Here is a 72,089-nt window from a genome sequence, read left to right on the forward strand (position 1 = left end):
GTCACAGTGCTATGACGACGCAATACATGTGGTGGTCAATAGATACAGATGACATGGCTAATAGAATACATGTTATTATGAATATATAAGATGTCATTTACTGCAAAATTAATGGATCAATTTAGAACTGTGCAGATACTTATACAAAATTGTTGATTGAATTAGAAATGTACAGAGACGTATTTATAAATGTATAGAATGTAAAGTAATAGCAGTGTATACATAGAAATTATGCTTTATACATGGGAACAGTGACGAGGGTAGGGTATTGTCTTATTGTTTTATGTACCATGCATTTGGGAGGTAGACACCCTGGTCCCTGTTTATTGCTGGTTTTGTGCGTTTTATGAAGATAGCTTCAATCAACTTGCGTTTACGCCAGTCACTGATGTTTTTTGAGAGGACTTCAGTTTCCCAGTCAATTTCATGATCGGGATTATTCATGATGTGTTCAGAAACTGCAGATTTCAGATCTGATTTGTCCACTGAAGTTTTGTGTTCTTTCACACGTGTAGCTACTGGTCTGCCTGTCTCACCAATGTTGATGTCACCACAGTCACATTTCAATTTAAATACACAGCCTTTAGGTTGGATATAGCGTGTTTATAAGAAAATATCTCTATGTTCATCAAATATCATCTTCTAAAATGCCAATCAAGCATCTATTAAAGGTGGTGTTGGTGGAATTGGGATTAACGTCGTGCTTGAGAATATTCGCTCATATGACGACGTGCATGCGTGTGTGTGTGTATGTGCGGCTGCTTGTACTAGCCAAGACTTAAGCTGGTTTTATAGTGCTAGCCCACTGTGATATTTTGCCGCAGTGAAGCATGAATACCCCACTCAGACACATTATACTGACTCCGAGCCGACCAGTCCTTGATGTACCCATTAATGCCGAGCGCCAGACAGGGACCAACAAGTACCATATTTTAACGTCTTTTGGTATGACGCAGTCTGTGATGGAACCCGCGACCTTCCGCACTGGAAGTGACCATTTCCCCACAATACTTTCAGCTATAAAACCTAATGATGATCCTCCTGCAACAAGACTGAATTTTAGTAAGTCCAACTGGCCTTTATTTCAGACATTGCGTACTGGTGAATTGAAATCTGACTATTTTGTTAATGCTGTGGATTCTTTTCAGTTATTCTCGGACATACTGAATAAAATAGCTGATGAGACTATTTCTACGTCCTCTGGGACACCAAATATTCAAAACCGTGGTTTACCAACGGCTGCAAACAGGCCAGTAAGTGCAGAAAAATACTTTCGCGGGTATCATCAGTTCAAAATTTAAATAACGTCAAAATAGATAGTGCCAAAGCTCGACGTGCATTTAAACAGAATAAGCGTCAGTCTTGGCAAAAATATGTTTCCAAAATAAATTCGCGCACAACTATTCTAAAGGCGTGGAACATGGCCCAAAGTATAAAGGACAAAGGTTCAAAATATACCCTTCACCAGCTGACATTGCCAACAAACTTGGTGAGGCTCTCGCCTGTTCAGCTCTTGAAGCATTTTCCTGAATCAAGTTTGGAAACACTTCTAAATACTTTTGATACAATATGGACTTCAGGGAATTTCACAACTTCGTGGCATTAATGCTATTGTAGTCCCTATGCCAAAACCTGACCGGGCTCTAATTACAGACCGATCTTTTTAATGAGTTGTGTCTGTAAAACCATGAAACGAATGGTATATAATAGATGAACTTGGTATCTTGAAACCAATAACCTTATAACCAATATTCAATATTCAATGTGGTTTCAGGAAAAACCATAGTGCCATCGATCATTTGGTACGACTCGAATCCTTTGTCAAAAATGTTAAAGTAAATAAACAACATGCGGTATCGATATTCTTTGATATCGAGAGGCACCCGTGAAGAGCCACCTTCTCGTGGTGTGTGCTGGGTAACACTTAGCGCTCTTCCGCCAACCCGTTTGCCGTGGGTTGTACCCCTGTGTCGGTGGAGGACGGGAGTCTGGTGGTTGAGGGCACTAGTTCAAGGAACAGTGTTCCTTTGCCCAACACACCACTTCGCCACTTACTTCACCTAGATGGGTGGTTGAATAGGCCCGATTCAATCAATCAGCTGCTCACGCCAAGCCATGTGCATGGACTACATATGTATATGTGGCACCCATGAAGGGCCACCTCCTCCTCGTAGTGGGTGCTGGGTAACGCTAAGCGCCCTTCGACCCCCTGTTGTGGACCCGGGGGGATATTTGGTCCACCAACCCGTTTGCCATGGGTTGCGCCCCTGTGTCGGTGGAGGCCGGGAGGCTGGTGGTTGAGGGCACTGGGAGCCTGGAACCGTGTTCCTTTTGCCCAACACACCACTTCGCCCCTTACTTCACCTAGACGGGTGGTTGAATGGGCCCGGTTCAACCAATCGGCTGGTCACGCCAGCCCCTGTGCATTCTATTTCATGTTGCACAAATCGTATTTCTCTAAATAATCTTGTTTCGGGTACTGGTGAAATTAATTCACTGAATTTGTATTGATTAAAAATTCAAAATTTTCAATTTGCCTCCAGTCATATGCCCAGAAGGACCTCAGAATTCTGAATTTCTCAAGACATTTCTAGGTCGAACCAGCCTAGCATTTCGTCTTTCAGATTTCTTAGCTATTCACGTCTGTATTTCTGGAGTATATCACCCTTGTAGCCCTGGTGTTGCAGGATGGTTTCCACTGCAATATCGTCCATGTTGACACTCGATGGCGGGTGGGGATCAGGGTTGATGAAACACATCACTATACCATGGCTTACAACTCCCTCTCTGGTTCAGTTAAAGGAAATAAAAGAAGACATCTTTCTTCTTCTGAGGATGAAGAAGTATCTCAGTCTGGTGATTTCTAGCCAAAATACTTGGTTATTGCAAACTTAACCCTTTTGCCATCTCCAAAGGCATTCAAGGTGTCTGCGGAAAGGTTAAAAATGTCACTCGCCTCAGATGTGGTTCACTTTTAGTGGAATGTGTTCGGAGGCAACAATCTGTAAATCTGCTGGGTCTACGGCAGTTTGTTAACACACAGGTTGTTGTTTCAGCACACAGGACATTGAACTCCTGTAGAGGCATCGTCAGAGATTGGTCACGCTCTTTGTCTGATATGTCAGAAAAAAGAGATTGCAGATGAATTAAAAGATCAAGGGGTCACTGCTGTCAAACGCTTTACAAGGAAACAAGATTCAGGCACTGTGAACACAAATACGTATCTGTTTACTTTTGGAATGACGACTCTTCCAAAATCAATTAAAGCTGGCTACTGCAACATCGGAGTGGAGGTATATGTACCAAATCCACTCCGTTGTTTTCAGTGTCAAAAATTTGGACATGGTGCTAAGTCCTGTCATGGCAAAACAAAATGTTCCCATTGCAGTGGGTCTCATGCGAGCACTGACTGCACAAATGACATGAAGTGTGCCAACTGCCATGGTGACCATATGGCATCATCAAAATCTTGCCCATCTGTCGAAACTGAGTCCAAAATAATGAAACTCAAGTGCACAAAACACCTGTCGTATTTTGATGCAAAGAAATTAGTTCAATCAAACCTGAATACCTCTCCTTCCTATTCAGTTGCAGTTTCTTCTCCGGCTCAAGTATTGGTTCCCAAACCTGTAACAGTTTCCACATCCTGGCAAACGGATATCTCTTGGGTAAATGACAAGCAGCAAATACTTGAGGAACTTAGAAAACAATCGTTACCAGGTAACATCTCTTCAGCTTCTCAAACTGAAGAACCCAGTATAGAGCCAAGAACACAGAATGACGTTAACCTTACTGCTAAAGAAAAGAAAAACATGAGACGAAAAACGAAGGCTCTTCAACATTTGGAAGAATCTTCCCCTTCAGCAACACCTGTGGTGGTTCACAATTTGTTTGAATCACTTGACATGGAGATCACTCCTTCACAAACAGCTTGTAGGAGTGGCACTTCTCCGCGCTCTCGATCTCCAATCGAACCCCCATGAGCAGATCTATTAATTTAATACAATGGAATTGTAGAGGACTTAGGAACAATTTTTCTGATCTGCAATTGTTATCAAAAGATTTCAAACCATCGGCTTTTAGTTTACAGGAAACATATCTAAAAGATGAAGATAAACTTGACATTCGCCAGTACCATTCCTATCATTCGTTTTCACCTCCAGGAAATAAAGCTACAGGTGGCGCTTCTATTTTGGTGAGGCAGGGTGTCATCCATAGCCCTGTCCCTCTCAAATGCAAACTTCAAGCTGTGGCAGTTCGTTTGTCTTTACACATAACTTTTACTCTTTGCTCCTTGTATATTTCTCCATCTTCTCCCCTTCAGCAGCCCGATCTTCAGAATCTTTTGGACCAGCTCCCTAGACCCTGTATCATTATGGGTGATCTAAATGGGCATAACCCTCTATGGGGAAGTATTAATGCCAATACTAGGGGAAATATCCTTGAAGACTTCATTGGAGATAATAATTTATGCATATTTAATAATGGATCAGCCACATATTTACATCCCGGTACGGGAACATATTCTGAACTTGATTTATCGCTCTCAGATCCAAATATTTATGATGAGTTTGCATGGTCGGTCCATGATGATCTTTGTGGAAGCGACCATTTCCCCACAATTCTCTCTGCAATAACTCCGTCTGATGAGCCACCTGCAACGAGGTGGAATTTTAATAAGGCTAACTGGCCTTTATTTAAGACACTCTGTACTGACGAATTAAAATCTGTCTATTTTGTCAATGATATGGATCCTATTCAGTTATTCTCGGATAAACTGAATCAAATAGCTGATGAAACTATTCCTAAGTCCTCTGCGACGCCACACATTTGGAAACCATGGTTACTGATGATTGCAAAAAGGCCAGGAAGTGTAGGAAGAAGGCAGAGAAATATTTTCGCCGTCATCCTACAGTTCACAATTTAAATGATGTTAAAATAAATAGTGCCAAGGCTCGGCGTACTTTTAAGCAACATAGGCGACAGTCTTGGAAGAACTTTGTGTCAAAGATAAATTCCCGTACACCTATGACGAAGGTGTGGAACATGATGCAGAGAATCAAGGGTAAAGGTACCAAATCTAGTGTAGTAGTATATACAATGGGGAGAAAAACCGGTACAGGTACACCTTGCTCAAAGGCTTCCATCTGGGCTAATTCTGCTACCAGCCTAGTAAAAAAATGAGTATTTGCCCAAACCCTTCAACAAGACCACTTTTCGGCTGCTCCCAATGCAGTGCACTCCCGATTAGAGCTATGTAGGTGCATGGATATAGAAAAATGCCAGGAACCAAGCTCTCGCACGAAGCCTATACCGAGATCCGATCAGGTTGTTTGTCCCTTCGGGAAGCGAAGAGGAAGTACCACATATCGCAAGCTCGATACACGCGAATCCGAGGTGGTATAGACCCCGAGCCCCAGACGACGACAACTCCCGACATGGCCCGAAGACTTCAAGGCCCTGCTGCAGAAGTGTCGCCCCATGCTGCTTTCCGACCGAGAGAAACAAATCCTGGAGCAATCGGGACACACCTTCTACGAACGCTACCAGATCCCACGCCAGTTTCTTGAACTCTATTTGCTGTGCTTTCGCCCACTAGTGGAAGCCGGCAAAATAGTCGATTTCGTCTACATCTACCCACCCCACCAATTTCGACCCTCGGCGGGCAAACTCCGAATCATTCTCGCCGATGACTGCTATCCGGGCCCCAAGGACAGACACAACCGATGCACCGACTGTCTCGCCACTCTATCGGAACTGCCTGCTCTCTTCGGACCCGACAACTCTACGTGCAAGTGTGGCGCCACCGACCACTGCGTCGACAGCAAGAAATGTGTCCTCTGGGAAAAGAAAGCGATAGACTACACACCCCAGGAGCGACTCCCACTCGAGGTTCCAGAAGAGATCGTGGTCGACAGCTGTTTCGTGAATATAGAGAACCTGTACGACAATGCCTGCGCTTTCTGGAGCATACGGTACGCACTCCTCGCCAGCAAATTGGTGGACCATTGTCCGTGCAAGGAGAAAGAGTCTTGCATCTTCCGGTTGCTATCGGGGGGAAGTAGAGGTACCACAGGGACGGGGCAATATTTGGCATACCCCTTTGCCCAACTATGGAGGGCCCAAGGATATGGAAGTAGCACCCGCTCCGTGCTGCGAACACCGAAAAGCCGCGAACGTCCCAGAAGGAGTCTACTTGTGCAAAAAGTTTGCTGTAGCGAGATACGAAGGGAAGAACCGGCTGTTGTTGCTGCTCGATCCCCCGACTGGGGAAACGATTCCAGTCTACGGCTACAAGATACGAGAAACGATTCGGGCCGCCGGTGGAATAGAACGCCTAGGGTTGGTGAGGGAACCGTTTCTGTGCATGCTCGGCAAAATCTGCTACTCACCTATATTGGAAAAGAAAGACAATAGAGAAGTAGAATTGCTGCTTCCAGACCTTGAGCGAGAATAGGTTCTATTGGTCCTTCCAGACACCGCAGGGCTAGGAGAGTAGACCCTCCGACAGCTCGCCCAGTATTTTTGCAGATGCAGTCGCGGGCTGGGGGTTGCAAAGGACGAATGGAGTTGTACACTTGTCTAAGCCTGTTTTGGTATTCCAACTGCTTTTCGTGGAATTCGTGGTACGGAAAGTATACCCTACTACAATACTTCCCCCCCCCCCCCCAACGCTGCATTCCACACTCTACTCCATATGGAAGGGATCCCCACATTTGGTCTTGGGTGTTTCTACCTTCTCTGTCGGTGTGTGGAGGGGGTGCACGAAGGGGGAAACTGGTTTGCTGTGCTTCCAGGTCTTGTAGACAACCTTCCAGAGAAAAACAGCGGCTAGCGAAAGGTAGGTCCACCTTTGGGCGGTTTCTAGCATCTGCCACACCTTCTGGATATCCAGACGGGTCTCTTCGTGTTCCTCGACGTTTTCTGTTTCCTCTTCCTCGTCGTCCTTGTCCAGCATCGACAAGATGTCGACCAACAAATTCGTGGTTTGCTCTACACGAGCCGGCAACGTATTCGTGGTTTGCTCCACACGAGCCGACATTGCCGCAGTTTGCTCCACACGAGCCTCTAGCCTCCCCAAGCGATCGTAGAAGTCCTGAATGGTGGGAACAGTCGGCAGTTCTGCAGCAGGCAATACGCTCTCGCTGGGGGGGCAAGATGGCCGCAGGCAATACACAGCTGGTAGACGTTGCGCTAGCGGGCGAGATAGCTGCAGGCAATACGTCTGTGCTGGGGGCCAACGCTTCCTCTCCAGTGCTGTCGCTAGATGGTTCCGTGGCCGTATTCCATATTTTGCGTAGTCGATTGGAACCGATGCCGAATCGTTGTCTAGTTTCTTGTGCTGGGACTTTTCCACGCATCTTGCGAATTTCCTCCACCTGGTCTTGCGATAGTTGTCTTTTGGTAGGCATTTGGTTGTGCTATATATCTACATTCGCAAAAAAATTGTCTATATGGGAAACTAGGGCACATTAGGTGCAGACTAGGCAAACTAGGGCACACTAGGTGCAGACTAGACAAACTGGGGCACACTAGACAGAACCTAGAAGTTTGCTTATTTTGCCAAGCATTTGCTAAGCATTGCTAAGCATTTGCTAAGAAATGTGTGCCCCAGTCCACCAATTTGCTGGCGAGGAGTGCGTACCGTATGCTCCAGAAAGTGCAGGCATTGTCGTACAGGTTCTCTATATTCACGAAACAGCTGTCGACCACGATCTCTTCTGGAACCTCGAGTGGGAGTCGCTCCTGGGGTGTGTAGTCTATCGCTTTCTTTTCCCAGAGGACACATTTCTTGCTGTCGACGCAGTGGTCGGTGGCGCCACACTTGCACGTAGAGTTGTCGGGTCCGAAGAGAGCAGGCAGTTCCGATAGAGTGGCGAGACAGTCGGTGCATCGGTTGTGTCTGTCCTTGGGGACCTGATAGCAGTCGTCGGCGAGAATGATTCGGAGTTTGCCCGCCGAGGGTCGAAATTGGTGGGGTGGGTAGATGTAGACGAAATCGACTATTTTGCCGGCTTCTACTAGTGGGCGAAAGCACAGCAAATAGAGTTCGAGAAACTGGCGTGGGATCTGGTAGCGTTCGTAGAAGGTGTGTCCCGATTGCTCCAGGATTTGTTTCTCTCGGTCGGAAAGCAGCATGGGGCGACACTTCTGCAGCAGGGCCTTGAAGTCTTCGGCCATGTCGGGAGTTGTCGTCGTCTGGGGCTCGGGGTCTATACTACCTCGGATTCGCGTGTATCGAGCTTGCGATATGTGGTACTTCCTCTTCGCTTCCCGAAGGGACAAACGACCCGATCGGATCTCGGTATAGGCTTCGCGCGAGAGCTTGGTTCCTGGCATTTTTCTATATCCATGCACCTACATAGCTCTAATCGGGAGTGCACTGCATTGGGAGCAGCCGAAAAGTGGTCTTGTTGAAGGGTTTGGGCAAACACTCATTTTTTACTAGGCTGGTAGCAGAATTAGCCCAGATGGAAGCCTCTGAGCAAGGTGTACCTGTACCGGTTTTTCTCCCCATTGTATATACTACTAGTGTTCATCACCTGAAGGATGGACCCAATATAATAACTAATAAATCTGACATTGCCAATAGGTTGGGTGAAACTTTAGCTGCACATTCTTCATCATCAAATTATAATCCTCAATTTCAGAAATATAAAAATCAACAAGAAAAAATGAAAATAAATTTTAATTCTGACAATGGTGAAGACTACAATGAAGTGTTTTCACTACATGAGCTTAATACTGCCTTAGTACAAGCGCATGATACAGCAACAGGAGCTGATAATATCCACTATCAGCTTTTAAAACATTTACCCACCTCATGTCTTGAAACATGTCTTTTTGATACTATTTGGACAACTGGACATTTTCCTCCTTCATGGCGTAATGCCATTGTTGTCCCTATACCTAAGCCTGGCCGGGATCATACTGATCCATCTAACTATAGACCAATTTCATTGACAAGCTGCGTTTGTAAAACCATGGAACGCATGGTCAATAATCGACTGGTTTGGTTTTTAGAAACTTATAATCTTATCTCGAACATTCAGTGTGGTTTTCGAAAGAATAGGAGTACTATTGACCATTTGGTTCGCTTGGAATCATTTGTTAAAAGTACCATTGTAAATAACCAACATGCTGTATCAATCTTTTTCGACCTGGAAAAAGCTTACGATACAACATCGAAACATGGCATTTTATACGATTTACATGACTTTGGTTTGAGAGGTCGTTTACCTCATTTTATATCACAGTTTTTAACTGACAGGCAATTTCAAGTCCGAGTTGGCTCAACCCTGTCTGATCATTATAATCAGGATCAGGGTGTCCCACAAGGCAGTATTTTGTCTGTCACTTTATTTAGCATTGAGATCAACAGCTTATCCAAGGTTTTAAACGATTCAATTGATGGATCACTTTTTGTGGATGATTTTAATATTTCTTGTCGCGGTAAGAATATGCATACTATAGAACCGCAACTACAGTTGTGTTTAAATAAAATACAGAAATGGTGTCTGGAAAACGGCTTTAAATTTTCTAAATCAAAAAGTAATTGCATACATTTCTGACGTAAATATAAACCACATACAGACCCGGAACTGTTTTTAAATGGCACTCCTATCAAGTTTGTAGAAGAGGCCAAGTTCTTAGGTCTTATTTTCGACTCCCATTTAACCTTTCTTCCGCATATCAAATCTCTAAAAACTAAATGCCTGAAGGCACTCGATTTATTGAAAGTCGTGTCTAATTCAAGGTGGGAAGGGGATCAAGCTACGCTCCTACACCTTTACAGATCACTTGTCCGCTCGAAGGTTGATTATAGCTCCATCGTTTATGGTGGAGCCTGCAAAAGCAACCTAAAACTACTTAATTCTGTTCACAACCAAGGCCTAAGACTTTGTCTTGGGTGTTTTAGAACCTCTCCCATTGATAGTCTCTATGTTGAGGCTGATGAGCCACCCCTTACCCAACGTCGTATCAAACTATCTTTACTGTATGTAACAAAACTCTATTCTAACGAGTCTAATCCTGCATTTAACTGTGTTTTCAATCCTTCTTATGAGGAGTTGTACAACAAAAAGCCTTCTCTTGTTCCGCTTCTTGGTTTAAGAATTAAACCATTTCTTTCTGCTGCTGGCATTGAGTTGGAGAATATATCTCCTTCTCGTCTTCTTTCTTCTCCTCCTTGGCAACTGGTGAGGCCTGAAGTTGACCTAACTCTGACACAGTTTAAAAAATCTGCAACTAATGAATTACAGTATAAACAAGAATATAATCAATTAAAAATCAAATATAAGACATACAAATCCTTATTTACAGATGGGTCCAAGGGAGGTGGCGCAGTGGCATGTGCCACTGTCATTGGATCCAGAACAATATCTTCTAGAATACCTGATAACAGCTCAATATTTACAGCAGAAGCAAACGCCATCCTAACAGCTCTTAAATATATTCAAAGACATCCCAAACATAAACAATATATAATATTTTCTGACTCACTTTCTTGCCTTCAGGCTATTAAAAATCTCTCTTCCAAACATCCACTTTTAATTGAAATAATCAAATTATATAATGATCTTGCTACTGGCCAATGCGACATCGTCTTCTGTTGGTTACCCAGCCACGTTGGCATTTCTGGGAATACAATGGCCGATCTTGCTGCCAAGGCAGCACTCAACAAATCTGTGACACCACTTCTTATTCCTTACTCTGATTACAAAGCAAGCATTAGAACCTACATCCGTGATCTGATGCAGAAGAAGTGGGACACCCAAGTAGGTATAAATAAATTACATGAAATAAAATCCTATATTGGTTAGACCTACTTGGGTTGTCAGTCCAGATTTGAAGAGGTCATCATGCGACGATGTCGTATTGGCCACACTAGATATACTCATGAGTACCTATTAAAAGGTGAGGATCCTCCGTTTTGTATCCCTTGTGATGAAAGAATCACGGTCAAGCATGTCCTGCTTGACTGTGTTGAATATTCCATCACAAGGGATATTTATTTCAAAGTAAAAACTATGAAGGATCTTTTTAGTCATATAAGTTATCATTTAATTATTGCCTTTTTAAAAAAATTAGACTTGCTAACTGATTTGTAAATAGATATATATTTTATCATTGGTAGTTTAAATTAGTAACTGAGATTGTTAGTGGCTGTACTCTCAAAGGGGGTTGAAGTAGCGTAAAATTATTGTCCTCCTGAGAGGGTACGTAAGTCCCAAAACATTTAGTCAATTTAAGTGTACCAGGTTTTTAATCGTAGAATATGTGTACTTTTAATTTATGGCTAGGTTTCTCTTCTGTTGCCAATGGCTGAAGGGATGGTGTAAATCCAGCTAGGGTCAATGCAGGAAGCAAATGTACAGTAAGTCCCCATGGTCCCTAGTATGGTGATCTACCTTCAGTTGTTGTTTATCAATAGCCTGTTTTTTATATTGTATCGTCTTGTATAGTTCAAATGTTTTGATTTAGTTACTAGTTTTATATCTATATCTGTGATAATCTAGTTATTTTACTGTCCTTCGTCGGCAGAATTTTATAATTTCACTTACATTGTTGATATATTTATAACTTGCTTTAGTCACGATATGGCTGAAATATTGCCGATGTGACTTAAAATCTTAACTCACTCACTCATATGTATATGTACTTGCACAACTCTGATTTCGAATTGTTTCAATTTTGGTCTTGGTTCTCTCTATTCATTTGACACGTTTAAATTTTGAAATTTGATGTTATGAACTTTGCCTAGAGTTCATGGGCCAATCTGGTGGAATAAGTATTTTGTTTAGCTTTTAGTTTTTAGAATGTATCATCCGGGTATCCTTGGTGCCCACTTGTTTTCAGTCCTTGTGATACTCCGTGGTGGGTGGGGAGCTCGGATGATGAAATCTAAGAAATAACCATGGCTTATGAAACCCCCATAAAAACAAAACGTCCGCTTGAAGCACATCCTACTGATACTGGGTATCCAAGGCATTGCTGGTGATGTGAAGAATATTAAAAGATAACGTTCTGGTGCACTGTTGATCGAGTGTGCCAAAAAGCAACAATCCTCCAACCTCTTGAACTCTAAAACGTTTGTCGGCATTCCGGTCACCATCACGGCCCAAAAAACACTCAACACGGTAAGGGAATCGTAAGGGACCGTGATGGATTACTCGCTGACATGTACGAATTAGATCTTGTCTCTGAGATGAGAGATCAGGGTGTTCTCTATGTGAAACGTTTTTCAACTCTTAAGAATAATGGAACCTTTAAAACCAACACTTACCTGTTTTCCTTTTCTTTACCTTCTGCTCCAAGATAAGGCAGGTTATTGTAATCTAAATGTTGACGCATACATTCCGAATCCTCCCAGGTGCTTCAAATGCCAACAGTTCGGGCATGGTGTAAATTCTTGCACATTGTCTGTTGTGTGTGCTCACCGTGGTAAAAATACACACGCAACAGAAGATTGTGCCAGTACTGTCAAAAAATGCACCAACCGTTCAGGGAATCACCAATCTTATTCTAAGGAATGTCCTGTTTGGAAACAGCAAATGGCAATTAATAGAATAAAGTTCACACAAATCATCAGCTTTGCAGATGTAAAGAGACAAGTCCTAAGCTCAGACAAAACTAAGTGATAGCGCCCCAAAAGGTCCAGAAAATAACATTCAAGTATACAACAAATATGGATCTCTTGAGGATATGGACGTTGTAGTAGGGTACACAGCTTGTCGCCCACCAACAAAGTGCGGGGTAGATCCCCAATAAATCCCCCCAAAAGATAGGTTATCAGAATAAAATTATACAGTGGAATTACATAGGGTTGAAGACTAATTTCAATGAATTGCAGCTTTTAGTCCAGGATTTAACACCATCAGCGTTCTGTCTGCAGGAGACCTATTTAAAACAGACAGATGCTTTTGTTCTGCGTTCTTTCAATGCATATCATTGTTTTTCACCTCCGGGTGGCAGAGGCACGTGAGGAACTTCCATCCTAGTCAAACAGAACGTTACCCATAGCCCTGTTTCACTAACTACTAATCTGCAGGCTGTTGCAGTGCGAATTACTTTACATGCTGCGTTTACATTATGTTCTGTATATATATCGCAGTCTTCAACGTTTCACAAAAACGATCTTCAAGCTCTATTTGACCAGCTGCCGAAACCATGTATTATCATGGGAGATTTCAATGGCCACAATCCACTCTGGGGTGGTGCAACTACATACGCTAAAGGTAAAGTGCTGGAGGAGTTTTGTTCAGATAATGATGTATGTATTCGTAATGACGGTTCCAACACATATTTGCACCATGGCTTAGGAACATATTCTGCTCTCGACTTGTCAGTCACAAATTCAGAACTACTAAATGAATTTGAATGGTCAGTCCATGATGACCTCTGTGGAAGTGACCATTTTCCAACTATACTAAAACCTGTAACTCCCTCTGATGTTTCTCCCTCGTCACGGCGGAAGTTTAAAAAGGCTTACTGGGCTCTATATGAAACACTGCGTGCTGCAAAGTTAAACCTGAATTTTTGCTTGACGTTCCTGATGCCATCAAATGTTTTTTTCCTCTGCAATTGCACATATTCGGAAACCTTGGTTCAACGATTAGTGCAAACAAGCTAGGAAAGCATGGAAAGAAGCAGATGCATAATTTAAATGCCTAAGTGCGAACGCCCATGTCCAAAGTATGGAACGTGGTACAGAACATTAAAGTAAAGGTACTAAATCTAGCGTCCATCATCTTAAACATGGAGATCAATTACTTACTGATAAATCAGATATTGCGAATAAACTGGGTGAAACTCTTGCTAAACACTCTTCCTCTTCTAATTATGTGCTTAAATTCCAACAATATCAAAAACAACAAGAAAAGGCACCTATTAACTTCAATTCAGATAGTGGGAAGACTATAATGAACTATTTTCTATTCATTAGCTCCATACTGCTCTTGAACAAGTTCACGATACTGCTACAGGGGCTGATAACATACATTATCAACTCCTGAAACACATACCAGAATCCTGTCTAGAAACTCTTTTAAATATTTTTGATGATATGGGGCCATCTAGTAACTCTCCTCCCTCATGGCGTGACGCTAAAGTAGTACCAATACCTAAACCTGGACGTGATCATACAGATCCGTCAAATTATAGACCTATTTCACTAACTAACTGTGTTTGCAAAACCATGGAACGCATGATAAATAATCGACTTGTTTGGTCCTTGGAAACAAATAACCTTACAACAGATATACAGTGTGGTTTCCATAAAAACAGAAGTACTGTCGATCACTTAGTTCATTTGGAATCATTTGTTTAAAACGCTCTAATTACTAAACAACACCCTGTGTCTATCATTTTTGATATTGAAAAGGCATCTGACACTATGTGGAAATATGGCATTTTAAGAGATTTACATGGCTTCGGATTGAGAGGCCATTTGCCTCAATTCATAGCCAACTTTTTAAATGACAGACAATTTCAATTCCGCGTGGGTTCTAGCCTGTCTGATCATTACAATCAGGATCAACGTGTCCCACAAGGCAGTATTTTGTCTGTGACTTTACTTAGTATCAAGATTAACAGTTTATCAAATCGATTTAATTGATGGATCATTATTTGTGGATGATTTTAATATTTCTTGTCGTGGGAAAAATATGCATCCTATTGAACGGCAACTGCAGTTGTGTTTCAACGGCTTTAAATTATCTAAATTAAAACTAATTGTATACATTTCTGCCGTAAAGACCAGAAGTAACTTTGAATGGCACTCCCATCAAAGTTGTCAAAGGAAGGCCAAGTTATCGGGTCTTAATTTTGACTACCATCTAACGTTTCTGCCGCATTTTAAATCCCTTAAAACTAAATGCCCGAAGGCACTTTATTTGTTTAAAGTCGATTCCAAGTCTAAGTTTGGAGGGGATCAAGCTACCCTCCTACACATGTATCGATCATTGGTCCGTTCCAAACTTGATTATGGCTCCATCATGGTGGAGCCTGCAAAAGCAACTTAAAGCTATTAGATTCTGTCCACCATCAAGGTCTCAGACGTTGTCTTGGTTCCTTTAGAACCTCTCCTGTTGACAGTCTAAACGCAGAGGAAGATGAACAATCTCTTACCCAACGCCGTATCAAATTACCATTACAAGATACAGTGTACTCTGTCAATACCGGCATCAGTTGGGACCGAATAAAAATGCCGGTTTTGACAGAGTGCCGGTTTAGCTAGGTTCGCTTAAGACGCCTGCGCACACGGAAATTCGCTGTCGTACTGTCACTTTAGCATTAACAAGATGTTTGAATAAGAAACAAGGCAGTGTCTGAATGCACATTCATGTTGATTCATTCAAATAAAAATGTCTGAAAACACTTATTAAATTTCAACTGATCATATATTATCGGCAGAATTATTAAACTATTTTTCGCAATGTTATTGAAAACAACGATTCTTGGACATATGCTTCGGCAGCGGGTCTACAATAACATTGTCAAAGAGCAAAGTAACGATGTTTCAAACATCGCGGAAATCATTATGGAACAAGTTTTTATGGATAACAACTTCTTTATTTCGTGAGTGCGACGTTTCGATACAGATTCTTGTACCGTTGTCAAGCAAGGGTGATACATGAAGTGAAGGAGCTGCATATTTATGCTGTGTATAACAATGAAACTACATACATTGTAATTGACAAAGGAAACAACATAATTGCCATAATTGGTTAAGCAGTAAGCTGATGAAGCCAGTGAGTACACAAAGGATAATGAATGGAAGCCACAGATGTATAAATACAGGAGTGGTACAATGAAGGAGATGTTTATACAATAGATTGGGCGGTGTAGAGGAGTTGATCATAAGCTGATGGAATGAAGTATCCTTGGTCACGGTTGATGGTGGGCTTATGGCGTTTAATGTGAATGGCTTCGGTGAGCTTGCGTTTAGTGAAGTCCGTTTGGTTGTTGGCGAGAATGGTGAAGTCGGACCACTCTCTTTGGTGATTGGGGTTTGCTTTGATGTGGTCAGAGATAGCTGATTTGGTGTCGGAATTAGCAACACAGGTGCGATGTTCTTTGACTCGGGTGTTGATGGGTCGGGATGTTTCACCTATGTCGCTGTGTCCACAATCACAGTTTATTTTATAAAGAACACATTTAGCAAACCCCAATCATCAAATCTCAAACTTCGTTCACAATTTGGAACAGCTGAATTTTTAACTCAACTGCATTTTTTAAATATAAAGCCCAAACAACTAAAGTAATCTATCCACCAAACTCAAATTATTTTCTATAGTTTGAGCTTAATACCGATTTCAGTTCATTCTGTGAAATGACTGTTCCTGCGTTTTCTCAAATTTGAGTAAAAACTTGAACTTAAGTCAAAACTCAGATTTAAGTTTGTTTCGAGAAATCGGGGCCAGATCTAATATCCGTAATGTGATGCAGAAGAAGTGGGAGGTATAAATACATTACAAGAAACAAAACCCCATATTGGTTACACCTACTTGGGTTCTCAGTACAGATTTGAAGAGGTTCTCATGAGACGATCTCGTATTGGCCACACAAGATATACTCATACAAGGTGATGATCCTCCGTTTTGCATCGCTTGTGATGAGACAATCACGGAGAGCAGATGTTGAATAAATGTTTCGTAGGAATGTCATTAGGTTGGACTGGAAGATTGTTAGAGATTCTGCTTCTTTCAGATGAATGGAACTCATCCCATAGAACTGCAGTATCTTAGGCAATATCCTTAGCGCATACCGTTTGAGTTTTGTCTTTCGTATAGCAAGGGGGTAGGTTTCGACATAACAGAGGATCTAGGTGTGTGTTATACCTTAATAAAGTAAGATAATGTATGTGCTGGCAGAGGCAGGTTGAGTTCCATTTTCAACACGCCGGGACTCTGGATATCTGCTCTTTAGAGATATTAAACATTAATAAAGTAATCGTGTCTCTTGACCACAAGCATAGAATCAGAAGAGGGTGTTTGGTCCGATATTTCTAAGGTGGAAAAGCTTCACGACGACCATTAAATAATCGATTCCGTCCCAATCAGCCTGCCTTGGTTCAGTCTAATTACAAGACTGCCTGACCCATACTCGACAATCTTCAAACCGTTAAAAAATATTGTAATAGTGCTGAGAACGACGTTTCGCAAGAAACATTCAAACAAATTCAATTCAAGTTTGACAGTTCAACTGAGTTGGAAGACGGAGTGAAGTATCTCGTGAGTATTCCTGCAGCCAAACTGTCATTGTAGATATTCACCATTGTCACCATGCGCATCCTACGGAAATAGAAAATATATATATATGATATGATATATGGTTTAAATATGTTACACATCATACTTTAAAGGTAACCATTGTCATACTCACATGAACCAATCCACAGCCAGTACGATATAAGCATCTTCGACCGGCAAACCCACGGCAGCAACCACAACCAACATGGTAATGAAACCTGTCCCAGGGACTCCTGCAGCACCGATACTTGACAGAGTTGCAGACAGGCTGGGAAGATATGGTCGAGAGAAATATAAGGTTTAGGTTTTGAAGAAATACATCACATCGTGAATGGCCACAATGGATGATGTGCCATCACTAAACCCGATCCGATCAATATGCCAAAGTGATTCGTAGATTATGAAACAGGAACAGCGAACCAAAATTGTTGATGATTGAACCCACTCATGACCTCCCAGATCACCGACGAGAGCATAAAATCATGATAGGATTTACGGGTCATCGCCTGCAAGCATATCCTGACCATGCATGCTTGTTGCCGTCCCTTCGAGATCGTTACATTAGCAGCAAATCAAATAGTTTACACAATGTCAAATCATGGCCAATGCTGGTGTGGGGGACGTTATTTTGGAGCATGTTACATGAAAGCTCGTCTCATGGAACAATGAGCCCCGACGTTTTATTCTGTGAACATGTCTGGAGAATAATAGAGGAGAACATGCATTAACGTTAAACGTTGTTTGCTGAAATTGGCCAGGCGCCGCAAGAAAATTGAGACAAAATCCCTACAATCGCCATGCTGACTGGACGAATGCTTCCCATTTTACCCCGCCACATATACAGATATTTGGTGGTTATACTGTCATACTTCCTTACAGGTTGTAACGTGTTCCGAATAGGGGAATTAATATCGTACAACCTATTTTACAATGTGGGACGTTTTCTGTATTTCCGTCAATCACCTCCTTTTAGAAGAGTACATGCTAATGGTAGAAATAAAGGTTGAACGCCAACTGCAGAACTGGACGATAATTATAAAGGGTAAATAGTTTTATTCCTGACCATTCCAATTGTAATCGCAACTGATAATTTATGTTAAACACTTTCATTATGACAAAGCTACTATACACATATAGTATCAAAACACTTTGATAGACATACTGCAGTTCCCTGTAGGTTAATATCAGTGTGATCCACGGGTATTAGGAAGAACCTCAGCTTGAAATCTCGTTAATGTTTCATATTATATAATATTGGATGTCGACCCTCAGGGATTGGTCTTACCTGATAGCGACTAAATCTGCAAATGTGAGTATCCTGTGGTTCATCTGGGCCAGGAAGATCGGTGTCAGAGCCTGAATTATGGCCAAACCATCCATATTGATTGTTGCGCCTATAGGTAACACAAAGCGACAGATGGTTTTGTTGAATTTCATCTTCTCTTCACAGAGGCGTAAGGTAACAGGAAGGGCTGCTGCGCTAAAACAGAAAATCATGGCACTGTGTCAGGAATGGCATGTCGCTGGACCGCATGTCTCCTATTCAATATCGCAGGACAGTTATGTCATCAGCACTTGCATGAAACAAACACATAACACCATTTCAAAGAAAAAAGGAAGGAACTCGGGGAGAAACTGCACATCAACCCAACAACAACTTTCGGCGTACAGTTTTCCCAAAAGTTATTTCGAAAATCTTTGTTTCCTAATACTGCTAATAGATTTTTAAATAGGTGGTACATTATGTAGTAAGGCACTCAATACGGGAGGTAACTCTTGCAGGCTTGAGAATGAACCTTACTACATCAGGAGTTATCTCCCCTGGTGTAGCAGACGGCTTCCTTTGTTGATTTGATAGCAGAAGAGAAAAGAAAGCTGATTCTAGATGATTTTGAAAGGGGTGTGAATAATTCAAAAGCGTTACATGACATGACATGCCTCTGTCTACAGTATACATTACTTTGAAGAATATTCAGTCAGGATTTGGGATTGATAACAAGAGGGAGGCCACGGAAGTTCAGTACTAAGGATCGCCGTGGGTACGGAAAATGAAAAGCGTTGAGAATATCAGAAATGACATGATTGACAGAGGAAGTCCTCAGGCATGTAATGAAACCATTAGACAAGAATTACAAAGACTTAAGTGGGTGAAAAAGCGCGGAATTCCCTCACCACTGATGAACGATGCACAAAAAGAAAGACGTTTAAACTGTGTAGGGCTCACGAAATCAAGACTGAGAAAATGTTTTCTTTTCTGATGAAAGCTTTGTCTGGCTTTTTCCCGAACTGTGTGGAAATTTGGACAAATGATACCGTGAAACCTATCTACCAACGCCGAAACCATAGACCGAATTTCATATGTCGGTTGGGATATCATCACGCCGTTTTGTATTTTCACTGGACATTTGATGAAGGAACGAGGTGCTGACATCTTAAATGGTCACCTACATCCAATGGCCCGAACACACTGTTTGAAGATATTTTCCACGACCCAAAGCACACTGCGGACTACACAAAACAGTGGTTGTCCCACAAAAATGTTTAACTTTTAGACTGGCCCACCTGCAACCCAGATCTTAACCCTTATGAAAATGTGTGGGGACTAATGGAGGACAGAATAAACCAAAAGGACTTAGAAATACTGAGGATATGAGGAATGAAGTTCTTGAATATTGGGATACGCTGTCGCACGATTTCCTACAAACTTGGATCGAGAGTGTACCTAGGCGCATTCAGTCGGGTATTGCTTGAGCAAGGTCCCACAAAGTACTGAAACGACACTTAGACTGTAAGAGCATCATATCTCAACATATTCATTTAACCAAACTTCTATGGTTTATATGCATCTATTATTTATTGGAGGAAACAACTTTCTCAATAATTTCTGAGAATACTATATCTGTGGGCTAGGCCATCAGACAATGATTACACATGTCTTGAGATATGTTTGCACTGAATAACCCACGAACGCTTTAAAACACTGTGTTAGATAGGCTGTGGAGAAGAATAGAATCATAGGCCGTCAACATCTTCCAATCCTATCCTCGGTGTGCATGCATTCCCTAAATAACTTTAAAAGCCACCGATGAAGGGATGGATATGCTGCCAATACACCTCCTTCTGAAACTCAGTCATAGCGTACTTCGTTTAATACAAATAGAAATATAATCAACGCTTGATCTGTCTGAGACCACACTGTTGACAAGAATTCGCCCAACAAACAACAATGTTTGCACCTGGAACTTGTACCCAGACCAGTCAGAAGAGACTCTATCAGACCAAGGGACACGCGGAAAGGATTTTGCCTGGTCAGTATGAAGTAGATCGCCGGCAGCACGACCAGAGCATGGATGGCCAAACCAATGAGACCGGTGACCATGTACATCGCTAGTTGTTGAGCTGCTGTTTCCAGGTCCCGTACTTCAAGAATCTTATTCATGATGATGAACAGTATACCTATAGGATTGTACCTGAAAGAATGACAAAGCAGAGCACATGTGATGTTTACACACGCATGGCAAGGAACAGCACAGGTAGTGTTTATACACACATGACAAGACAGAACACATATAGTGTTTACGCACGCATGACGAGACAGAGGGCATGTAGTGTTTACACACGCATGACAAGACAGAGCACATGTAGTGTTTACACACGCATGACAAGACAGAGCACATGTAGTGTTTACACACGCATGACAAGAGAGAGGGCATGTAGTGTTTACACACTCATGACAAGACAGAGCACATGTAGTGTTTACACACGCATGACAAGACAGAGGGCATGTAGTGTTTACACACGCATGACAAGACAGAGGGCATGTTGTGTTTACACACGCATGACAAGACAGAGGGCATGTAATGTTTACACACTCATAACAAAGCACAGCAAATTGCGTGTTTACACACGCATGCCAATGCAGAGCACATGTAGCATATTAAGGCAACAATTTCCTATATGGATGACTCAGCTATGTTTATATTGCTTTCATAAAAATGCTTCATTTACCTTCGATGGTCAGAGTTTTCTCTGGTCTGATGGTTTCACTTTGACCTTGCTCACAAGGTTCAGTGTGGGTTCCTTTTGTATTCCTTATCATATACGTAGATGCCCTATGATTTCATATTGCTTTAGGGCAATTTCATTGTAAATGCTAGTTTTAAAGGTAGATATGCGTTTATTAATGAAGACGGTTCGCCCACGGTCCATATATTCTATTAAAAACAATTATAGTTGTTTTTGAAATGTTGGCAAAGTGTCATAATCACCACATAACCAGTTTTGTCATGTTCATGGTTATTTGATTCAGAATGTTGAAGAGGTCCACCATCACACGGCCAGATTCGCCCATGTTGTTCAGCATCACACCAAACACCGCGAAGAACAGCAGGATTCCTACAGATACACATAATACACATCCTAGAATTCCCAGAGGAATGTCTTAGTGTTACAGAAGTATGCTTATGAAAAGAACCATGTTATGTGAAGTTATTATTTTAAGATAATGACGAGATTATTCATGTCTACGTGGAGTGATGTGTGAAGCCCATTTCTCGTGTCCCCTGCCGTGATGTATGCGGCGTAAAACTTAACTCACTCACACTCACGCATATGGCATTTTATTGACATTTTAGCCAATATTACCAAATAGTGAAGATACGGTGTATACATACACTACTTCAGTTAAACATGGTTCTTTCCATATTGTCAGAAAGTCAATATCTGAAGGAGTTCATATTGTTGACCTTCATTAGCAAGACATATGTCTTTCGTTTTGAGGATGTTAGATACGGTCTCTTGCTTACCTATGACATTCATTCCGTCCAGGTAGGTCACGGATCTCTGCCAAATGTGTCCACCATGCTCGAAGTAATTGGGACTGTGATTAGTAAGTGATGCCGATGTTTCTGTTGTGTTCAGAGGCTCAGCCATGTATTTGGTGAATGTTGTCTTCGAGTGCTGGAATGAGGCTTGCATGACGTTTTCGGGAATGATGTTTCTAATAAAAAACAAACCTATTTATTTGTGACATCATGCATATGCTTACACCTGGCAATCCTGCTGGGAACCAAGTAGGTAGCTATAGCAGATGTGCTGTGCCCCACAAAGGTCCCAAGTAGGATGGAGAATCTCTTGCAAATGGTAGGTGGATCACCATTGAAAAAGAAATATTTATATCTACGTTTTGGGATATATTTTACATTAAATCCTAGATGTGAATACAGCTCTGTAACAGGAAAACGTGTGATACGATGCATCAACACAGCAGTAATCAGTTTTTGGTCGTCAAACTCAATGTGCAATAGAAAAGAATCACCCAATGTAAACCAACGCGAGCCTCACTGGTGTCAGCTCTATTCCCGTGTGCAAATTGAACAACGTTCTGACTGCTAAACGATTACTTCCGAATCATGATGAATGTTATGAACTTTTTTCCTTGAAGTAGCGAAATAGATTAACCAATCTGTTTGATCTACGCAGCGGGGATACCCAGTGGGAAGTCTGACCACCATATACCGTTACTGTTGCGACAAGCATTGGTTGCTTGTTCAATTCAAACCAGAATGCACTGCCGATATCACGTTAAATATTAACTCACTCACTCACTCTAACCAGACTGAAACCAGGTGAAGCCGTATTCCGGTTGTGACAAACTTGCACCTGGGCACTGCTACCCTCTTTTTACCGTAACTTCACGCGTTACCTGGAGAGGTCGGTTTAAGAATTTAACTGTGTCGTCAACTTGTTTGAAAGAAAATATATTCATGCTCTTTCAGAGCAACCGCCCTTAAGGATATGTCCTTTTGAAAGAAATATACAAATAAAAACAAAACACTCACCAAGCTTGTTTTCAGAATGTTATATCAACCCAGATAAAAATTCAGAAAACAAAATGAATATTCATTCGTTTCCATTAGTCGATCAATATTTCCGCTCATATAAATTTCACCACGTTTCGCCTCATATATACTCTCGTATTTTGCGAACTCATTAAGGAACTTGGTGGACAAAGCACGGTACACCATTGTGGTGCCGGTTTTCCCTTCATAATTTTCACATTTCTTCCCCACTGTTTTAGTAATTATGGCTTACATTATACAATCACCAGACGAACAGACAACTAAACGGGTTAAGATAAAGAGGAATGGTTGTATTATAATGGTTGATCAGTTGTTTGTATAAAGTGAGGTGGCGGTGAGGTAGCCCAGAGGTCAAAGCGTTTGCTCGTCACGCCGAAGACGTTCGAGTCCCCACATGGGTTTACTGTGTGAAACGCATTTCTGGTGTCCCCCGCCGTGATATTGCTGAAATATTGCTAAAAGCGGCATAAAACCCAACCCAACTCACTCACTCACTCACTCACTATAAAAAGTGAGATTATGACAAAGTAATAAAGGAAGACTCACCTCAACAGGTCCAATATGGCGTCCGTCGTCTCGGGTAACGGTTCGTCATGGATCGCTATGGAACTTGAATTAGATTTCATAACCTGCCCTGGTCGTACAATGAGCGCGAGTCCGATTCCGAGGACAGTGGCGAGGACAGTTGTGCAAATATAATAAGTCAGCGCCATGATCCCTAACTTACCACGTGACTGGTTCAAATTTGCCACACCTGTGCAAGAGAGGTCAGATGGCAGACATTACTGAAAGACATTATACAATGCGTACCGACAGATTGCTTTTAGTAGATTTCATGCATCAAACCAAACCAGGCAGTCACTTATTCCTTTTGGCATTACATGCTGAAAGTCTTTTAAAACGCAATGTGACATTCATACTTTCTTTACTCACAAATGTCACCATATATGAATGTAACTGGCAGATATGTTTGAAGTGAACATATGTAGATAATTTCATCCTAAAATTTCTGATCAACAACAAGATCAGTGACGCAACAACGACATCAAACAAAGAAGGGGTCACTTGCAGTCAATATCGTGTGTGTCCACCGTGCGCTGCAAGACATGCTCGCAGTCTTTGGGGCATTGAGAGACACAAATTTCTCGAGAACAGCTGCGGCATGGTCTGATAGTGATGTTGAAGGGTCTGTGTCAATTCAGCAACTGTCCTTGGTGGCACAAGTTGATTTCGAACTCCACGTCCAAGTTCATCCAACAGATGCTCGATTTGGTTCATGTTTGGGGACAACAAAGGCCAGTCCATCACACGAACATTCTCATTATTCAAAAAAGTTCCTTGTTACCCGGCTGCACGGGGACGTCCATTATTATGCTGAAACACAAAACGGTTACGACCGCCATGTTGATCCATCATTGTGACTACAGCAAGACGAAGGATGTTGTCCACATGACGTTGAGCAATTAGACTGCCGTTAATCACTACCATCTTGGATCGGAAGTTGGCATTGATAGAACACCAGTTCATAACAACATCCCTTCCAAAACGATCATTTTCAAGGACACAGTTTGGCGTAAGTCTTTCTCCTCGACGTCGATAAATCCATTGACGTCCATCTTCAAAGGATACGTTAAACCTAGATTCATCTTAAAAAAAAAGACATCTCGCCATGGCCTGTTGCCAAGATATGCGCTGTTAGCTGCCCATTGCTGTCTGGCAAGTCTGTGGCGATGCAACGACATCGGATGTTAATGCAGCAAGGCGTCTTCGCACCGTTTGGGCGCTGAATTGACGTTGTCTTGTCCCAATTGTACTCCTTGCCGTATCAGCAGCTGTTGGGAGCCGACTTAGCAAGTTTGAAACTCGGATATTGCGGTCCTGTCAAGCTGTCGTCACAGGTGGTGCACCAGGACGAGGACGATCAGCAATACTTCCGGTGGCCCCAAAAAGTTGTCTGAGTCGATCAACAGTGGATGGATGCACATCAAAGCGCCTGTCAATCATCACATCTGAAGCACCTTGGCTGACCATACCGATAGCCTGATTCCTTTCATCTTGTGTCAAGCGTGGCATTTTCTCAAAGTGATTGAGTTTCACAATCCCTTGTGCTTTTAAAGGGCCTGAGAGCAAGTAATGCACATGCACAACGTGTTTCATGAATGTGGTTCTGTATACGCGGAATGTCAAAGATTCAGTTTTAAGCATTGAAGTTCATGTGAGAGGAATGCTCGGGAACTCCAAATCGTGGGAGATATCTGTTATAGTTCACTAAGCACATGTTACATTTGTATATACCTGACATTGAATTGCCTAAGGGTAGTACTGACCTGAGACCATGCTTGAGGTAACGAGAGGCAGCAATAAAAGCTTGAACATGCGCATGAGCACTTCCCCCGGGACACCAATAAGACTGACTGTCTCAGGAGTTGGTTTAAGCCGACGAGTCAGCATTCCCAGAATCACTCCAAGACTCACTGACATGATGGTGGCGATCAAAAGCATGTTCGTTTTCAGGCCATTTCGGAGCTGAAAATACCGACACACAGTCATGGTAAAATTTATCCGGTGCTATTCCATTAATGAAAGTCGCTTTGGCGAATGAAGATGACATGGAATGGTTCTGGAGTCCCAAGGCATTACTTTTCCCCAAAAATGTTATTGAAGGATGTAGGGAAGAAGTACAGAAAAACACATACCACCGAACATACCCACTGCCATACTCATACCTGGGCACAGGTTAACACAACGCATTTAGAAAGAACCAAACAGTTATGGAGACGTTAAAAATATATTACCTTTCTTTTCCAGTTCGACATGGTGTTACCTGCACTCTTGTCTTGCATCAGAGTGATGTCTTCTGTGCTCGTTGTTTGATCCATTTAGAAAGGTTGTATCTACCTTTCAAAGAAATTTGGATAAATGAATCTTATTCTAACACAGTTATGCTTTCTTGTGTATTATACAATATTGTTGAAACATATCGTAGTGTAACTCAGCTAACACGACTAAATATTCTAGTGCTCGAAAGAAAGTATGCAGTGTGTTTTACCTAACTTGAAAAGAAAAGAAAAAGCATATAAATGAACATCTGTTTAATTTCATTAGAGTATTTAATTCTACAGTTTCATTTCAAAAGTACCGTTTGACTCATACTGGAAGACGCGTAGTATCATAGTATGAAGTTTTACACAAATCAACAAGACCCTCTTCATCGACGCCACGTTCAATTGTTTAATGACCACGAAATGCAGAAACAATGGTTGCCAGGCAAAAGTGATATGTGCACATGTTCACATGTGATATATATGACACTGGCTATGTTTCACCATATGGGTAATAAATTCCAGTATCACCCAGTGCTGCTTCTGTTGGTATACATAGGAAACAAGTCGGCCCTTAACGTGGAGACCAATTATGTGTGACGGTTTGACATAAAAATGAATTATTCAGTAAATATCAATTCTGTAATTTTATGACTGTATCACGCTGCACTGCCAATATGGCCACGCCTCGCTTGTTTCCACTGATGCCGAAATATGCAATTAAGAAACTATTATGAAGTACCATTGTGTACTGATCATGAACATAATCAGTGAACATACAGGGTAGATAAGGGCAGATGAATGAGCTACATGTTGTTCCAGTTTATGGAAAATTCGCTCGTTACTGAATAAGACAAGTGTGATATTACAAGCAGTGAAGGTACTTTTGGTGTTTCCAGACAGGCCACTTGTGATTTATGGGCACGTTACAACTTTGCTGAAAGTGTTATTGACACGCCAGAAGTAAAACATACATACGGGTGAGGCATCTCTGAAATCAACAACAGAAGTACCACAGCCCCAATAACAGTAACACAACAGTTTCAGCATGGTGGTAGGATGGCGCTTGCGCGTGTGGCCCATGCTATGTCGCTCATGAGACGCCAAAGGTGATCATGCAGAACCACACCATTCCGCGCATGATTGTCAGCAGTGGACTGTCATGGCATGACCATTCCCAACGGAATGTTGCGCGCATTTGTCAGGGAGATTCTGCAGCGCCACAAATTTACATCTTACCTTAGCCGGGATGCAGTGGTTCAGCCAGAAGAATAATAAACCATAGACTCTTCAAATGGTCGTTGCCCTGCAGCAAAAGTGGCAGAACATATATATTCCGCATATTTTCTAATTTATTTAGCATTACTCTCTTTGCATGTGCATTAAACCGGGTTAGATTTGTTATGTCTTCAGTTTGTTTGGTTTATGGGTATTTCTAACATATATCACATTGCAAATTATCGGAGAAGAACCTATAATCCAAAAGTTCTCTATAAGCAGGGATATCAACAAAAAGATATATTCGTAGAAGAGAATAGTTATCAATACTCACAGCCTTCGTCACTTGATACCCGAATGTCACGATAAATATTCACTTACGCGGAATAAGGTATATTAGTAATCCTTACCTTCAGAATATCGCGGACGGAATGGTATCTGATGCGGTTTAATTTGAGAACCTAATGATCAGAAGCCATCCAGATGGATTTATGTGCATCAACATGTTTGAATGCCCTTCATTGGATGATTATTCTCAGCCTAACAAAACAGCTTGCCATATCAGAGCCATGACTATGTAATGCTGTAATAAAGATAAATTATTGCTAAATTTTTGCGTGTATTGAATAATGCATGTACAGTTCAAATGCTGTGAATTTTACCCATTCTCTTGTCTGTTCCATCTGATCACCCATAGCTAAAACAGTTACAGTTAGCTCTTACAGTTAGCATGGTCAATGGCAATTATCAACGATTACCGGGTCACTTTAATGTCTCAAGTATTATGGTTATGTATTGAATCCAATTGAAAACTGCAGCAATGGAAATATTAGACTTAAATCGCGCAAATCGTGTTGAGATTATTATTAATGTCCTTAGCAGGGCGCAGAACTACTGCTCCTACCTCCAACAATAACAGCTGGTTTAAAGTACATGATGGCTCATCATATATACTGAACCACAAAAGAAATGTCGTACCGATAGCGGTTTCGTAAAGCACACACCCTTATTAACCGTAATTAACAATCAAAATGGAGAATTGAGTTCAGTCTTGACAATTATGGCCAACACATCTTTGGGAATCACATGTAGAGTTCACATAAACAAAATCACCAAAAATGGTACCATTAAGATTCCCCAAAGTCTGTATAGTATGTGGCCTCCAGGGCATCGATGAAAGCGTTGCATCGTCTTTACATGGAATGAATTACCCGGTTGATGAAGGCCATAGGCACTTGGACCCATACTCAGTGAAATGCCTGATCGAGCCCATCTGCAGTTGTCGACCTTAGTTGGAGGTCATTCAGTCTTCTTTGAATCTCATCCTAAAGGTGTTCTATTGGACTCAAATCCAGACTGAGAGCAGGCTATTGTCTGGTTTGGATGCCATTGTTGTCTTAGGAGGTCCAGTGTTGCTCTCGCAGTGTGGGCACGAGCGTTATCTTGATAGAAGATGTGATTTCTGTAACGTCCAAAATGTGGTTCAACGTGGGGTCCTATGATTTGGTCTATGTAGCGAGCATCTGTCACGACATTTCCTCATCCTGGACAGAGATTCTAGAACAACACGTTGCCAGCTTTCAGGTTGCATCCCACACCATGATGTTTGGACCACCCCACGACAATACACTCTTGGAAAACAGTTCCTCACGCTTTCACCAAACTCTCACTGTGCCATCGAATATCGAAACACAGTATCGGCTTTCATGAGAAAAAAGCACAGTTCACCATTGTCGATAATGCTAATATCGATGCTGAGATGCCCATTGCAGTCGCATTTTGTGGTGATGAGCGGTGAGGACAGGACTACGTCAAGAAACATGATGGGTCTGTTGTGAGTCCAAATGGTCTGCCGTGCTGTTTCTGTTGCTTTAAGGAAGCGATCTTGCAGATCTGTCGGCCTTGACATTGTGATGTTACTGTAGGTCGCCCCCTGCTCAAAGTCACCTGATACCAGTCGATAATTTGTCCTAGCATAAACATTAAAAAGGATTGGCTACTCTCTGTTCAGTATGGCCAACTTGCAATCGTCCAAAGACTTGAGTCATGCTATGGCGATTGTGTCAAAACAAAAAATGATTTCAGGTGAGTTTGGGACACATTCATTTCATTCTTAGGGTTGTCACGATATGCACGTGCATTTTCATTTTCTTGAATGTCATAGGGAACCTTTAACCACGTCTGCCTTTTTATATGTGCGTTTGGTCGATATGCTTTTGTATTAGAAAACACACTGATGTTGGTAATAACTTTAAATTTGGATTGAAACACATGTTAACAAAGGATACAATCATTATTAAAACACCACTTTGTAATAACAAAATCTTGCACTGGTTTTGAAAGGCGACGTTTCTGTTGTGGTTCAGTATATCACGGACTCTTCTTCGCCAATTCAATGCACGTTCGAGGTCAATATGATGAAAGGTACTGATGTAATGAGACAAGGTTACTATAACTGTGTATTCAAGCAGGAACGGATACAAACTGTTTCAACTGGCAACCATATAACAACGGAGTGTGACCTCCTAAAATTATTTGACTTATTAATGTGATGAGTGATGTCACAATGGAAATGTTGGTTTACAATGTGGTGCCACAGTGACAGATTCACAATTTTCTCGAGGATTCGCGAAAATTAAATTGTTCTGAATTTAACCATACGTTTTAGTGCACAAGCTGCCACTCTTGTAGAAATCCCAACTCTGGCGAGACGGATTTAACGTTGTAAAAAGAGTGAGAAAGTGGGTAAAAATGTTATGGTCAGCAAGACATCCCAAGAACGGTTCACTGAATTTTCTTCATAGACATTCAGGACTTCTCTTGAATGTTTTTGATAAGCAATTTCTTTATTTCTATTTTGCATATATCATACACCATGACATTCATGTCATGGTCAAAGCGATTCTTGAAAAAAATGTGTGTTTAAACAACTACAGAGCAAGATATCATGTATCATGTCAGTGTATGAAATAATGCCCGTCCGACCGCCCGAGACGGTCTAGATTTACAGCTAGCCAGCCCGATGATCTGGTTAAACTTTTAGATGTTCAATACATATCTTGGTGTCTGGTCTGGTTAAATCCATTTTGAAGTTACCAGCCCTGATGTCTGGCTGTGTTTTGGCTTATTTCATACACTGATCATGTACGCATGTACAGCCAACACTTTATATTCAAAATACACATCTGAAATATTGGTAGGAATATATTCTGTGAAGGAGTGAGTGAGTGAGTTAAAATTTAACGTCACATCGGCAATATTTCAGCCATATCGTGACGAGAACAATCAATCTTCTACATAGTAAGTAATGATAAACTGTAAAACCTGTCAACGAAGGACAGTAAAATAACTAGATAATCACAGATTCGAAATTAAAACTAGTAATTAACTCTAAAACATTTTAACTATAGGGGACAACACAATATAAAAATGGGCTATAGATCGCTAACAACTGAAGGTAGATCACCATACTAGGGACCATGGGGACTTACAGTACATTTGCTTCCTGCATGGGCCCACGGGTCACATTGCAAGTATGCCTAACCTTGTACAAATAAAGAAGCATTTCGTTTACATCAATGCACTACCTTGTGTTAGTGGTGATATAAGTTATAACTGCCTAGTTGTTCAGTATCCTTAGTGGTGGCAGAAGGAGATGGTATCTCTGTGGTGTTTTTTCACAACTTGCATCCTAGCAACATGTTTAACACCTGGACAGGCTGGTATGATGTTTTCTATTTTTCTCTATAAAATCCTATTTGTCTTTCATTTATTAATCGTACGTAAACAACCCCTTTGATCTGTTGCCTTAGTATTTTACATGTTGATGAAGAGTAAATATAGGATGTTTTATGGGGGACAGCTTATTTATCATATTGTGATGTGACGTCATCAATGTGAAATCCATCCCTGTTGTAACAGCTACTGACCCGTGAAAATCCGGGGTAGAGCAGATCCTCAGCAGCCCATGCTTGCCACAAAAAGCGACTATGCTTGTCGTAAGAGGCGACTAACGGGATCGGGTGGTCAGGCTCGCTGACTTGCTTGACACATGTCATCGGTTACCAATTGCGCAGATCGATGCTCATGCTGTTGATAAGTGGATTGTCTGGTTAAGACTCGATTATTTACAGACCGCCGCCATATAGCAGGAACATTGCTGAGTGCGGCGTAAAACTAAACTCACTCACTCACTGTAACAGCTACTATAGGAGTATAAACTCAGGGAGACCCATTGCTAGGCATATTCACAGAGCTAATAAGGGGACACTGTGTACCCAGTCTGTATCGTACTAATTCGTTTCGCCGCCGTGAGTGTTCTCTATTCTCGGCGGAATAAGTATCTTCGGAGTCCCTGGCTCACAATATACGATGTAATATTTTCGAGCCAATTTCATTTGAATGATGTTTTCATGACATTTCAGTTTAGACTTTTGAAGTTGGTTAGTTTTTGTGCCCACACTACTAAAACAGTCTTGTTTATGGGGACTGTTTTCTGCCTGGAGCTGGTTTCGGGGAATTAGCTCGGGATCTCCACCTTCAAAACAGAGAGCCTCTGAGGTAAAGCAGGAATGTTTACTAGATATATATCTGAAGGCACAGAATACACATTCAATTAACTGGTAATTCTGAATAATAATTATCAGACAAATGAATATGATATTAAAGCCGAAACTATTTAATTGAAATTACAACCAATATGGCAAGACCAAGATATAGATATAGATGATAAAAGCATGCTGAATTCAAAATATAAACGTCATACTCGTTGTACAAGAACTGATTGTGAGCAGCCATGGCTCCCAACACTAAAAGGGCTTAATATTTTAACTTAATTATTTTACTGGCACTCTGATGATGGCAAAAGTATAAGGTATATATTTTGATTGAGAAAATTGTAATAATTATGGCACTGTTATACTACGTTTAGGGCAGATCACAGCGTCTGCGAACCATGTTAACAAATTAAGATTCCAGAGACTCTGGTACATACTGCTACACAAGGTAAGAGACCCACACTACCCACCTGTAAAGCGATAAATGCGTCAATGCATGCAACTGGGTAAACTCTCAGTCTGGTCAAGGGCACCGGTTGCTGAGAACGTCAAGGGGCGGTGGGGTAGCCTAGTGATTAAAGCGTTCGCTCGTCACGCCGACGGCCCGGGTTCGATTTCCCACATGGGTACAATGTGTGAAACCCATTTCTGGTGTCCCCCGCCGAGATATTGCTGGAATCTTGCTAAAAAAGCGGCGTAAAACTAAAGTCACTCACTCAGAACGTCACTCGAGACAATGAACATGTTACTGAAGAATCGAAGCGAGCGCTTCCTGAACGTTTCAACAACAAATGTAACAGACGGAAATGCCCTGACAGGTATCTCCAAATCATTGTATTCACAAGGATAAGATATGCGTCTTCTAACCTAGATGTCAACACCATCTTGACCATGCATAGTTCACAAGTGCAAGAAATTAACAATTTCACCACCATCCTGTATGTCGTTCTACGTGGTGAATACACAAAATGAATTTTTTTTCTTGTGCTTTGGAAGGGGACGCATCCTCAGTACCCTCATAACTACCCTTTTCCCTCCGTAGCGTGACCTTGAAGACTCCTCACTAGCACTTAGTTCGTTAGCGTGCCTTTGTATACGCCTTCCACTGACTATGACCAATCTGAACAACTGGACAATGGTATGTTGACTAAGGGTGTCACCAGAGAAGTATAGCTTCACAATCACTCGTCTGTTAATACAACTCATCAAGTTTAACAGAAGCTATTCCCAACAGTTTAGATAGTTATATAGCTGTTTATTGAGTAATTCAATTCAATTCAATTCAATTCAATTTAATTCAATTTATTACTCAAAACACCACCAACAGTGGATGCTCGAGGACTTGTGAAAATGGAGCAACTCTGGACAGCGCTACATGCAAATGCAATTGTGTAGGGAATTATATCGGAAACACCTGTGGTAGGATTAAAACTTTTCAAACATTTTCAGGGTCTCAGAAAACATTTCTTCCAGTCTATATTCGTGCCATAACTCACCAGCCAGGTCATCATGTTCATGCGATTGTATTCTTTACTGCTGATGGTTTCGTATTGTTGATGTGTTTGGATGATGAAAGTCAAGCGTAATACGTGAACGTATACTGAACAGCAAAAGAAACGCAAGTTTCGAAAAAATGAAATCTCATAAATGCAAGCTTTCATGTTTATGTCTTCTACTTAAAACTTGACCAAAAAACAAGTTGCGTTTGTTTTGCTGGTCTGTATATCTTGCTGTTTTGTACTGATAAACATTGTTCTATTCTCGTGTTTCAGAAACCTGTAGTACTTCCTGTCCTGTAGATCAGCAATTGTACAGACCGAACTGCGTCTGTATCCCGGCCGGAGGTATGACATATGCCTTCTTGCATGTATGTTTGTCACTTATCTTTGAGTGAGTGAGTGACTTTAATTTTACGCCGCTTTTAGCAATATGCCAGCAATATCACGGCGGTGGACATCAGAAACGGGTATCACACATTGTACGCATGTGGGGAAATCGAACCTTCTTCGGCGTGACGAGCGAACGTTTCAACCACGTGGCTACCCCGCCGGCCCTTCTTCTCTTTAGAGCGTGGGGTAGCCTAATGCTTAAAGCGTCCGCTCGTCACACTAAAGAAAAAATGTAGATTGCATTACCATATTATGTATACCAAATAATGTATAATATTCCACGACACCCAACGCGAACTTCACAGATTAACTTGCTGGAACCAGAAGACGTCAGTAACGCGTTTACATCCATGGGGAGCAATGGTAGCAACACAACGTCTGGACAAGAGAACCTGTCGAAACCGGAATTCGTCGTCATCGGTCCAGGAGAGCTTGCCCATGTTCAAGCAAGGTTTGAGACTGATTCATCTGCTATCGAACTCGTCTTAGCAGCTCATCCCAAATGTGCCCGTCTGTTGCACACGGGTCCGCAATTTGGGCATTTGGCTACAGCCCAGAGCTCGTGTAACTGCTGCAGCAGATTGTACATCACCAGCATAAAACCGACCAAAATCACGCTCAGGTATCTGCTTTGTGGATCGCGGCCTACACGTGTTTGATTCAAATTTGTTGCGTTCTCCTGTTTAGCAATGTCTGTGTGCCTACATTCCACATCACATTCCAGGTGATCACATTACCCGATGCATAATATATTGTTTCACGCTTTAAGACCAACACTTTTCACGTCTGCCATAGATTTTGTGCCCTGTGTATAACACAATACACTAAAGAAAAAACCCAGTGTACTGGTCAATAACCCCCGGTTGACAATCTGTATGAAAATAGTATTTGGGGTAGGTTTGGAAATCAGTGCATCAAAGGAGAGCATGTCTCCAGCGTTGCAAAGGCTTAATTTAGACACTGTTTTAGACAAACACTTGAGAAAGCATTAATATCCATTGTCATTGGAACTATCCCTTTGCCGATTCGACTATATCGGGAGCGTATGTTCACGAATTACCTACAGGAGCACTGACACTAGGTGTGTTACAAGGCGAGCGTATCGTTCCCGACCTGTTTAGGTAAATCCCCAGGAAGACAACATCGGAAAGTGACACTTCCGGGTTTGTATCATTGACAACTGTAATTGTACATTAACCTATGGTCTCTTGTTTCTTATTACAGATTTCTGATCGATGGATGCATGGTGTAAAACGCAGGGTCACGTATATGTTTTTTAAAATATCCTTTCTGACTGCGACGTGAAAGAAAATCAGGAATGCGACTATATACGCCACACAAATCGAATAACTGATTATTTCTTTTACTGATAACTGAATGTGTGAAATGTTTTGTCATGATATGGTGTGTTTGTTTCTTGTTTAACAAGCAATTTTCGAACTATATGGCGGCGGTATGTAAATAATCAAAAGTAGAAGTTAGACGAGACCAGTGATGTCACCTCATCTGTTTCATGTTTGTATGGTAATTTCACAGGAGATAGTTTACAAACTTGAGCCTGCTCAAAACAAGTTCATCGGGTAAAAACTTCCTTGAGCCCCACTTCTAACTCCCATGGACATCGTTGCACGGATATAACGCCCCCAGCAACTATTTGTCCATCCATGGACAACAGCATACCTGCTATGCTTGACTTCTTAATCGATCAATGTTGCCAAAATCGACAATTCGGGGGTTTTTCAGTCCAATGTGATGGAACCGACACTTGTCTCTGCACCATTCTGAAAGCATCCCGCAACTGTGTGAGCTCAATCCGGTTTATGCGAGAATGCCCACAAAACTGTCGCACATGTGGTAAGGATACTATTCATTAAACTTTAAAACCGTTATCGACACGTGTCTTAAAACTTTACTCTATTAAAATGCAATGTCATTCATAAGAAAGTTAATAAACTATGGTACTATACCTCTGACTCTCAATGGCGCAATTCTGGTTCAGATATCGTTGTATTTTTTGTAACAAGATATTAACTGTGCAGCATGCACTTAAAGAAGAAGAAGTTGTCCATCCATAACAAAATGTTCCTATTCATCATACCGGCTTCTAAATTCTACTTAAAGAAGTTACCATGTACATGTACAGAGTAATGATGTTTTTGCTACAAAGGCAATGGAACTCCCATTAATTTCCTTATTTACAGACTATATTATTTTTGAGAAATATGAGATATTGGCGACAATCTAAATTTCGCTCACAATTGTGGTTCTTCATCAATCAATCTTTTCTGCATAAAGATGTACATGTTTGTTTTACAGACATACAAGCGCCAGATCTACTCACTACCACATGTTACGAATAGGAGTAATACTCGGAATGGTCTACCCATGCCTTTCTGACTACTAGTGTACCAGAAATAAATGCATCTTTAAGCATGTTTAATTGTTTGTAATTGTGTCAGACGTTCCTCATGCACTGATGATGTTGTATCATCTGTCATTACGTTGTGAGTGAGTAAGTGAGTAAACAACTGCATGAGTAGGTGAGCGAGAGAGTTGTGTTAAATCATGGACGGAAGTCCGAACTGGTGCAGGTGGAAGCGCTGATTGGATACAGTGCGCCCATACACTTACAAAAGGAAATCGAATGTGGGATTCGATCACACAAACACAGGTTCCAGGCACGCCCAAGGGGCGCTACTCTAGACGGCACAGTGTTATTGTTGTTGTTGTTATTGTTGCTGCTGTTGTTGTTGTTGTTGTTCGCGGCGCTCAGTAGTATTCCACCTACCCAGAAACGGGTCTTCAAGGAGCTAGAGAACAGGATCCAGAGATTGAAAGACCAACTCCGGCAGAGAGCTAAGTCACCGCTAGAATTCCTAGGTTTCGTCCATATTGTTGTAAATATTTTGATGATTCTTATAGTGCTTTGTCTTATTTGTCAGACCGCCTCCGTGGTGTAGTGGTTGGAGCGTCCGACCGGAGAGCGGAAGGTCGCGGGTTCGATCCCCGACCGCGTCATACCAAAAGACGTTAAAATATGGTACTTGTTCATCCCTGCCTTGCGCTCGGCATTAACGGGTACACCAAGGACTGGTCGGCTCTGAGTCAGAATAATGTGTCTGAGTGGGGTATTCATGCTTCATTGCGGCATGGTATCTCAGTGGGCTAGCACTATAAAACCAGCTTAAATCTGGGCTAGTACAAGCAGCCGCACATACACATACACACGCATGCCGTTAAACGCAATTTCACCTCACCTCACATCTTATTTGTCATACACAAGTATGGGTCATTCCAATCTAAACTCTCAGGGTAATAGGAAGGAGATTAGATGTGCAATCATCTGTAAAGTTGTTTTTATGACGGTGTGTAACAAATGGAGATTCCGCATTTCCTGAGGCGCGCCCAATGGAAATACCGAATTTACAAGGGTCTTACAGTACCGTACAACCTTTAAAAAGACGCCGTGTCACGAATTTATTACCCTTACGATCTCCTTTTTCAGATTATCTTTAAAAAACAACATTCAATCTTCGGCAGAATAAGACGCCAAACGTTCAACGCCATGATTTATTCTGAACGGTCATAAAGGGATGGCTTAGTTTGTGATTAAAATGATCGAATTTGAGATTTTGTTAAACAAGTGAAATACAGAAATATTTTATTATATTTATATTTTTATTGACACAAACAAAAATTTTAATAAGAAAAAATGACAACAATTTTAATAGTCTGTTTATACACACAATTCTATACACCTAGTCTAAAACTTCGAAGCGATCAGCCGTTTGGGAGCCACATTCCATGTAAGGTCATCTGTAGAACCAGTGTATTGTGTGACGTGCATCCTGGCAAATCCGCCTACATGGTTTCGTATGCTTTGGCTATTGACCAATCAGAATTCGGCCAGTTCATCTTAAGGGTAATAAACTGTTATGAGTACTTTGGAATACTTTGTCATAAATTAGCCATAACCTGTATTGCCGTGAGTCCATGGGTATGGTTAAAATGAGGCCTTGAGCTACATCCTGTACAATATCACGACCAGTGACACAAATGTGTTCCCATGTGAAGAAGCAAACACCGACGCCAGGCGTGACGAGTGAACGCATCAACAATTAGGCTAATCAAGCGTATGTCTGTATATCAACAATTACACATTCACACTATACATGAGCAAGTGCCGCATTTGTATTTTCTATGTTTCTCATCGCTCGACCGACCCTTCTAATTTTATTGCCCCCAAAAACCAAAAAAACCAAACCCAAACAAAACAACAACAACAAACAAACATAAAGAGAAAACAAAACAACTTCTTTTTTACATTCCAACGCCGCAGACTCGAACGGTCGTGATCATATATAATGTTTATCTTTTAATCAGTCGCTGACACAACTCTAAAGTACAGGAGATATTGTAAAGCGAATTACATAAAAGAGTATCAAGAACATTTTTAAGATAATTTTAGTTTTATAAAGTTTTTTGTCTTCGACCGACCGACCGACTCTCCTCCCACTTAGTTATATACACGCCAAAACATTTGACATAATCATTACTCGTAGACATATTCATGAAGAGTATTTTGCCATTGCGGGGGATATTGATGACTTTGTCTTCTTATTACCAATACATACATGTACACATGTGCATTTTCCGCGATTCTCAAAGCAAATTGGTCAGCTGACGTAATATGACATCACAAACACTTTTACCATATTAGTAAGAAATCTACAATAACAGCACATTGGGAAATAGGGGATATGTTGTTTACATGCGAAGCTACGGGTACATACACGTTGTCTGGCAACGAAACAAAGTTGTTTATGTGATGAGATCATTTCCAAAGAAATCAAACTCAAAACACATTGTGGCAGCCATGAAGCCCGTGCAAGACCTGTCATTCCAGATTCACCATTGCCAGTCAGATTCGATTGTGAATGATGCACATTGTATTCTTATAACCAATCGCTCAAACATATTGGATGAAAAAGACGATTTAGTCATTGAGGAAGGAGCATTATTGATCATGCAATATTTACAACACGAAGAATATTTATGTTGCAAAGACAGGTTAAGGTGGGAACACGTTCAAATATTGATGCCAAGTTCTCAGTCTCTCATTAGCAGATTATGGCCCCAAAACAACAAACACATTTGCTCTGAACTCCCAACGACACCAATCCCAGTCTATGAAACTTATAAGCGACCAAAAGATATCCTGGTGCATATTCTATTTGGATACAGGGCTGTGTTTGTTTCTGATATTTTATTTCGTCATAATGCCATATTATGTTGCGGGATTTTTTATGGCTGTTTAACACTCAGCAGGGAAATCAATATTGACACACATTGACAAATGCGTGTACAAATTCACATGAGACATTGATCAGGACGTATCAAAATACTCGGATGTTATCAAGTACGATTCATATTGTCACATTTGGCCTCCGGGATCTGAGGTTACCTTCAATCTGAAAGCGTGTTTCTGAAATACATCTGTTGCAGAAAAGCAGAAAATGTCTGTTATGAAATTGGCCATGTACGCCCTCGTTGCCTGTCTAACGGTGTCGGGATTCGTAATTGTGTCCGGAAATCCTGACAGTTGCTATGTGAGCAGTTTGATGGAGACAGGTTACAGATTGAAGAACGTCAGTTACAACTTTGAAGTTAAATCCAGTGTTTTCAGTTGTGCTGCCACCTGCGTCATGACACCCATTTGTACTTCATTTGATTTCGACCAAAGAAGAAAAATGTGTTTCCTTAATTTTAAAGATTCGTCAAATGCTGCCCACAAGCCAGAACCTGGGTTTCTACACAGTGACATCAGCAACTGGTCGAAGGTAGTGTATCCATACATTATTGTTTTCGGTAACATCCTTCTGTTCACTGTTGCTGTTAGTTCGCAAACACCCGGTGTCCTAATCTGGATTTCTGCACAGTGACACCAGCAACTGGTCGAAGGTAGTGTATCCATACATTATTGTTTTCGGTAACATCCTTCTGTTCAGTGTTGCTGTTAGTTCGCAAACACCCGGTGTCCTAATCTGAATTTCTGCAAAGTGACATCAGCAACTGGTCGAAGGTAGTGTATCCATACATTATTGTTTTCGGTAACATCCTTCTGTTCACTGTTGCTGTTAGTTCGCAAACACCCGGTGTCCTAATCTGGATTTCTGCACAGTGACATCAGCAACTGGTCGAAGGTAGTGTATCCATACATTATTGTTTTCGGTAACATCCTTCTGTTCACTGTTGCTGTTAGTTCGCAAACACCCGGTGTCCTAATCTGGATTTCTGCACAGTGACATCAGCAACTGGTCGAAGATAGTGTATGTATACATTACTGTTGTCGGTAACATCCTTCTGTTCAGTGTTACGGCGGTGGGGTAGCCTAATGGTTAAAGCGTCAACCCGTCACGCCGAAGACCCGGGTTCGATTCCCCACATGGGTGAAGAACATTTCTGGTGATCCCAGCTGTGATATTACTGGAATATTTCTAAACTCGTAAAGCCATACTCACTCACTCATTACTGTTGCTCTTAGTTCGCGAACACCCAGCTTTCTCATTTCATATGTCTTCCTACATTTTGTCTATTACGTCCACTGGAATTTGATTCAATTCTTGCCTTTCGTCTCAATCACAAAGAGAAGTTGTCATCCATATATTTTTCATTATTGTATTTCGCAAATTCTAAAATGCCGCTTAAAGAAGAGAATGGGTATCGTCTTGCGTGGACGGAAAGTATTGATACATGGTGACAAGGTTCCAGTTAAAAGTTCGGTAACGCGTAGAGATAGTTAGTATTAAATACCTGTCTTTAAAGGACAGTAAAACAGTGAGGTAGGTATCACACTTTAGGTATAAAACGAACCAAATGAATATTAAAACAAATATTTTTTATCAGATTATTTATTATGAATGAAACTAATCTATAGACCACTAGCAACCAAAGCTAGATCACCTTATTGGTGAATCACAGTGCTTCTCCATCCGTTTCATTTCCCAGTAGGATTTAAATCTTCAGTGTGGTCACCAGTGGCTGTGTGTAATGCTGACCAATTAAAAAACAACACAACAGGGAATTAAAAAATAGTTTCAGCCACTCTTGCTCAGAAGTTGTTTGATCAAGATTACAACATTCAAGGCCGGAGTAAATCTTTCAAGAAGCTTTATGGTTGACATGTGGAGGACATTTCCAGATTTGATGCATCAGTGGCAAATGATGTCTGCAATCCCCTATTTTGACATATACCATACGTTCCCAAATTATTTCAGGTTAGCAAATGATTAGATTTAGCATATGTTCATGACGGGTGCCACCGGTGGGGCAGGATACGCTCACCTTTTCGCGAACACCTGGTATCATCACTATTTCATAGTGATTCATGTCTGTCATGCTCTGTCAGCGTATCGCATGGTGGCAATCACTGGATTGTCTGGTCCAGACTCGATTTGTTTACAAACAACATCATACAGCTGTAACACATATATCTGCTCATGATATAGTCACAACTGTACAATCGACTCTGCTTTTGGCAGAGATTTCTTATGGATGTGGAAAGGGTTTTGTTGCTTCGATGGCCTAACAGGCAGTTACATGCATGTAGATAGAAATACATATTTGTTCAGTATAAAGGCTACAATATGAATGCAAGATATGTACATACAAGGTGCTTAAGTTCGCATCACCAACATATGTATAATATATATTTAGAGCATATACGTTGAAAATATGTACGAAAACCTTTTCCAGTAGACAGCCTCCGTGGTGTAGTGGTTTGAGCGTCCGACCGGAGGCGGAAGATCGCGTGTTCGATCCCCTGCCGCGTCATACCAAAAGACGTTAAAATATGGTACTTGTTGGTCCCTTCCATGGCGCTCGGTATTAATGGGTACAGCAAGGACTGGTCGGCTCGGAGTCAGTATAATGTGTCTAAGTGGGGTATTCATATAAAACCAGCTTAAGTCTGGGCTAGAACAAGCAGCCACACATACACACGCATACAGGTTGTCATATGAGCGAAATATTCTCAAGATGTTAAACCCAAATTCACCACACCTCGTTTACAGTAATGAGCAGCGTAACATGAAAGCTTCTTTGATAAAGTTTGCATAAAGAGCTATAAATTTAGGGTTGGCATTTTGAAGAAGATTTATTAGACAATCGTCATTAACATATTGAATATTTATGATATATTTTAGTCGAAACCTATTATATTATATATTCTAGCGTAAAATGCATCTCATCTTCTACCATATTCTTAAAAAATGGATACAATATTGATTTTCCAGTATTTACTATCAGTATTCATCGTGATTTTTTATTAACCTAACCTTAAAAGTGATACATATCTTCTTAAATATTTATTATGTAAAACTACATGCAAACAATATGAGCCGTTTTCAGGTGTGTATTATGTATTCATGAACCTGTATATTTTTAAGATGAATGTAGAATAACCTCCTTACTGATGGAAAACAAAATTTGTCATTACAGTATTGACAGCTACTCTTCACAAGAAGTAGGGGATAATCGCATACAACTTCCTCTTCTCGCTTTTTCCCCCGAAATGCCGTGCGCTTGCCTAGATAATAGCAGGTGCCCTCCGTTAGTCCTTTGTTTGTGCCCAGGACTAATTAATACCCACTTCAAGGGACACTAGGAAACATCTTAAAATTTGCAAAATTGTATGAGATATTTGGTTCTAATAGTTGGATAATTCTTAACAAACTGGGAGCACAGTACAACCGGTAGTGAAGCATTCGTTCACTCAGAGAGACGAAAAGGTACTCCTATATGAAGATGATGCCCGTGGAGATCCGGGGTAGAATTGGTCTACAACAACCCATGCTTGTCGTAAGAGGCGGCTAACGGGATCGGGTGGTCAGGCTCGCTGACTTGGTTGACACATGTTATCGTATCCCACTTGCGTAGATCAATGCTCCTGTTGTTGGTCACTGGATTGTGTGGTCCAGACACGAATATTTACATACCGCAGCCTTATAGCTGGAATATTGCGGCGTTAAACAAACAAACAAACACACAAAACACCAAGGGTAATCACTTTGATCGACTATAACGATAAACATAGGCTGTTAGAGACCTATATTCTCAACCGGATCAATATGGGACCATCACTTGATCGTTAAGAATGATATGTAAACTATTTAGCGACCTTTCTGTATTACGCAGTGAAGTGTCTTACATTCTGACCATATCCTTCAGTAAACACATATGTTGACAAAAATTAATTTCCCCGATGCCACCATAGATTTTTCTGGTGTTTTTGTACACGATAAACACATTGCAACATATATGAAAGAATAAATAGTTCTGAAATGTGAGGAGGTTTGACGTCTTGCACTGCTCCTTCCATTGTTCACCCAGCAGAAAATGGGCACCCGGTAGAAAAGATCACACGACTATTAGCCCACTAACGCCTCACTGGCATCACTGGATAATAATGTCCATCATGTTGTCCCTGCCGCGTGGAGTTCAGCACTGTATAAGTGGACAATAATTATCATTATTTTTATTTTTTCACAAAGCCCCTTTGAGCAGGTGATCTGGATATTGGCACTATATAAATATGTATAAATAATAATAATAGACCCTCACTCTTCCTCGTCCTCAGTTGCAGATCTTTCTGAAAATCGTGTGTATATTTTGTTTCATTCTATTTATGATGAAATATCTGACATACCTTTAGAAAAGCAGAGGCCAATCAAACAAACAAGTGGCTCTTTTCCAAAAAAATGAAATTAATTTATTAAATGACATTATTTCTATGACACTTTCTGCGGACTGTTCATTACATGAAGTTAATTGCTGTGTCTATGCTGCCGCTCGAACCTTGGAGGAACTTCACATTGTTTCCAAAGAAAAGTCATTTATAGTCCTTGAGCCAGACCTTGAAAATACTGATTTGACTACCAAATTGAGGGGCAAACAGTCGCTATGATTTTCATATAGCTTAAGGTATGTACTTTACGAAATCACGTGATGGACACCTCCATGGGAAATTGAATACTGAACATATTTCACTCCACATTTCTATGTCTACTGCTTATATTTTAGCTGTAGCATTGTTTTTGTAGACAGATGGTCCGGTTCAAGAAAATGACCGCCATCTTTAAAATGGCCGCCATCTTTTAAAATGGCCTCCAAAAACCTATTTAGCTGGGCATGGGAGGTGTCCATCACGTGATTTCATAAAGTACATACCTTAAGCTATATGAAAATCATAGTGACTGTTTGCCCCTCAATTTGGTAGTCAAATCTCATCTGGCTCATGGACTATTAGTACTAAGAACAATACACCAAAGAAAACCGGTTTCAAGTAAAACTGACAGAAACTAGAAAATACCTTTCCTGGATAGAGCTGTGCCTTTTAAATAAGATCATCAGGGAATTCCATGTCTAAACGACAAAAGTTAATTTGGAGAAAACTAAAATTACAGTATAAGACAACAAAAGAAAAGATGCTTCTCCAAATTGTCGATTTCCTTAAGGCAAAAATAAGGTTTGGACTGAAAGAAAGAAAACATGGGAAAAGAAAAATAAATTCATCAAACAAGATATACTGTTTATAAATAAGGAGAAACACTTCTTCAGACAATTTAAAACAAACGGTGATGGTGAGCATGATAAGCGTCCTCCCATGGATGCCAATGAGAGGTTCTGGAAACAGTTATGGTCTGTACCCGGCGATTGTAACCTCGAGGAACCATAGGTCCGTGATTATGACCATGCAATGCATGAGAAAGTAACTACGTCGTTTGTCTGCTACATCTCACCAGATTGCCTGAAAAGTGTTATCAAAAAGTACAAATCTAATACAGCTCTAGGGCCTGATGGCATTCGAAACCGTTACTTGAAACTATTTCCCTGTGTCCAAACACCATTACTTCACTGTTTCAATTCTCTTGTGGACACAGGTGATGTTCCTCCATGGTTCTGCAAAAGTTCCCAAGAAAGGAGACTTGACTGAACCCAAAAATACATCACATGTTTGAATACACAATACAAATTATTCACAGGGTGTTTGACAAACCTCGTGTCATCATACTGCTCTGCTAATGATATGATTTACAGAGAGCAGAAGGGAGCCAGAAAGGGATGTTGGGGGTGCAAGGATCAACTTCTTGTACAGAAAATGATTTTGGAAGAGCCTAAAACATACCACCACAACCTCTCTATGTGCTGGATTGACTACAAAAAAGCATACGACTCTGTCCCTCACGAATGGATTCTGAAGTCTCTTCGTTGTATTGACCTCCCGGAGCGACTACTTGATTTACTCAAGTCTTTAATGAGTTGCTGATCGACTCAACTTGAGATGTAAGGGCAGGTGCAGACTTCGGAATCTATTCCAATCAGAAGGGGAAATTTCCAGGGGGACTCCTTCAGTCCTTTGCTTTTTTGTTTGTCTCTAAATCCTTTGAGCTGTCTGCACAACAGAGAGAAGGGTTACCATCCCGGACCTCCTCAGCACAGATCCCCAACACCGCTTACTCATCTCCATTACATCGACATCGAGCTCCTTGCCAAAGGAGATACCAGTTTGAAAGGACAGGTTCCCCTTGTCGAGACACTTTTCTAATGATATTGGCATGACATTTGGACTCGACAAATGTAATACTCTTCATTTGAAACGTGGCAAGGTAGTTAATGGTGGATCGGTAAAGTAAAAAGGGGAAGGAGCATCTTGTGGAAGATCAGGCCTAAACCTATCTTGGAATGCAAGTTTGAGACAAGCTCCAGAGTGCCCAAATTCAAGACAAGCTTCGGGCCGAGTATAAATCTTGCTTAAAGAAAATCTGGAGTTCAGAGCTAAATGCTCGAACCAAGGCCAAAGCCATCAATACTTTTGCTATGCCAGTCCTATTCCTTTGGATTAGTTGATTGGACAAAACAAGACAGCCCGAGTCTTGACCGCCTGACCAGAAAGACCATGTCTGATAACAGAGCCCACCACCTCGTTCCTCTCTTAATTATTTATATATGCCAATCAATTCTGGAGGTCGGGGTCTGATTAATGTAGAGGCTCTTCATGATAGAATTTTATTGTGTACTTTTGCACATATTTATTTTATCGGATGATCCTCTGGTGATGCATGTCAAGACTCATGATGAAAGCAAGGAATTCCACAGCTATTTTAAGCGTGCCAACGTTGTTGGACAGAATATGAAATTTGAGGTTGATTTTGTTGATGGGCCATGTACTGCTGGATGGTACAGCAATGGGAGTAAACCAGGTGAAGTTATTCACCAAGGCTGCTCAGTGTCGGTCAATTGTGACGAAGCTTTCTGAGAAGCCATTGCATCGTGTGTACATGCAGTGCGTGGAACAGAATAACAATCTCACCGACTCCTTTGCCTGGATGAAGTCGGCTGGTCTTAAATGTGAAACTGAGGGCTTTCTTTTTGCTGATCAGGACCAGTCACTTTCCACTCGTAATCGCCAAAATGTGATTCTTAAAGATAATATTAACATGAAATGCCGACTGTGTAATGAATTTACAGAGACTGTCCAACACCTTGTCAATGGATGCCCTTCCTTGGCACAAACATCATATCTAAAACGACTCGATGGCATCGCTCGCTGCTTTTACTACCGTCTTCGCCATTCCTGTGGAATTGACTCCGAGGTCAATCCATGGTACGACCTTGAACATGTCCAGGGCGTCATGGAAAATAACGCTTTCAAACTTCTGTGGAATAGGCCCATATACAGCCTCAGAAGAATTCCAGCCTACAAACCTGATCTTGTGCTTTTTGATAAAGCCATTGAATTTATTTATATCATTGAATTTTCTGTCCCTTTTGACAACAACGTGATTGGCAAGATTCAGGAAAAGCATGATAAGTATGCGGACCTCGCCTTTGAAATGCCTCGCTTGCATCCAAAGTACACTGGGGCGGTGGGGTAGCCTAGTGGTTAAAGCGTTGGCTCGTCACGCAGAAGACCCGGGTTCGAATCCCCACATGGGTACAATGAGTGAAGCCCATTTCTGGTGTCCCCCGCCGTGATGTTGCTGGAATATTGCTAAAAGCGGCGTAAAACCACACTCAGTCAGTCAGTCCAAAGTACACTGTCGTAGGCTCCCCATTGTTCTCGGTGCCCTTGGTTTGGTACCTCCTGATCTCTTGGCGCAGATCAGGAGAGTGTCCGGGTTCTCCACCGGCAGCACAGCCCTTCTGATACTCTGGGTAATGCAGAAGGCTGTAGTGTTTGGGAGCCCAATCAGCACAGAATCATACTTTGTGTGTGATCTTCATTTGCATACAAAAAATGTTTCTTGGACATGTTAAGTATACCATATAAATTCAAAAGCAACAAACATCGCAAATTTATAAAAAATATCAAAGAAGCCACATTTGCTTGGTGCGCCTAAACGGCTGCAAGTGTTGTATAATCCCCATGGAGTTGATATTGAAAAATACGATTTGCCTTTGAGATTGATCGAGGGAAAAACAAAACTCCTTTGAGAAGCTGAGCTGAGTTGGACATTGGCGCTATACAAATAGCATATACTTGAATCCGAAGTACACTGTCGTCAGGCTCCCCATTGTTCTCGGTGCCCTTGGTTTGGTACCTCCTGATCTCTTGGCGCAGATCAGGGGAGTGCCCGGGTTCTCTAACGGAAGCACAGCCCTTCTGACACTCTGGGTAATGCAGAAGGCTGCAGTGTTGGGGAGCCTTCATATTCTCCGGAAAGTTCTTTGTGGGTTTGACTAGGCAGTGTTTCCTGGGAGAAGTCCCAGTCGCTGTCTGGGTTGCGTGTAGAGGGGGCGAGGGCCCTGATGATGAACCTTACCAGCCTGACTGTGTCAGGATCACCCGAACCCTCTCTGCTGCATAGTATTCATTAATCTGTAAAACATAATAATCCTAACCCCCATATCATTATGTCACTTGTGCCTTATGAAATGCAATATGTTTTGAGATGATACTTACAGAACACTTCTCAATAGGAAACACTAACCACTTGTTCTTAACGATGTCATTCATCATCATTTGTCGTTGATATATACTTCCTACCAAAAGTTTATACTCACTTGTGTAAATATAACCAATTACTTTAGGCAACTGTTCCAAACTAAATTTTGCAAAATATTCCGTAATGTTAAAAGGTACTGTTGACACATGAACTGATGCATTGTAAAACAAATTCGTAACATTGTAATGATTATTGTCATGGTTTCATATAGTGAGTGTCTTGGGGGAATTCGAAATCCGAGTCATCATATCTGCCAATTTACACTTTACAGAATATATCCGGATTATGTTCAACGAAATCTTGCCGTTCGACAGACATATGCACCACCTACAGAAACAGACAGACAGCGTGTCGTGAGTATGATGTAACTTTTCATCTTCAATCAATTTCAATACTTTGTCGTATCATGCACATAAGGAAAACACTTCAGATGCAAGGAATTGCCCAGTGCAAAATCGATTTAACATTAGAGAGAAATCAATGTAATAGACACTATACATAAACCAAATCAAATAGATCATATGGATTTGATTGAGTGAGTTAAAAGCCACATCGGCAATATTTCCAGCCATATCGTGACATATAAAGTTCTAAATGGATAATAGATGGAGTTAAATTACAAAAAACCTGTCAGGACAGTTAAATAACAAGATTATCACAGATAGAAACGTAAAGCCAGTAATTAAATCTAAAACATTTTAACTATAGAGGAAAACACACTATAAAACCAGGATGTAGATCCATTCGTAACTACTCGCCTCTTTCCGTGACCTACAAGAAGACTCGTACCCCTATCGTACGCCATTATTGCAAAGAATCGTGGCAAACCAATCAAATCGCGCGTAGTAAAACGCATTTCGAAGCATGAAAATGGCGGCACCGTTGAAGTTTGAAACTTCGCTAAACTATGCAAAAAGGACAGTTTAAACATAAGCCTTGAGCTAAAGGATCAGAAACTGTAAACACTGAAACATATATACAAAGGGAATGACTGTATTGCTGTTTTGCCCGCGGGATATAGGATATTCTTGGAGCCATGTTTGGAAATTCAGAGTTATCTTTACTTGGTAATAGTACTAGACTATTTTGATCTCCATGCTCTTTTGCGCTTAGACAGGGCCCAGTCGTAAACATGGCCATGAGAGGGGTACTTGACGCCATCCGGCTTGCCGGAATGACACGAGTAGTTACGAATGGATGTAGATCGCCAACAACTGAGGGTTCATCACCATAGTAGGCACCATGGGGACTTACAGTGCCTTTGCTACCTGCATGGACCCTAGTTGGATTTACACCATCCCTTCAGCTGCTGGCGATTGTAGGGAAAAAATAGCCGAAATTTTAAAGAACAAAAATACTACGTTTAAAAATCTGATAAGCTTAAATTTTACAGTTACTTTGGAGTTTTGGGACTTACGTACCCTCTCAGGAGGACATATGGATTTGGATACCCCAGGTACCTTTCAACTCTTAAAACGCTTAACCATTACAGAACCTCTGCTAGTCAGGGATGTTGGAAACGACATCAGAACAACGTATGCATTTCTTCGCCTGCGTATAGCATGGGGGGACGCCCGGGACTATTGTCAGCAACACGGAGCCATCAACACTGGCCATAATCAAGAATGCCATCCAGAATAACTTCCTTGAAAAAGTTTCTTTGGCTTTCGGTAAGAACACTGCAGACAAATATAAGAAACGTGAGCCATATCAGGACCTGGCTCAGAATGACCCGTAGGAATTCTGGCTCGAAACCAATATCCAGCAACATATATAATATGGGACAAATGATCAGTTGGTTTGACTCAATGATTTGGTTCATAGGAAATGGTTGGCACCTAGTGTGTCGTGTTGTTGTTTGTTTTTTAAAGGCACAATGTCACACATTTTCTAAACCATTTTGGCCTATTTTATATATATTGGGGCTTATGTACTCTGTTTAGCTTCCTATTGATGTAATAAAAGACTTAGTATCCATTACGACTAGCCTGAAATCAGTAATTGAAACTTCGAGGCCAACAGCTTTCAAACACTTGCCATATATGGAGTTGAAACAATTGCATCGAAAACGGTCGCACGCGGTGTTGTCTGTGATTGCCGAACTGGATCCAATCACCAGTTGCGCGTATGTTTTTGCGCCAGACATTCACTTTGTCATGGACTGAGTTCTGTCTCCGAAGGAGTTATAGGATATTCGTAAAGAGCGCTCCAAAGGACATAACTCTATGGGGTTCGCTTGAAATAATGTTCGGCCTGGAGAGTCGATTAAATGTAACGTTGCATTAATTCATTCGAACTATTTAATTTAATATTGTAATCTAAATACGTATTTTTAAAAAAAATAATTATATGTAGCTTCCCTGAGGACTGAGGGTTAGTGCTATGGAGAGAAATGCATTGGTTATTATAGAGAAGTGTGGTGTGAAATAGTGCCTTTAACGCCTCGATAATCGAATCTGGACAATACAATGCAGTGATCAACACCATGAGCATCAATCTGTTGGGATGCGATGACATGTTCAACCAAGGCATCGAGCCTGACCACCCGATTCCGTTAGTCGCGTCTTACGACAAGCATGGGTCGTTGTAGACCAATTCTAACCCGGATCTTCACGGGTCTTCACTTCTTCCGACAAGGATTGGTTCCGGGCACGTGTACCTTGTGTGTCGAGGCTCCTGATATTAGTCACTGAATTCAATATCTTGTGTATAAACATACAGGATAAAAATACAAAGTCCGTTTGGTTGGTTGGTTGGTTGGATGGTGTCTTTGGTTGGTTGCATAGTTAGTTGCGTGGTTGCTTGCTTCCTTGATTGCTTTAAAGAGGCACTCCGCAATACCCCAGTTGTATAACGGCGGTCTGTAAATACTCGAGTCTGGATCAGACAACTGACATGATCAGTTACCTACGCAAGCCCGTCCACCAACCTGACAGACCGATCACGTTATTCACCTCTTACAACAAGGACACATAGCTGAAGACCAATTCTTACATGAACGTTCACGGGTCCTACGGGTCCAAAGGATTTCGAACATTTCCGCTTTTCTCAGACAACTCATTCCATGGTAATTACTTACTGAATACTTCAAATATTCTATACCTGTACACTTTCAAACTGAATAAAACCTTGAAGATCCCGATTCTACAGCAAACTCAGCTTGTCGTAAGAGGCAAAGAACGGGAACGGGTGGTCAGGCTCGCTGATTTGGCTGACACATGACATCATATCCCAATTGCGTAGATCGATGCTCATGATGTTGATCACTGGGTCGCCTGCAGCGTTAAAGAACAACATAATCATACTAAATACTGTATTAGTATACTGGTTGATTAAGGCCAATTTGAACAGTGTTTCGACGAATTGGTGTGTGCAGAACCTGAGCCGATCAACACTATTTAATATAGTGACTAGGAAAGGATGTGGGTTTGGTATTTAACCCATTCAGCCACCGTGGCTACAAGTATGAGTTCGGGTGCTAACTTTGGCCATAAGGTGCTGACTCTGGTAGTGCGGGTTCGAATCCTGGATGGGACTCAACCTAACAAAAGTACTAGAATCTGTACTTCACTGAGAAAGTGAAGTCCCAAATATTACATGTCTTATATTTGACCACTTTCAAAATGCCATTGTGTATTCGTGGAAAAGGTAATTTTGATGTGAATTCATTTCTTACCCAATTCTGCGTTCAGTATGATTTCCACACAAAAATCAAAGACAGGTTATCTTGTACAAACTGTACAAAATCATTGTGCTAAAACATTCAACTTCAACAGGTATCTGTATATGAGCTTGGATTATCAAAAGGTCAATAATATTTAACCTTAACCTAATAACGATAATGTCTACTTATAAAGCGCCTGTTTCCACGCACTAGTCTTGTGCATGCTCAAGGAGCTAACTCATTATTGCCCCGGATCATCCAAGCCAGTGAACCGCTAAAAGGTTAACAGAAATATGACTCATCCAACTTGGTACCCATTCAATGCTGGGTGACCAGAGACAATTTCACTTGCCTCGGATGAGAACACACATGTCACGTGTGCTTCTTGAAGTCCTAGAAACTCTCAGGAGTCACCCATCCAAGGAATCTCCGTGACCAACGTTGCGCAAATCATTTGTGACCTGGGCTCTGTGTACAAGACTTCACACCAATTATAAGGCGTTTCTGCAGCAATGCTCCTCCTTCTCCTCTCCTCTTCCTCCTCCTCTTCTTCCTCCCCCTTCTCCCTCCTCCTCCTCCTCTTCCTCCTCCTCTTTCTCCTCTTCTTCTTCCTCATACTCCTCTCCTATTCCTCTCCACTTCCTCCTCCTCAACTTCCTCCTCATCCTCTACCTCATGTTCTTCCTCCTCCTCTTCCTCCTCATCCTCCTCTCTCCTCTTCCTCCTCCTTCTCCTCCTCTACCCCCTCCTCCTCTTCTTCTCCTCCTCTCCTCTTCCTCATCCTATTCCTTCTCCTCTTCTTCCTCCTCCACTTCCTCTTTTCCTCATATTCCTCCTTCTCTCCCTCCGTGTTCTACTTCTTTTCTTCCTCCTTTTCCGCCTACACCTTCCTTCTCCTTTTCCTACTCTTCCTCTTCTTCCTCCTCATCTTCCTTCATCCTCATCCTCTTATTCCTCTTCCTTCTCTCCTCCTCCTCTTCCTCCTCCTTCTCTTCTTCCTCCTCCTATTCCTCCTCATCCTCTTCCTCGTATTCTTCCTCCTCCTCCTCTTCTTCCTTCTCCTCCTCCTCTTCCTTCACCTTCTCTTCTTCCTCCTCTTCTACTTCCTCCTTAACCTCCTCCTCTTCCCCCATCTCCTTCTCCTCTTCCTCATACGTGCTATGGACAGGAGACCTTCTGCATCACAACACTTTTAGAGCGATAAAGAGTGAGTGAGTTTAGTTTTACGCTGCACTCAGCAATATTCCAACAATATGGCGACGGTCTGTAAATAATCCAGTCTGGACCAGACAATCCAGTGATCAATAGCATGAGCATCGATCTGCGCAATGGGAACCGATGACATAATGTCAACCTAGTCAACGAGCCTGACCACCCGATCCCGTTAGTCGCCTCTTACGACAAGCATAGTCGCCTTTGTGGCAAGCATGGGTTGCTGAAGACCTATTCTACCCGGATCTTCACGCGTCAGAGCAATAAAGAAAGATACAGCATAAACAGTGTTTTCTACGACGGCCTTTTAAATGATCGATAGCTCCTTAAATGTTGTCGAATCTTCCTTGAATGTTTACAATGGAATTGCTTGTTTCTAAGTCCTAAACCCATCGATTTCTCAACTTTCATACAACGTCGTTTAAACAAACACAGACTTTGTCATATCGACCTGTAAATAGAAGTAGCGATGTTATCACTTCTATTGTTACCACAGAAACGTTCAACCGTGATGGTGGGAAATTTACATACGTCCAAATAAAGTTGAAAATAGTTTATGAGATCAAAATGAATATTACGATTTCTATAGCTGCACTAAAGCAACTCTTGATTATGATCGTTACCCTTACCAAAATTGAGTTAGCGTGAATTAATGGCGCAATACCCGACGATGCCTATCAAGGAAACACAATGTCATTCGCCACTCCTATATAAAGATGAGGCCAGTAAAGATCTGGGTTAGAATTGGTCTGCAGCAACCCATGCTTGTCGTAATAGGAGGCGACTAAAGGGATTGGGTGGTCAGGCGTAGATCGATGCTCATGCTGTTGGTCACTGGATTGTCTCGTCCAGATTCGATTATGTACATACCGATATCATATAGCTTGAATATTGCTGAGTGCGGCATACTAGAATAGTCAACAAAACGACTCACAAGGTAGAGACCATATCCTATAATCCTATAAGTCAATAGATCAACCCCCGGAATAATTGTCCCATGACATATGTTTCGGGTTTCGTCCCTTTAAAAAACAAACAAGCAAACGAAAAAATACAATAAAACTTATATCACTGCGTGTGACTTTAATGTCTGAAAATAGCTTAGAGTAATACATGCGTCAGACATGCATACTTAAATGCATGTAAATGAGCAAGTAGTGGTAGGTTAAAGTTATAGTACGTTATGGCTCTGATTGATGACTCATCATTATTTATCAATGAGAATGCGACGTTAAATTTTGAACTGATTCTCTGTAATTGTAGATAATGATTAAAATGATGTTTCCCTCAGGACTTCGTTTGGCCAACCTCTTCATTGGTGGTTTCTATAACAACACAGAAGGCCGGTACCAGTGGTTGGATGGGTCGCCGGTTGTCTACGCGACCTGGGCGCCTGATGAACCGGATAACAAGGACGGGCGCTGTATGACTGTGATACATCCATCCGAGTGGAAGGACAAACTATGCACTTCGGAACGTTTGTTCATATGTCAGTTTAATTCATTTACTTAATCAGCTTATAGTCATTACACGCACGCGCACACACGTCAACAAACAAACACACACGCACGCACGTACGCACGCACGCACGCACGCACGCACGCACGCACACACACTCTCAACCCAACAAAATTGGTAAAAATTCCTTCCCTTAGCCAAAATCGTCAACGGCATAAAATTGAAATACGACTGATTTTTCCCCCAAATGATTAATCGTGCACATAGTCCGGGTGAAACCTTGCTCAAGAATGTGTATCACTTTTCACACTATACACGACATGTCTTAAAACACAAGACAATACACATGCTATATAAAAAATAAACTTGCAAAAGCTCAAATAACTTTATAGTTTCCACTCCTTTTTCTTACAACCAGTAATGGTTCGTAACCATTTTTGCAAAAGTTTATGATTTCTTTATCACAGTTAACATACTCCCAATTCCCAATAGCCTGGCATACACCCAGCATCTTGCAAGACATATTTCTGCTATATTTAGATAATTTACGACGACATAAAGCCGTTAGAGTTTACTTTTTCGGTATTGCGTGAAATACGCAAATAAATAGAAATTATTAACCGAGTGTGTTTCCGTATCATTAATATCATATATTAGGAATAGAAATGGTATTATTCGAGCTTTTGATACGGAAACACACGAGGTTAATAATCTCTTTAACATATAATGGCATTCTTACTCTAAAAAGAGAAGCAAATCGTACTTGAACGTGTATGAAAAGAATCGAACATTTGCGTAAGAATACTTCGCGGTACACCAAGGTGAAGGTCGTTCATGACGGCTGCATATGGTTGTTACTAGTCGCTGATACAGTGCAGACATAACTCATGCTTAAAATAAGATCTTTCTGTCTAAAAAGAACAATAAAATCGGGTAGGGTTTTTTTGGCAGCGTTTCTATTTTCATTGCGGGTAATCACTTCATCAATATCAGTTTCTGATACCTGACGGAATCGATTCGTCGTCTGTATTGTGATCGATAGATCGAAATACTTGTACCTTTCTTAGACAATCGCCTTTCACTCGTGCCTCATAATCCGTACCTAGAATGGGGGCAGCCATGTTTGTTTACACATTTTTCCACGCAATGTAAACTCGAGACGACGTCATCAATGAAATGTTAAACGTTTTAGGATTCGCATGGCGCGTATGGAGTTTCCTATTGTGAAAGTAGTTCGTGGATTGACGTAATTTGCATAGTTATCAGATTTGGATACCAAGTTTATCAGATTGCTTTATTGCAACCGATAACACCTCCATTAGATGATAAAGAGCTGTAACTGACGAAACTTGTACATATCCAAATACTTTCGTTAAAGGTGACAACAGTTTAAATGTAGAGGAACATTTTATGGATTGACAACTTCCTTATTGCAATAGTTGCGACGTTTCTTAAAGAAGGAATTTGAATGTATGTTTTGTTTTGATTGCACGAACGCTTTTGTCAAAGTTTTCCCTGAGTGGTTCTTATGTCTGTTTTGTATCTCAGTCCGGACTGTCTGAACCAAGCGAAGCTCCCACATATGTTTGTTTGTTTCTTTGTTACTTCAGTAAAGTAATACCAGGAACCTACCTGCATGGACCCTAGTTGGATTTACACCATCCCTTCCAGCGAACCTACCAGGAAGAGGTTACAACTAATTGCAGGAGGAGTGAGTCTGGTTTAACGGCGCTTTCAGCAATATTCCAGCAATATCACGGCGGGGGACACCAGAAATGGGTTTCACAGATTGTACCCATGTGGGTAATCGAACCCGGGTCTTCGGCGTGACGAGCGAACGCATTAACCACTAGACTACCCCACCGCCCCAGTAATTGCAGGAAGGTAACGGTAACTAAAGATAGGTATATATATTATATATAGTGAGTGAGTGAGTTAATAATATACTTTGGGTATAGCGCGTATATTATATATAGAGACGCAATGAATCATGATCATGAGAAATAATATACTTTGTGTATAGCGCGTCAAATATTTTAGATATATGTAGGATGTAAAATAGATTTTTCCCTCCATCCAGTTCGTCATCGTTGTTACAAATCACATATAGATTGTGGATGACTAAGATTCCGAATTATAAGGAAATGCTTACAAAGGGTGTCATATCAACCTTGATGCTGTTATTTCTGTTTTTTTATTTTTGAATCTGTCTTTAGCGAGTTCACAGGAGGGACATTTACGTTGTGTCAAAATATATACTTGAAAGTAAAATATCTGTAGTACATGTTTGATACGCTTCTGCCCAAGCCCAGGGCTTTGCTTGCGACAACACACAAACTCAAATTGATCAAGTTTGCTTCGTTTGTTTGTTTGTTTGTTGTTTGACACCGCGCTAAGCAATATTCCAGCGATATGGCTGCGGTCTGTAAATAGAGACAATCCAGTGATCAACATCATGAGCATCGATATACAGAACAGGGATACGATGGCATGTGTCGGCCAGGTCAGCACTATACAACTGTTTCGAAAAGCCTATCCACGAAATATCATTAAACGGTAATGCGGTAGCGACAGAGTATATTAAACAAACGTAGACATTATACAATAAAATAGATAACTGGGAATCGGTCCGTGAGGGAATTTGTGTAAAACCAACAAACGTCAAAGGGAAAACTGCAATTAACAATTGTATTCTAAAATTCTAGGTTTACAAATCAATCAATATATTAATATAAATATCTACAAGGTATATTTTTGACACTACAAAATAGGAGCAGTGATTGCAGCAATGAATACAATGTTGTGTTCACCTCCCAGCAACAGTAATTCAACTTGGGAGAAAGGTCTAGGCAGGGTGTATCTAGAGTTTAAAGTGATCACACAAAATGCTGGCCTTCTTGTGATTTGACGGTTTCATGATCTCGCCTCATCCCAGCCTCTGCAAGATCATCGAGTTCTTCAAGACCGGGCAAGGCTGCATTGAAGCACCAATCCTTCAGCATCAACGTGGTGGTGTTGTACGTCCCAGAAAGCGAAAGTATCGCAACTTGGAAGGTGCCCTCGACCGAGAGAAACGCCACCTGAGAAAAGGCCTAGAAAACAGCAATCCAGTTTTCTGACGATGTATCTCATCTCATGTGTAGATTATTGATACAACTCTAAATGAATAATGTATGGTTTATCATATGATGTGAATTATAATATGAAAATAATAATTCAACTTTAATGAATAATATATTACAAAGTGTAGCTATGTCTGTATTTTCCCATATATGGTGTGAAAACTTAAATGAAAATAAGATTTCACTCTGGTTCAATTCTTTCTGTTTTGCGTGATGGTGATAAACCATTGTTTGTTTGTTTATTGTTTATTGCACTCACCAGTATTCCAGCTATATGAAGGTTGTCTGTAAATAATCGAGTGTGGACCAGACAATGTAGTGATCAACAGCATTACCATCGATCTATTGGGATATGATAATATGCTTCATCGGCAATAGTAAATTCTAGCGGCACGCCTTTTGCGATAGCGCTCCAGAGTTGCCTCCCTTGGCTTTATTTCTGTTTTGATCGGTCGTACGTTCCACAGATTTCCATAAAGTTCTCAGTGGATAAAGAATGTTGTAGACTCTGTGTCAGTATATATATAAAGGCTGGTTGTTGTGTTGGCACACTCACGGACTAACATATGGACTTATCATATCACTTGAGTTGTGTACATCTGTCTGCCATCGTCAACATCGTCTGACCTACATTCAAGATTGCCACTGCGTTCTTTATTCAATTCTCATAGTAAACTACCTTCAATTAGTATATCTGCTCTCGTTGTAAATGTCGCGACTCTGGTGAGTTAATATTTCATATTTGTGACCCATTACTTTAGATTTGTGACTCAATTGCATTGTACTAGAAATCTGTATTGTGATTCATTGTAGCTTGCTCCTTGTTTGCCCAATATATTATTGAATATTTTAGACTTGTCTGTGTTATATTTTGCTGGTTCAAAAGGGACTCTTAAACCTTTTTGTCACGGCAATTATTAACCATAACATGCTGCTCATCAAACATTTTACATCATTTTCTCACATATAAATGGTCTTTTTATCAAGCATTTCGAGTCGTTCCATCCTGCTGAAAAGCGGACAGAGAGACAAGTTTGTGTTCTTCCTGCGAGTTCCCCTACTATAAAGGTTATGTTCTGGAACGATGTTCCATCCATCCATCTCCAGTCTCCATGATAGTCCTTCACCGATCCGCGAAGGAATATTTCCATTTCATTTATCTCTGTTCAAAACAAGAAAAAAGATATTAACGCTAAAAAGACAACAATATTTAAGTGAAAACGTAACTGCGTGCGTGTTATTTGTTGGGCTGACTAAAATAATCGATAATCGTTAGATATTAACGATTATCAATGGAAAAAATTGGAGAAAATTGTCACGATTATCAATAGAAATATTGTGTTACCGATAATATTGTACATTGATTTTGTGATAGAAAAATGTTTATTTTCTTACACAATATACAAATTTAGGACTCACTAATGATGTGAACTAATGATGTGAAATATATTCATGTCTTTCAGACATATATTTTTCATTTTTACTCAAAGTTACACATCCGATATTTATCGACAATCGATCGATATTTAGATTGTCGATTTTTATGATCTATATCGAAACCCAACCATAGTTATTTAATACCGCAACCTACATCATGCAAGCCTCATAAAACTCAAATGTCTGCCTTTGACCCCTAAAATTATTTTGAGAATCATAGTGACTCCCAAAAAGGGACATAAAAGAACTTAAATTATGAGAATTTTACAATGTCACCGGATACAATGACGCACAATCAGTAAAACTGATCATACTCGTACAAATAGTATAGTGTATTGGGGACAAACTGTATCGGGGAATCCTCAAATAACAATTTTCAATTTATATTTACTCTTCGTGTCTCAGTAGACAAGCAAATGAATCTGGTGGTTACACTCGGTGACTGTCTGATTTCACGACATCGTCAACCGTGAAGATCCAGGTTAGAATCAGAATCTTCAGCATCCCGATGCTTGTCGTAAGAGGCAAGAAACGGATCGGGTGTGCTTAGGCTAGCTGACTTGGTTGACATTCCAAACAGCGTAGATTGATGCTCACGCTGTTGATCACTGGATTGTCTGGATCCGGTTATTTACAGACCGCCGCGGATCGATTCCCATTATGTCAATAGCTGGATAGTTTGGTGCAGCGTTATTGAGTGAGTGAGTGAGTTTAGTTTTACGCCGCACTCAAGCAATATTTAAGCTATATGGCGGCGGTCTGTAAATAATCGAGTCTGAAACAGACAATCCAGTGATCAACGCATGAGCATCGATGAGGGAACCGATGACATGTGTCAACCAAGTCAGCGAGCCTGACCTACCGATCCCGTTAGTCGCCTCTTACGATAAGCATAGTCGTTTTGTGGCAAGCATGGGTTGCTGAAGACCTATTCTACCCCGGATCTTCACGGATCGCAGCGTTATTGAGAGAGCCCTATTGTTTCATGACAACAAAGTCTAACATAAAGTTATCAGTCAAGAATATTTCAGCAATATCACACCACAAATAGGAAGTTCAATACGATTTACCTGTAAAGTTAAAGTTTCATTGAAGTACAAATTCCTGTTTAAACATCGTCATATATGACTTCAAAGCACTGTTCATGAACAGAAAACACGATAATAATCTCTAGGTATGAAACACTGTTATTACTTAACAAGACATGATGTTGAAGTAATGACATTTGAGGTCGACATTTGATTTCTAATGTCTTTCGTACACAATTTGTAAGTCACCTGAGTTCTAATTCGGTATTATAACCGGCGTGTTGTAATTTGTCCTGAAGTGACTTTGTTGTCATATTTTTGACGTTACCGCAGCAGAGACTAAAACCATATTAACAGGTCCAAAATATATTAAGAATCAGTCTACATATAAACAGTTCATCATATTTTCAGATCCACTCCAGTGTTTTCAGGCTAATACAAACATGTTATGCAAACACATTTTCAATTGGAATTATTGAATCATATAATGCTCTTGCTACTGGCCAAAACGATATCGTTTTGGTTACTTGTACCCAGCCATGTTGGATTGATTAATTGTTTAACGCCGCACTCAAGCAATATTTCCAGCTATGTGGAGGCGGTCTGTAAATAATCGAGTCTGACCAGACAGTCAAGATGATCAGCATGAGCATCGATCTACGCAATTGGGATACGATGACATGTGTCAACCAAGTCAGCGAGCCTGACCACAAGATCCCGTTAGTCGCCTCTGACGACAAGCATGGGTTAATGACCAGTTCTAACCTGAATCTTCACGTGATGGAATCACTGGTAACACGATTGGCCATTGAAGATTCGCGGTCAAACGTGTCCTGTATGACTGTACTAATGTTTCCATTCCAATGTTTTCCATTGCAAGGGCACATCATCAGTCATTCCACTTCTACGCTGGTGACACTCAGCTTTATCTAGCATTTAAACCATCACAGAGCCTATAAGTCCAGAATGCTTTCAATCGCATGATGCTATGCGTGGAAGATATCAAGGTGTGGATGACCACACACTTTCTCAAGTTCAACAGTGAGAAGACTGAACTTCTCGTCATCTGTTCCAAGTCTGTCAGAAGCAAGTTAACCCTTCCAGACCTCATGGTGGGAGAGTGTGTTATTCCTCCAAGTGACAAAGCACGCATCCTCGGTTTTGTCTTTGACTCATCTCTAAGTGCAGAATCTCATAAGTCTGTAAAACGGCACTCTATAACATCAGAAACATCAGCTAAGTAAGAAGATTCTAGAATGTAAAGACTGCTGCCACTCTAGTCCAGTCCTGTGTGTTGTCGCACCTGGATTACTGCAATGCATTGCTGTACGATATCCCGAAACACCTTATCAACAAGCTTCAGCGATGTCAAAATGCAGCCGCCAGACTCGTGACCAAGACAAGAAAGGATCAGCGGTTTTGTCCAGAACTTACACTGGCTCAAGGTCGCTGAGAGAATCAAGTACAAGATTCTGGTACCAGTGTTCAAGGCGACGCAAGGACTGGCACCACCCTATCTACAAGACCTCATAAACGAGTATGAGCCACCCAGAGCCCTGAGATTAGGACAACGTCTTCTCTGTGTTCCAACACCCAGCAAGTCACGCTCTGGCGTCCGCAGCTTCTTCAGAGCAGCCCCTGTTCTCTGGAACAGCCTTCCACAGGAGATCTGACCCACCACAGAACTGACTACTTTTCAGTGCCATACATTAACATTAGCTTACGACTATCTTAGCTTCGAAAATCGAGGCCCTGGATACTAGCGCTAGGGGAATATCTAGTTATTATTTTAGTATTATTATGTTTTACAGATTAAAGATGAAAATGCAGCAGAGAGGGTTCGGGTGATCCTGGCACAGTCAGGCTGGTAAGGCTTATCATCAACTCAGGGCCCTTGCCACATCAGCTCAGAGCCCTTGCCACATCAGTTCAGGGCCCTTGCCACATCAGCCCAGGACCCTAGCCACATCAGCTCAGGGCCCTTGCCATACAGCTCAGGGCCCTTGCCACATCAGATCAGGGCTCTTGCCACATCAGCTCAGGGCCCTTGCTGTTATTATTTTATTATTATTATTACAATGGATAACTGTTCCAAAGCTTCATTCACAAAGGATGTTTTTAATAATGTTACTTTTCATTTATTTATTGATTTGTTTTCAAAGAAGTAGAATTGACTGAGAACAAAATTTGATTGGTACGTTAATAGATAATTGTCATTTTAAAATGGTTGGATTTATGTATTGTAAAATTATTTATTACCCACGTGGTCAACTTATGGGTAGTTAGTTGCATGCTAATCTCGTACGTCAAACGAGTGTCGTATCGCGTTGACCTGTGTCGTAACGACTTGACCTGAGATTCTAACGATTTGATTGGGATAACCGATGACCTCTCAATTAGGTCACGCTGTGACGGAACTACTTTTTCATTCATAACAAACACGTGAATTTATTCATTCTACAACTTGTATGCATTGTGGGAATGTAAACATTGCGAACGTTGCTGTGTCGCTGTTTAATTGTGAGTCGAACTGAGACATCGTCGAAAAACATAAACGCAAAGTTTCCACCAGTGATGGTAGCCGAGTGAAGCAGCTGCAAACTACGAAACGGGGTGCTACGGAGTAGTTTAATTTAGGAGGCTGTGCGAGGCGATGACAACTGACATGCATCGTGACGTCGGTTACCAAAGGCAGACGAGCAAGGCGTAGTGACGTCATGCAAGTGTGACGTCATGCAAAAAGTGTACTACAGAACAACATTCTTCCGCAACCTCTTTATGAAACCGGTTTCGGTTTGAAACCATAACATTAACAAAAATACGCTATTTTGTCAATTTAATGCATGTAAGACGTGGGTGATAAATAAATACAACACTCGAAACTCATAACATACGAATTATACGAGTTTCGTATAATTCGTATGTAATGAGACCTCGTGTAGTATTCTCTATTGTCCCTCTGAGAGGACACGTAAGTTCTAAAACATTTAAAGCCGAAATTTAGGTCTACCAGTGTTTTATTCGTAAACGATTTGTAGTGGCTAAATTGCGTACCATCGCCAACAGCTGAGGGGATGATGTAGACCCAGCTGGACCTCCATTCAGGTAGAAAGTACTGTAGGTCCCTAAGGTCCCTAGTTTGGTAATCTACTTTCAGTTGTTGGCGATCTATAGTCCGTTCATTACACTGTATTTCCTAAATAGTGGTATAATTTTAAAGTAACATGTTAGCTACTTTCAATCCTCTCTGTGATATTCTAGTTCTTTATTTTCCTTTGCCGACAGTTTGTATAATGAAAGTTTACTTATTATCAACGCATAATTTGTTTAGTCCTAAAATGGCCGAAATTCTGCCAGTGTGGCAAATAAGCTTCACTCATCTAAACCAGAAGTGTCAGTGAGTTAGTGAGTGAACAGGGTTTTGCGCCGCTTTTAACAATAATCCAACAATATATACTGAGTCAAAAAAGAAGCTTCTTTCTTCAGGGCACTATAAAAGAACAAGAGATGGTAAGATGGTTAAATTGTTATTATTTCATTGCTGAGATCTGTGTGATGTACTCGATACACTGACAGTGCCATAATCAGTTCCATAAGGCTACACCGCCGTTCCAAAACATGGGTATACAGAATGTCAAGTCACAAGAATAAAAATGCGAAATTTCTCAGTTCAATATCGTGTATGGCCTCCCCGTGCATTCACCACTGCCAAACACCGTCTCCTCATCGACTGCCTGATGCTTGTGAACACATGGTTGGTGATTCTGCGCCATTGCTCTTGCAAGGCAGCGCCAAGTTCCTGCAAATTCTGAGGTTGGTTCCAAGACCACGAAGCCTTCTCCCAAGTGCATCCCAAACGTGCTCTATTGCTCTTGCGACGTCAATAACTGATCTTCCCGCTTGCAACATGCCAACGGCACGTTCACGTTGCACATTTGACAATCGTGGCATTTCAAGTACCGTTAGAACTGTGGTTTAAAAGTGTTTTTTCAATTCTTGAGGCCAATGCAAACACGTGCATATGAAGAAAACTTCGATGCGAAGATCACGTGATCGACTGCACGTGCAAAACCTGATTTGGCACTAACGTCATTTGCACGACGACTGGATGGGTTTGAGTGGGTTTTGCTAACGTTTTTCTAGAGTCGAAAGATAGGGATCCCATTTCGGATACATAGATCTATCATCAGAGAAAAATTATTCATTATTTTTCAAATTACATTTTGTGAAGTTTCTTTTTTGACTCAGTATAAGTATATATGATATATGCTAACCTTCTTTCGTTGATATTCGAGTGAGAGGGTGAGATTTTTAGTCACATCGGCAGTATCTCAGCCGTATAGAGACTAACACAAATTATACATTCATGACAAATATATCCAACATATAGAGGGAGTAAGTGAGTGAGTATGGCTTAACGCCGGTTTTAGCAATATTCCAGCAAAATCACGGTGGAGGACACCAGAAATGGGTTTCACACGTTGTACCCATGTTGGGAATCGAACCCGGATCTTTGGTGTGACGAGACAACGCTTTAAACATTAAGCTACCCCACCGTCCCCTGTTGACAAAGAACAGTAAAAACAATTAGAATATCACATATACAGTCGTAGAACTAGCATGTAAAATCTAAAACTACAGGCAAATTACAATATAAACTCAAACGCAAAAGAAACGCAAGTCTAGTATAAAGTATATATGTACTTATTTTTTAAAAGTATAGAATACAAATACCAACAGCGTCAGATATACAGAAATTTGAGCAAGACGAGTTCATTGGCAACAAAAACAGATGACGTCATTACATTTTGTGACAGCAAGAGTTGCGCAGATTCTAGTCAATTGCCATGACGTCATTCAATACCTGGTGTGGCCACCATTAGCATTGATCACTGCAACACATCTCCTGTACATGGAGTGGATCAGACGATTCGTAAAGGCCCTGGGATCCTTCCTGCACACACCCAGAACAGCTGTACGAAGTTCGTCAGCAGTTGTAGGCACTGGTCGCAATTCATTCAGGCGCCTTTGAACCTCATCCGACAAGTGCTCGAGGGGTTCAGGTCAGGGCTGAGAGCTGGTCACGGTAGGACACGGATGTTGTGTTGTTGAAGAAAAGTCCATGGTAACTCTTGCAACATGTGCTGGAAAAGGTGGTTACGATGTTGGGCGAAAAATGGAACAACATGGGGTCTGATGACTTGGTCAGTGTAACGCTGAGCTGACCCCATGTCCTCGACCTGACCCATATTCTGGAAGCACATTGGTCCAAGTCTCGCAGTAAGTCCAATTCCGGCCCAAATCATGACACTAGGTCCACCCCATGCATCCTTTCCAGAACATTTCTGTCAGCAAAACGATCTCCTTGATGTCGACAAACTCGTCTTGACGTCGCCGAATATGACACGTCTCCATTCAAGTTGACGCCAGTTTTGATGACCCTGTGCCCACTGAAGTCGTGCTTGTCGATGCCGTGGTTGGAGGACAGGACGACGTGCTGGTCGGCGATTATCGTAGATTTTGGAACGCAGAAGTCGGATGACAGTGTCACGGCTGATGCGTCGATTATGCGTTCCTATAGTGTCTCGAGCAGTCTGGCTTGCTGTCAGGAAAGGATCTCGCTGATGTTGACGTGTACCCGTGTGTCGATCTTGTCGAGGGTGGTGACCCTAGGTCGGACGCTTCGGGAAGTTCATCTGTAGTCTGCGTTGCGTTGTATCGATGCTGGAGACGGTAGATCGTGCTTATGTTGACATTAAAGTGACGGGCAACATCTGGACGGACTCTCAAGCTTCCAACCGTCCGATATCCTGGTACCCGTCAAGTTGATTTAAACGTGGCATTGTTGAACAAAGAGTGACTGGCCAAAGATTTTGGCTCAGTTTTATACCCACCGAAGATGGTGAAAACTCGTGCATGTTTGATGGCATGAGGAAAGTGTGCATGATGCCCACATCGCCATAGAAGCGGTGCGTTGTGGTGATTCGGGTTTTGTTTTCTGTTCCCACACTGGCTTTGCAAAACGCTACAGAAAATGTTAACAACACCATCAACCATCATTATTTACCAACGTTGTAATAATTTTAGGGGTCTGAGTTTAATTCCTCCTTTGAGTAAGAAACTTGCGTTTCTTTTGCGTGTGAGTATATAACACGATACTGATCGCCAATCGGGACTTACACTACTTTTGCTTCCTTCATGAACCCTAGCTGGATTTACACCATCACTTCAGCAGAGATTGATTGTGCAATTAACACATTTAAAACATATTTTTCAAACATTTTCATACAATTCAATATATTTTAAAAAGGCAATTAAATAACCCTAGACTGTTTTTACACTGAAATTTATCTCTTGTATATTCGAACCTACTTGAGAAATTTGGGACAGAGCAAGCGTTTATAAAATTATGTAATGATAAAGATAAAGATATTTTCAAGGCCTTTCAGTAACCTTTTTCAAAGATTGACCGGATCTCCCGATTTTCAAAACAGTATTCACAGGTTAGCTGCTAAGTGTACAGATGTCTCCATAGTGTTAATAGTGACAGAATAAATAAGTTATTAATGTTTAACTGGCGCTAACATATGTTCAGCCCTCAGCAGCACCTGTCAAGCCGTGAAATACATAAACATTTTCCACGCTATTCTTAAGCTACATTTTTAGGGCTGTGCAATATTACCGGTAAACCGGTATATACCGGTACAGTATCTCGCGACACGATTATCGCGATATGGCTCAGATTCTGCAATATATTGGTTCATCCAGAGTTAGCTCCTTTGAATTATCTGCCCTTGATTTCCATATGGCAACAAAATGTGCTCTAAAAGTCGCAAATGTACTTGTTTCTGTTGGTTTCATGTAACATTTTACAAATGGAAGTATCTTTATTAGTGGCTCCAAAACTACCAAATATTCTACCAAATGTTTTAAAGGTTTGTGGGTTTGAATGGTTTCATATGTGACGATTTGAGGAATTAAGTGGCCTCAAATGAACCAGTTTTCGGTTTTGGACTTGGAGCCTCTGGCTCTGAGTGACCATTTCACAATTCGCATTATTTCGTTATTTTGGTTTGTTTCCTAATAGGACATATGTTATCAATTTATCATAAAGGCCTAAGTCTTATAAACTTTGTTGGACTGTATAATAGCATTCTAGTCACGGATCTTAGTTAATGGAGGTCACATGAGATTTGAAGCTCAAGCAGTTAACCTAAATCATGTTTTGTTTCATTTTTCAATAGTTCATGCTAACACATATTCAAGTTGAAGTTGAATGTGAATGAATCGAAGACATGCAGTGACAATAATTACTTACTGCATTGAAGACATTTGAAGTGCATTTTGTTGAAGCAAACAGCACTGACCATGAGATTCATGTTATACTATTATCTAAGGCTGGGACGGGTCCAAATTTTCAACCGGGTACCCCACCCACTATTACCCCACCCCACCCAGATACCCATTATGTTCATTCCTGACATCAAATTTCTGAAGAAATTTTACAAGGTGAACCCTGTTCGGTGCCATAGCAATAGACATTGTAAATATAGTATTATGGGAATCTACTGATGGTCTCATGTGTTTCAAGACCAACGGACTGTTATACCAATCCTAATAATAATCAAAAATAATCAAAAGTATATATAAGTTGACTGACTAAACACACTAAATCTCTATTGAGTGAGTATGGTTTTAGGCAGCTTTAGTCCAGGGGAAACAACGAATTGGGCTTCACACATTATACCCATGTGGGGAACTCGAGCCAAGCCAAGTGAATGGTGAAACCACGGGGCTACCACATCGCCCTCCTTTCCTGAGGCTGTCAACTAGTCTGTACCCAATACTGAACCTTATCTCAGATATTTATTTTCCATACTATTTCTTTACTTCCATTTTCTGTACCATTTCGTTGTCCCACTTGAAAGGTGATGCTTAAAGATACTGTACGTCCTTTATTACCTTGGGAATGAATTTGTCAAAGGTCGTCAACCTAAAAAGGACGTTAATTAATCAAAAGGATCTTAACAACTCTTGTGATTTTTTAGTTTGTTCTTGGTTGTGGTTAACAAACAAAATAGCAACAAAAGTTTTTATATGCAAAATTCACACTTTCACTGCTCTCATTTTGGTTGAAAATTTGCGGAGTGCAACGGAGGATAACCTTTCCCACGGGAAATGCCACATAATACTCAAGTGTGTTTGAAATGAACAAACATGTTACACAGACAATATAGACAAATATGTTTATTGAATAGCTCTTTTTATATTATGTTTTATGCAAGAATAATAAAACTAAGCTCAAAGCACACCATATCCGACAAGCAGCAGAACTTGAAATTCAGCGTACAAAAACAGAAAAGGCAGAGCTTGCGGTAAAGGTATTTTCAGGATATGCTTGAATCAACAAGTTGTCATTCTCGATCAAGTATAGGATCTTCAAATAAACCTCAGTATGTGAGACAGTGGTTTAATGATGTACATGTTGACAATCAAAACACTTTTTTTCTGAAGAACAAGGACAGTGACATTAATGGTATTGTGAGTGAATTACACACAGGACGTGATTCAGGGGATGTCAAGTAATTTTGTGTTGACAACGGAGTCATGCATGCCAGGTTCTCAGACTGCTGTATCTGTGACACAACTTGTAAGAAGTAATACTCATTCCACTGGAAGGCAACACCATGAGATGTCAGGTCATGTCCTTCCCACACAATCAATGTTATCTCAAGTCACAACAGAACAAGCCCGTACAAAATTCCTGAACCCACTAGCACCAAGCTGTTCTGGCTATGTGCAATTTCCAATTCCACCAACATTATCAAATACAGATGCTAGAGCTGTAGATAGCGGTGGACCTGCACAAGCAGTGTCTAACTCTTGAAATATTTCTTTTTGTTCTTTCACGAACAAAACCTATTCTGGTGTCTTGTAAAAGACCGGGTCATACTAACTGGGGACCTTGCATAGGCAGTCTTGTGTTTCCAAATTGTGTTCACCTGTGATAACAATCCTAAATATGACAAGAACTTTGTAGAATCTGTCTCCTCTGAAATAAATCAATTAAGGAGTGACAATGCCAACAAGGCCTGTGGTATGCGATTAAGAACCTGTGAGGACATGTCAAGGATAGGGCCCATGCAGGAAGCAAATGTACTGTAAGTCCCCATGGTCCCTAGTATGGTGATCTACCTTCAGTTGTTAGCGATCTATAACCCATTTTTATATTGTGTTGTCCCCTATAGTTAAAATGTTTTAGAGTTAATTACTAGTTTTAATTTCGAATCTGTGATTATCTAGTTATTTTACTGTCCTTCGTTGACAGGTTTTACAGTTTATCATTACTTACTATGTAGAAGATTGATTGTTCTGGTCACGATATGGCTGAAATATTGCCGATGTGACGTTAAATTTTAACTCACTCACTCACCTCCTTCACAGAATATATTCCTACCAATATTTCATGTGTATTTTTGAATATCAAGTGTTGGCTGTACATGCGTACATGATCAGTGTCTGAAATAAGCCAAAACACAGCCAGACATCAGGGCTGGTAACTTCAAATGGATTTAACCAGACCAGACACCAAGATATGTATTGAACATCTAAAAGTTTAACCAGATCATCGGGCTGGCTAGCTGTAAATCTAGACCGTCCATATCAGAAATCGGGCGGTCGGACGGGCATTATTTCATACACTGACATGATACATGATATCTTGCTCTGTAGTTGTTTAAACACACATTTTTCAAGAATTCGCTTTGACCATGACATGAATGTCATGGTGTATGATATATGCAAAAATAGAAATAAAGAAATTGCTTATCAAAAACATTCAAGAGAAGTCCTGAATGTCTATGAAGAAAATTCAGTGAACCGTTCTTGGGATGTCTTGCTGACCTCATAACATTTTTACCCACTTTCTCACTCTTTTTACAACGTTAAATCCGTCTCTGCCAGAGTTGGGATTTCTACAAGAGTGGCAGCTTGTGCACTAAAACGTATGGTTAAATCTGTAACAATTTAATTTTCGCGAATCCCGAGAAAATTGTGAATCTGTCACTGTGGCACCACATTGTAAACCAACATTTCCATTGTGACATCACTCATCACATTAATAAGTCAAATAATTTTAGGAGGTCACACTCCGTTGTTATATGGTTGCCAGTTGAAACAGTTTGTATCCGTTCCTGCTTGAATACACAGTTATAGTAACCTTGTCTCATTACATCAGTACCTTTCATCATATTGACCTCGAACGTGCATTATGAATTGGCGAAGAAGAGTCCGTGATATACTGAACCACAACAGAAACGTCGCCTTTCAAAACCAGTGCAAGATTTTTGTTATTACAAAGTGGTGTTTTAATAATGATTGTATCCTTTTGTTAACATGTGTTTCAATCCAAATTTAAAGTTATTACCAACATCAGTGTGTTTTCTAATACAAAAGCATATCGACCAAACGCACATAAAAAGGCAGACGTGGTTAAAGGTTCCCTATGACATTCAAGAAAATGAAAATGCACGTGCATATCGTGACAACCCTAAGAATGAAATGAATGTGTCCCAAACTCACCTGAAATCATTTTTGTTTTGACACAATCGCCATAGCATGACTCAAGTCTTTGGACGATTGCAAGTTGGCCATACTGAACAGAGAGTAGCCAATCCTTTTAATGTTTATGCTAGGACAAATTATCGACTGGTATCAGGTGACTTTGAGCAGGGGGCGACCTACAGTAACATCACAATGTCAAGGCCGACAGATCTGCAAGATCGCTTCCTTAAAGCAACAGAAACAGCACGGCAGACCATTTGGACTCACAACAGACCCATCATGTTTCTTGACGTAATCCTGTCCTCACCGCTCATCACCACAAAATGCGACTGCAATGGGCATCTCAGCATCGATATTAGCATTATCGACAATGGTGAACTGTGCTTTTTTCTCATGAAAGCCGATACTGTGTTTCGATATTCGATGGCACAGTGAGAGTTTGGTGAAAGCGTGAGGAACTGTTTTCCAAGAGTGTATTGTCGTGGGGTGGTCCAAACATCATGGTGTGGGATGCAACCTGAAAGCTGGCAACGTGTTGTTCTAGAATCTCTGTCCAGGATGAGGAAATGTCGTGACAGCTGCTCGCTACATAGACCAAATCATAGGACCCCACGTTGAACCACATTTTGGACGTTACAGAAATCACATCTTCTATCAAGATAACGCTCGTGCCCACACTGCGAGAGCAACACTGGACCTCCTAAGACAACAATGGCATCCAAACCAGACAATAGCCTGCTCTCAGTCTGGATTTGAGTCCAATAGAACACCTTTAGGATGAGATTCAAAGAAGACTGAATGACCTCCAACTAAGGCCGACAACCGCAGATGGGCCTGATCAGGCATTTCACTGAGTATGGGTCCAAGTGCCTATGGCCTTCATCAACCGGGTAATTCATTCCATGTAAAGACGATGCAACGCTTTCATCGATGCCCTGGAGGCCACATACTATACAGACTTTGGGGAATCTTAATGGTACCATTTTGGTGATTTTGTTTATGTGAACTCTACATGTGATTCCCAAAGATGTGTTGGCCATAATTGTCAAGACTGAACTCAATTCTCCATTTTGATTGTTAATTACGGTTAATAAGGGTGTGCTTTAAGAAACCGCTATCGGTACGACATTTCTTTGTGGTTCAGTATATATGATGAGCCATCATGTACTTTAAACCAGCTGTTATTGTTGGAGGTAGGAGCAGTAGTTCTGCGCCCTGCTAAAGGACATTAATAATAATCTCAACACGATTTGCGCGATTTAAGTCTAATATTTCCATTGCTGCAGTTTTCAATTGATTCAATACATAACCATAATACTTGAGACATTAAAGTGACCCGGTAATCGTTGATAATTGCCATTGACCATGCTAACTGTAAGAGCTAACTGTAACTGTTTTAGCTATGGGTGATCAGATGGAACAGACAAGAGAATGGGTAAAATTCACAGCATTTGAACTGTACATGCATTATTCAATACACGCAAAAATTTAGCAATAATTTATCTTTATTACAGCATTACATAGTCATGGCTCTGATATGGCAAGCTGTTTTGTTAGGCTGAGAATAATCATCCAATGAAGGGCATTCAAACATGTTGATGCACATAAATCCATCTGGATGGCTTCTGATCATTAGGTTCTCAAATTAAACCGCATCAGATACCATTCCGTCCGCGATATTCTGAAGGTAAGGATTACTAATATACCTTATTCCGCGTAAGTGAATATTTATCGTGACATTCGGGTATCAAGTGACGAAGGCTGTGTGGTATTGATAACTATTCTCTTCTACGAATATATCTTTTGTTGATATCCCTGCTTATAGAGAACTTTTTGGATTATAGGTTCTTCTCGATAATTTGCAATGTGATATATGTTAGAAATACCCATAAACCAAACAAACTGAAGACATAACAAATCTAACCCGGTTTAATGCACATGCAAAGAGAGTAATGCTAAATAAATTAGAAAATATGCGGAATATATATGTTCTGCCACTTT

General features: G+C 41.0%; 1 protein-coding gene across 1 annotated transcript; it reads right to left on the reverse strand.

Annotated features, from left to right (window-relative positions):
* Positions 1–17,381: 17,381 nt before the first annotated feature.
* LOC124258218 (excitatory amino acid transporter 2-like) lies at positions 17,382–52,925 on the reverse strand. The gene is made up of 10 exons (XM_046692281.1): positions 52,918–52,925; positions 52,348–52,426; positions 25,441–25,639; positions 25,045–25,233; positions 23,660–23,867; positions 22,058–22,251; positions 21,521–21,647; positions 20,489–20,722; positions 18,538–18,732; positions 17,382–17,520 (listed from the first exon to the last, which is right to left on the reverse strand). The coding sequence occupies exons 1-10, from the start codon at positions 52,923–52,925 to the stop codon at positions 17,382–17,384; spliced, it is 1,572 nt and encodes a 523-aa protein (XP_046548237.1).
* Between the last annotated feature and the right edge of the window lie 19,164 nt (positions 52,926–72,089).

Source organism: Haliotis rubra, unplaced genomic scaffold, assembly GCF_003918875.1.
Source record: "Haliotis rubra isolate DU_JTF1 unplaced genomic scaffold, ASM391887v1 Scf687, whole genome shotgun sequence".
NCBI classification, from domain to species: Eukaryota; Metazoa; Mollusca; class Gastropoda; order Lepetellida; family Haliotidae; genus Haliotis; species Haliotis rubra.

Excerpts from the sequence above, each read along its gene's own strand:
- LOC124258218 (XM_046692281.1), bottom strand. Across the intron at positions 23,868-25,044 it reads ACTTTTTGGGGCCACCGGAA|GTGTGGCAAATTTGAACCAG; the intron begins GTATTGCTGATC and ends TCTCTTGCACAG. Across the intron at positions 21,648-22,057 it reads GGACGGAATGAATGTCATAG|GAATCCTGCTGTTCTTCGCG; the intron begins GTAAGCAAGAGA and ends GTGTATCTGTAG.